Genomic DNA, 72,089 nt, shown 5'->3' with positions numbered 1-72,089 from the left:
ATATAATAATAATAATAATAATAATAATAATAATAATAATAATCAGAGTCTCTGATTTGGCCAATGTATTTATGTGGGAAAGCTTGCCAGTAATTTCTCGTGGGTCGGTGGTTCCTTCTGAGATTTTCCCGGGTTCTTCCTCCACCATATATACTGGCCGGCATGTATAGTCTATTGTGTGCTGAAAAATAGCGTTAAAACTACTAGAAGCTAGGTTCATTTAAAGGACAGTATGATATTTACCTTTGACAAAGAACTAATCCTGTTCATATAGGGAGGAAAATTACATTACCTCCGCAGCGAAACTCATAAAATAATGATGGTGGGGTGACTAATCGATAGCGCTATGATTACAAAAAGCAAACACCATGAAATTAGAAAACATAAAAAACATGCTGAAAATAGTTAAGGTAGGAAACATAATTAGGTCTTTAAGTTTGTACTTGCAGTCGAAATAAGTGAGTTTTAAGAGCACTCGTGATAGGGTTCACTGTGTCTTTGTGTCTAAGTTCAGTGAGCTATTCATTCCACGTTGCCCTGGTATGCAAAAGAACGTTGTCCATATGACTTCCTTTTTGTAGTGGGAATAATGAGTATAGATTTGTTGGAATAATAGTGTAAGTATCTTGCTGGTGTGTACACATGGGTGAGGTCGGATAGGTATGATGGACTGAAGTCCATCAATAAAACTTAGCACAGAGAACAAATTTTGTGTTTGATTCTGGATTGAATGGATAGCTAGTGTAGGGTAAAGTGCAGCGGGGAGGTGTGCTCTGATCGTGTTATTCTAAGTATGGTCCAGGCAGCTGTGTTGTGAACTCTTTGAAGTTTCTGAAGTATATACTGAGATGAACCAGGCAGAATCGAGTTACAATAGCCCAGTCTTGAAAGTACTAATGAACACACAAGTGTTTTAGAGGCATAAACCTAATGATATTTGCGAATGGAGCTGATGCGTCTAAGCTCAAGATATGCAACCTTGCATATGTTCACGACATGATTTTGCAATATGGCAGTAATGTCCAGAGTGACACCTAGGTTTCGTAATGATTGTGTGAATTTATTGTTGGTGTTGCTGATATTTATTGCTTGAAGTAAAGTATGCGAATGATAAAGTCTTTGTGTTGTGATCAGAATGTTTGCAGTTTTATCATCATTCATCTGCAGCTTGTTACATGTCATCCATGGTTTCACATCAGAAATGCATCTCTCTACACCTTGGATGGTAGCATCAACTTCAGTTGGGTGGCTAGATTTATTTATTTGGGTGTCGTCAGCGTACAATTGGTGAGACACTGGATGATGATATATTACACTTGAGAGCAACTGAGTGTATATACCGAAGAGAACAGGTCCAAAAACAGGCCCCTGTGGAACTCCACAACATAGATCAACTGGGCTGGAGTGTATTACATTTGAAGACACAATTTGTGTCCTGTTGTCCAAGTAGGACTAGAACCACAGTAAGGCTGTATCATGAATGCCAAATACATGCTGGAGACGCCGAAGTAATATATCATGGTGTATTGTGTCACATGCTGCACACAAATAAAGGAGGGTGTTGACTGTATTCTTTTCGCTATCCAATGCAGAGAGAATGTCATTAACAACTTTTACAAGAGTATTTTCAGTACTGTGGTAAGGGCGATATGCAGATTGTACATTGCTAAAAAGACTGTTTGAATTCAGATGAGATACAAGCAGGGATAGAACAACCTTGTCTACGATTGTTTTATAGAAATGGGAGATTAGAAATTGGATAGTAGATCTTTAAATCGTAATGGTCGAGTGTTGGTTTGTTCAGCAGAAGCTTTACAATGGCAGTTTTGAAAAATGATGGGAATTCCCCGGATGAGAGAAAGGTATTAATAACATCAGTTAGTGAAGGCTATATTGGATCTAAGCTCTCAAGTAGCAGTAATGTTGGAATTGGATCAAGTTCAAGTGACTTTGGTACACTCTTCATTCCGATTGTACGTACTAGTGACTTTGGTACACTCTTCATTCCGACTGTACGTACTAAATCTTTAGAGACAGGTTTAAATGCTGCTAATGGTTGCCATTGATATTCTGTATCCCAACTGTATGGTGACGACGAGTCAATTGAAATTGTGTAGTCAAGCTTATCTCTAATGGTATGTACTTTGTCACGGAAGAAATTTGCAAACAGGTCCAGAAGTTCGACTAGAGAGCAGGTAGTTGGAAGTGGTGTACACTTGTTCCTTGACATTAGCTTGTTAGTAATCTCGAAGAGCTTTTTGCAGCTGGAACTTGCCCTCATCTTAGTTGTTTAGTGGGCTGATTTCGCTGCATGGACTACGCTTGTGACGTTCTTCATAGCGGCTTCATATATTTGTTTATGAAAAGTGAGTCTGGTGGATAGCCAAAGCATCTCACGGTTTTATCGTAGGGTGTGGCGATTATACCCTATATGTAGACGGGAAATGCCATGAATTCTATAATTGCAGAGACGGAGCAAGTTTCTTACGGTTTGATTGACCGTTTTCATACATTCAATCTTAGGGGCTTATCACGATAATCACAGTTCACTTCAAGGCACTACAGATCCAAGTCTAATCCTACTTTGACAAATCACTTCCTGTCTTCCTTTGATTGTAATTTATCGATTTCGATGTGGGTCATATATAACAGTAACTCTTTTGACATTTGTATCATACAGTAATGCCTACTGTATAAGATTATTTGCCTCTTGTTCCATTAAAAAACATCGCCGAGTAAAGATATAAACAGTACCTTGATTTCGCCAGTTTTATTCGGGTACCAGTTTTAATGGGGTACCAGTTTTAATGAGTACAATGGTAGTGGGGGTTTTCAATTCTAATAGGGTAAAAAAATTCGCGGATTTAGGGGTTATTACTAACCGTTAAGTTAAAAATTCGTCTTTAACGTATGTTTGTGTGACAAAAATCTGAACCCCTCCGATGTCGACGATATGAAACACCTACAAAACAAAATTAATTTTAGTAAATATATGAGTGCTGCAACTAAGAAAACAATGCTATAAACGGTACATCAAGATAAACTTGAAAATATAAAATGAAAGTTGTCACTAAAAACTCAAATTTCCGTGTTCATTTTAATATAAAAAAATGAAAATGCATTCAGCTCAAGTTATCGAGATGACGAAAAAATATTTATGAAAAGGGATTTTCAAATTTTATTAGGTAAGTCCCTCCATCTCGGTCACATACGTATATCCTTATGAATGGTACAGAAAAGACAAAGCCATCGCTGCACACAAGAATGAAATTCGATAAAAAACAAGACATGAGGAGGGGTTAAGTGTCCACTTTTCTATACTGTGCAATATTTACATTGTTTGCAACATTACCTTTTTGCCACTGATGTAATACCTAAAAATAATCAGTCCTCTGTATAAACATCCCCTAAAAAACATAAAATTGATCTTACCTAGATCATGACCAAACAACGCGCGGACGTGAAGGAAAACATCCCCCTACTTTCTCATTTCATATAATAAAACCAAAACTATACTCTCCACATACGCTAAGAAACAATAAACAAACCCATAATCTACTATTTACACAAACTTACGTGAGCAGTTACAAACACAAACACAAACACAAACACACAAAATAAACAATAAAGAAACCCATAATCTACTATTCACACAACCATACCTTAGCTCTTAAAAACACCATCACACAAACACATACCCTCACATTTTTTTCAAAAAGAGTTAGTGTTTATATTCACACTACTCTACCTACACACATTGGCAAATCGATCGTTATTTCTTTTCTAGAGTATTGGGTAGCCCTGAAAAGGGCTGTTTTTCTTGGAACTTCATGGACACCTGGTTAATGGTGACACCTTCCAGGCCTGGCGCCACATACACATCTTGTCCCCCAGTTACTTTTTACCTTTTTGGGGGAGAGAGCAGAGGCAGGATATGTCGCTTCAGAATCCCAATTTTCGCTCTCTGGGATTCTGAAATTTCTTCTTCTTCTCTCCTTTTCCTCCTCCTCCTCTTCTTTGTATCTTCTCTCCTCCTCTTTCTATCTTCTTTCCTCTTCTTCTTTATATCTTCTCTCCTCCTCTTCTTTATTTCTTCTTTCCTCCTCCTCTCTCATCCTTCCGTCTTCCACAATGGCTTCCGCGGCCAGTTCATTCAACAGGCGCCTGGCATATTCCAGATGCACATGAAGTTCCAACAGTTTAGACAGTCTCGTGTTCATTTTTGGTGTTGATCAATCAACAAGGGTATCTAGACTGCCCAGCGAGTTTCAATTTATAGTGAAAGCGCGGACGTGAAGGAAAGCATCCCCCTAAAAAACATAAAATTGATCTTACCTAGATCATGACCAAAAGAAACAACGCGCGGACCTAAAAGAAACACTCACTCACTTTTTTATGCTACCCATCACTATTTTAAAAATTTTTATAAATCACTTCAATAGACTATCCACATACGCAAAGCAATCCAATCTAACTCCAAATATACACCTCAAACACCAAACAAAAGACATCATTTTAATCTACTATCCATACCAACTTACTTAAGCACTTACAAACACAAACACACAAACACATACCCTCACATTTTTAAAAAAAGAGTTAGTGTTTATTTTCACACTACTCTACCTACACACATTGGCAAATCGATAGTTATTTCTTTTCTAGAGTATTGGGGTAGCCCTGAAAAGGGCTGTTTTTTTTTTTTTTTGCTATGGCATTCTTTTTTAGTTTCTAAGAATGCGATGTCCTCTGAGGATAGACTTTCTGGCGATAGGTCTGCTTCTTCGAAAAGAGAAGAAGAACTCTTTGGTGTCGATACGACAATCGACAAAGCCTCTGTCAGCTTCAGGTTGCTGCTGCTGTTGTTGTTGTTGCTGCTGTTGCTGCTGTCTTTGAAGTCTGTACTTCTCTGTCCATTCTTCTTTTTCCCTGTTCATTTCTTCTCTGAAGAGCTCTTCTATCAGGTCTTCAGTGATTTTTAACATTCTCACATTCTCTATTTCTTCTGGCTTCGGTATCAGACTGTGTCTGACCCTATGCAAATTCACGTAGGCTTCGTTGAGCTTAGCTAGTTTGGAGCACATCTTCGTAGGAGGATGAGTCGACAATGGATGGTTAGACTGGAAACAACCCCGATTCTTAAAGTCAAAGCGCGGACGTGAAGGAAAACATCCCCCACACGGTTTTTGAGTCGCAACGTTTAGTGAGTGTCATGAGAGGAATAGTAACAAATGAAAGAGCATCAATCCAACATTCTTATAGCTAAACAAAAGACAAAGGCATTTTTTTCAAAACAGAACATTTTTTATTCAAAAATCACTTAACACTAAACAACAACTCTAACATTTTTAACAATAATCCAACAATATAACATCAAACAATTTTTTCAAAACACAACATTTTTTATTCAAAAATCACTTAGCACTAAACAACAACAACTCTAACATTTTTTAATAATAATCCAACACTAAAAGTTTCTCCACTAGGTAAAGAGGGATAACAGTCTTCCATGGTTTCTAGTAATCTAGGATGACTTCTCTCAAACTGTTGATTTCTATGGTATTATCGAATTCTGCATACATGATGACGTTCACCGTTTCATCAGGGTCTCGGTCTTTAAACTGAATTTCCACACGAATCTGGCCGGATTTTATAGGGTGGAAATGTCCCTCGTCGCTGCCTTGGTCTGGAGTGAAATCGAAAGCCCACAAAGCGTAGCCTCCTGCATAATCCTCGTACGTAATACCGTGACTGGTATTGGTTCCTAACTGTCCGGTGGCTTCGTACAGGGACAAGTACGATCTCAAGTAATTCTTCTTGGTAAAGTCAGGTTCGAAAGGTCGGGTACACAAGGTCTTGCCATCGCGACTGACTTCGATTTTGGACACGCCAAAGTGTTGAAAGTAGAAAGGATTTTTTTCGGCAGCTCCGTTGAAGGCTGTATTCTCGACGATACCAACGATCAAACGTTTGGGTAACTGTCTTTGGAACAGATGATCTTCGATCATGGATCGCTGTCCCTTCGGAATGGTGAAGGTTTTCACTTCCACGCGGCGTATGGGATACTTGGCGGTCGTTCTGCTCAACGTCTCACTGATGTCGTTTCCCACTTTAGGTAACACTTCCACACGGCGTACGTAGAGTCTGGCTTCTTGGATTTTGGTTTTGTAACCGTCACTATCAGCCAATAAATGGAAAGCGGTACTGCTACGATTCAGTCTCAGGCGGACATCCACCCCGTTCAGCAAATACTTTTCTTGCAACCACATGTCCAAATGCAAACGATCCATCAGTTCTAAACTTGTGTCGGCTCCCGTGATTCTCTTTCTTCGTTCTAGAAATCCATCATTGTTGTCTTTCTTTTCATCAGTTTCCAATATTTCAAACTTGGTAGGTTCGTCAGCTTCCCATACCACACAGGCATTGAGATGAGTGTTCTTGGCATCTATTCCGTACGTCAAGAGATTTTCCAGGTAGGCACGATAAGGGTAAGTATCCATGCTGCTACTGACCAGTTTGTTATTCAAGTACAAGTCCACTCCACTGAACAAGGAATGCATGAAATTGTTGACGGGAGCTACTGCTTCATCGTCTATAGCACCTCCAGTCTTATCTAGAATTTTGACTTTCAGGTACAAGTAACTGCTATTCAGATCGATGTAATCTTCGGGCTGTCCTTTGATTTCAAACTCGATGGGAGCGGAATCGGTCAGTGAGGAGACGGGGTGAAATTCCACCCACTGGGATTCTTGCATCGTCATCATCGTGGGGGGCATGGCAAACAGGTCCAGTTCCGTCTTGGAACAAGCGCAAGATTCTCGGTGCATCATTTTTTTAGTCTCTTTTCTCAATAATCGAAAACGTCTAAGTCTCGAACGGTTCTTCTTTTCTTGGCCTTTCTCGCTTGAAGTCTGGTGAAAGGGTGTTTTCTTCGTCGTCTCTTTCTGCCTTGTCCTTGCTGAATGCCTGACTCGGTAGCGTGCAGGGCATTTATAGGTGTTTCTCGTTGGCCTAAAATGTCTTTGCCCGTTTTCAGCAAGACATTTTTGCCTGCCCTCATGAAGGCTTCTTTAGGGTTTTGTTTGTCGATGATGACATTTTGGAGAAATTCTTTGCCTTGCGTCAGTGCCGCATCTTTCAAGGCGTGCAATCCGCGTGTCACCATCGGTTTCAACACTGGGGCCACCGAACGAAAGGCCGATTTTAACATGTCTCCTAAACCGTGTCCTCGCTGTCGAGCAACCCCTCGGTACACTGGATACATGACTTACCAACGAGTCGTGAGAGAACCGTTTTCGAAAATGGAGTTTCACCGTGACTTTTCCTTTGGTGAATGAAATATTTTGTCCCAGATCTCCTTTTATAGCAATGTTGACCGTGTCCAAATACGACTTACTGACAGGCAAATAGTGAGGATGGACAAATTCGCGGTGGACGTGGTAAGTGTTTCCACCTTCCTCGTCAGTGCTCGTGGCATAATCCACTTTGAAAGGAAAGACACGCAGTAACGGTACGGAGGTGTGTCCCACCACGTTGTACTCCACCACATCGGAATACACGAACATCAAATTCAGTCCTTGGTTCAGTTCTACCGGGGCACGAAATAACTTGCTAAAAGACTCGTTGTCGTAAACGATGGGTAATTCGTTTTTCTTGAGCATGGCCTTTCTCATGTCCATGTCTCCGCCCAACATGTCAAACAATTCAGGACAAAATAAAATGGGCATGATTTTACTTCGTTCAAATTTCATCAAGAAGCGACGAGCTACTTTGTGGTACTCCATGGTGACACTTTTGTTGACATGCTCCAAAGCTTTCAGAAACACGACATTAAACCTGGAGGCTATGGTGCTGACCAAATGTTGACCACTAAAATAATAGCCTGGGGGAATGAACAAGTGATAGGTGGTGTACTTTTGTGTACGGGTTTTCTTGTCATATTTGACATTGCTATCCATCCACTGTTGCATTTGCTCGTCATGAACTTCCACATCAAAAAAATTTTGATTGCGAAGGACATTGAGGACTTGGGTCGGGTGAATGATTTCTACTAAAGCCACTTCCCAATGGGCTTCGTGATCTAACTGGATGGCCTGAGGTAATTTGGCCGTGTAACAGCACAACGTGTTCTTGGGAAACACCTCCATGGAACTGTCACTGGGTAAAGTTAAGTAAAATTGGCTTTGGTGACTCATAATTCCAGAGTTCTGTGGCTGTCCAAGGGGTTAGTGGACGTCAGAGGCGTGTCTCCGTCTAAAATGGGGTTCTGGTTGCGGTTGAAGTGGTGACTGGCACTGGCACTGGACACAAGGTTCCCGGGGTTCCCGTTCGAGGTGAATTTCAGGGAGGGATTAGGAAGCAGGTAACCGATGCAACTGCTCAATAAAATGGTCCACAATTGTTTGTCTCCTTGTTGCAAACTCAAATTGGCAATGGCTGCCCCGATGACACAATACACCACGAAGATTTGGCAGAAAAAGACGATTTGCGTTTTAGGCACACGTTCTCCACACCACACCCACAAGGGTTGTTTTTGTAAATCTTGCACAGAAGAACTAGGTGAAGGAGGAGTGGTCGACGTAGCTGTGTCTGTGTGAAAAGGCATGATGGTCACTTCTTTTTATAGTCGATGACTTGCGAAGCGTCGATCCAAGAATCAAAACTGGGTGGATATCCTTTCCAACGTACTTTGACTTCTTTGACACGTCGTTTGCCCACTTTACGGGTTCTGCGTTCGAGAATGCTTTCGATGTCGTACACGTCGTCTTCTTTTTTGGTCACACGTTGTAACTCGGGCAAATAAAACGTTCCTTTGAGCACTTCTCCGTTCATGTCTTCCAATTTATAGACGGCAGGATGACGGCCATGCACTCGTCCAGTGACGCGAAACAATTCGGTCGTCCAGTTAGGTAAGTAACCTTTGTCGAAAGTGCGTTTGGTTTTGCCAATGCGCACCCAATCTCCTACGGCCAACATTCCACTTTTCTTGGGGACAGCCCTCGTCGGGGACGTACCAAACAGGCACTCAAACACCAACACTTCGTTGTCGGGAGTCACGTCTTGCGGGGCACGTCCGATGCTTCGATGGTAAGATTGGTTGTACGCTTGCACCAGGTGCGGTAAGATGTCGATGTACTTCAGAGTGTGGTGATGCGTAAAATATTTCCACATGCGTTCTTTCAAAGTGCGTTGAAAACGTTCCACGATGCTGGCTTTGGTTTCGGGATTCTCGGTGGTAAAAAAATGAATGTCACGTTTCTTTAATTCTTTTTGGAAAGCTTGGTTCAGAAATTCGGTGCCTTTGTCCGTTTGCCATCGAAGAGGGTGACGACCGCTTTGTTTCAACACTCGTTGCAGGGCTCGCACTAACTCGCTGCTCGATTTGGAAGTCAAGGGCACGACCCAGGCAAATTTGGAAAAGACGTCGATGACACAAAACAAATATTTGTAGCCACGATTGTAGCTGGCCAAATGAGAGACATCGGCTAAATCGGCTTGCCATTGATGATCGATGCCTTCCACTCGGGTGCGACTTCTGGCAAACTTGCGTCGAATGGGTTTGTGTAAAGTGTAGGTAGCTTGTTCTTGTAACCATCGTTGCACTTGAGGTAAACGGAGACTTTTCAGTCGCGTTTTGGCAGCACGATACAATTTTTGAACTCCTGCGTAACCTGCAGGATGGGAGGGATCGTAGTAAATGCTGGCTAAGACTTTTTCCATTTTTTTGTGTTGGTTGGTGTGTTAATAAGGCACCCACTCTTGGAGGATGCTACTCTTTTTCTCTTGGGGTATTTTCTTGGATTGCAATGCTTTGCGTGTGCGACCGGCAATAGGTGTTGAAGAGGAGGAGGATGTCTGAGCGGGGGATATCGGTTCTTGTTTCACTTCTGTCTTCACTTCTGTCTTCACTTTCTTTTTCTCTTGTGATGAAGAAGGGGTGGCCATCATCTTTTTAATCCATCCAATTCTGGTGGTAGGTGGTGTTGTTAACTTGCGTACTTTTTCTGGTGGAGTTTGAAACCCTTCTTCTTCTTCTTCTTTTCCTTTTTCTGTCTTGGTCACTGGTACTGGTACTGGTGCTGGTGATGGTGCTGGACTTTTCATCAAGGTCTTAAAATCTTTCAGAGTGGGTAGAGCTGTTTCGTCTAAAGCTTTCTGGTGAAAGAGTTGCAGTCGTTGCAAGAGTTCACCGTACTTTTGCGATTTTTCTGTTTCGGACAAATCTTGGCGATCCATCAAGGACTGCAATTCGTGTTGTAAATGGGACATCTCGCTCAAATTGGGATTGGGAGGTAAATGCGGGGTGTGTTGTTCTTGCCACCGATGGTATTCCATCCATCGTTTGTAAGGCACTAAAGCTAGTTTTCGTCCTTCCATGGGGTTGTCAGGGGTCGATGCTGAGATCTTGGAACTTCCGAGGCCTTTTTATCTTGCTCCCACCAGTCCTCCCAACATGGTTCCCAAGACTCCTTTCAGTATGGGGCCTAACAAGAGAGGTAAAATACCTCCAGGTTGCACTAACATCTTCTTTTTTTGACGAATGGGAATTTTCTTTTGAACCATTTGGCGAAGAACGTGACGATGTTTGCCTAAGAATTGTTTCTGGTGTTTGGACAAAGGGATCGTGCCTTTCAAAACGTTCAAACAACATTCGCACACGGTATCGATGACCTCTTTGGAGGCCGTTTGAATGAGTTTTTTTCGTAGGGGTGGAGAAGCTTTGGACAGGACAGATAACATGTCCCAATGTTTGGCTAAACGTGGTGGCAGTCCTTTCCTTTTCTTTCCTTGGGGTTTTCTGGAGGGTGACATCTTTGAGTCTTCAGGAGCACCAAAAAACACTGATACCCCGACTTGGTCACAGGCCTTTTTTATACTGGAACGCGTCGCCACTGATTGTCTTTACGTCGTATTAGTTTGAGGACAGGCATGACACGTCGTGCAGGGGTACGTAACGGACTAAATCGAGCCGTTCTTGCTTGGACAAATCCAGTAAACTTTGTAACATGCCCGATCTTTCTTGAACTTTGATTTTGGGAGAAGGTACTTTGTGAGCAGCAGCCACTTCCACTAAAGTGGAAGGTCCTGCCACTGGGGAAGTTCTTTTGGGGGTTATCAACGGAGAAGTTCTTGGTGTGATCAACGTCTCCAAGTACTCTTCAGTTCTGGGTGTCATCAACGGAGAAGTGGACAAACGTGAGGCTGCCGGAGACGCAGTCACCGCCGTGGCAGATCGTGGTTTGCGAGTGTAAGGTTGCGTCCTGACCGAAGTACCTCTCTTGCGACTAGTTTTCTGTGGACTTTTCTTTTTCTGGGGACTTTTTCTCTGTTTCTTTTTCTGGGGGCTTCTTTTCTTTTTCCGGGGTGGTGGTATCTGGTCAGAGGAGGGTCCTGCCACTGGAGAAGTTCTCCTTGGGGACCTGGTCTTTTTCTTCTTGGGGCTTCGTTGGACTTTTGTCTTGGGTATAACTTTGGGGGCATTAGGATCCCATCTTAAGAGTGAGCGAATGATGACCCCTCCTAGAGTACCGCTCCCTCCAGGTTTCAAAATGATTTGTTTTTTGGTTTGAGTGTCGATGCAGGGATCGGCCAGTTGGACCAAAGCGACTTTGTTTCGATCAAAAAAGCGTTTGGTTTGATGAGGAATCTGAATGATTCCTTTGAGTAATTGACGTGCCGTCACCGTGAACCATCGTAAGACTTCTTTGAGACTAGCTTCTAAGACACGAGCTCGTGTTTGTGGATCTTTTTCTCGACTGATGCCATACAAGGCACGAATCAATTTGACCGGAAGATGCGACTGAAGGGACGTCATGTTCGCACTGAGAGTGAGACAGACAAAAAAGGGTCTGAGGTTTTTATAGATTTTTTTTATGTGGAGTGAAATGAAGTCGAGGACGGAGACGTGTACAGGACAGGCCCTCCGTCTTGGCACCAGTGGTGAAACAAGTGGTTACGAAATCGCAAATCCTCGGGAGTCGTAGGTTTCAAATCGACGAGTAAATAGGCGTGTGGAGTTTGAGTGGCATCGTCGTACGCCTGAGTCAGCCAAGGCGTTCCTAACTGTTTGGCTAAGACTTGCACTTGCGATTTATCTCGAGGGCTTTTAAACAAGACCACGTAATGCGCATTGAGACTGATGGTGCGATGGGCTTTACTTTGTTGAAACAAATTTTGGGTGATGTAAACGACACTGGCATTACGGTGATGCCCTTTGCGCGTGAACCACAGTTTAATATCTTCTTCGTCTTCTCCTAACATGTCGTCAAAAATGACCAAATGGGTTTGACGGGAGTCAGAGACGATGCCGTCGTCTTCTTTAGGAATGCCTTCCACAAACACGATGGAATCGCCTTGACTTTCTCGCAAGAGGCTGTACGCCGATTGCCACTCTTTGTAACACCACACGATTCGTTGAGGGGGTCGATCGATCAAATGATGTTTATGTTCGATCAAACGCTTGACGAATTCGGTTTTGCCTGAACCGCTAGGTCCAGCAATGAGCATGTTAAAGGGATGCCGAAGATACAAAGCCTCCCAACTGGCACGATCTAAGTGTTCGTCGATGACTTTGACAGTAGAGGAAGAGGGAGCAGAGACAGCAGAGGTAGCCATAGTGTGAGAAATGTCACTTGTGACACGAAAACAAACAAGACAAGAGTTTATATACTTTTTTTCAGAACACGTTTATTGAATGTTTTTTTTCAAACATGAATACGAAAGACAAAAATACATAAAAGCCAAAGGCTTAAGTACAAGAATAAAAGGCACATGATAACCATGAACATGGAATAAACACAAGTGTCTGTACAACATGTTTTAGGTAAAGTTCTAACCAGTTCTATAGTAGGGGGTAAGGTCACACAAGTGTCCTCCCGAAAGGGTCTTTCAGGCCTGTCCACGACAGTCCCGTCCTGGCTGACGGGTTCTTCTGGCACCGTCACTAATACGGGTTGAAAAGTAACTTTTTTCCTTGAATAACTCTCGTGCATACTGGGCCACCTCTTGGGTCCAAGCCAAACCAATCTGGTTTCTTCTTCGTCAACGACATGGTAAGTTACTTCAATGAACTATCGATCTTGCCTAGGGTTCCTTTTTATATACAGACCAATACCGACGTGACCGTACGGCAACGTAAAGTGATTGGGAAGTCGCACTCGCTTGTGGTATACAATTTGATAGACTTTTTCCAAGGGTCGACTGACGATGTGGTGAGTGGGTAAACGTACAATCTTGTTCGGTTGATAGGTGGTCACTTTAAAGTTTCCATCCTCTCCCGATTGCAAGGCTTCTTTCAATACCCCAAAGTTGACCACTCGACTGGTACGATGCTTCAGAGTCAGTCCTTTCACTTTGCACGTCGTGTGCACTTCTCCTTGTTTGTCCCGGTATTCGTAGCCGTAATTTTTGGGGCCGCCACTGACGAAACTTAGAATCTTGTCGTCGGGATGCTCGTCTGTCCAGGCTCCTAAACGGTCTCCTTCGATGTCAGGGTGATGTTGAATCGGGTGATGGATGTAAATGCAACTGTCCGTGTCAAAGTACAGGACGCGTTCTTCTAACAGTTCTAAAGCTTCGTACAATTTTAAGCGAGCATGAGCTGTCACGTAAGCCGCAATGATGACATTTCCAAAAGGGTCGTCTTGTACAAAGTCCAGATCTTCTTCGTAATTGACCAAGATCAAATCCTCTCGAACGACGTCCACGTGTTTCATGTATTTGGTTTTGTCGTGAATCATCTGGAAGTAGCGGGAAGGTTCTGTCAAATATTCCGTCTTGGGTAAACACGGTCGTTGTGCCATTTTACCCAACAAGCAATTTAACATCACTTTGGCAAACGATCGCCTGCCTTCGTTTTCTCGATGTGGTCTAAAGAGAGGCCTTCTTGTTCGTAGTATTTCTCTTTGAATTGTATTTGGTCTTCGGGAGTGTGACACCAGGAAGGATAGCCGCTGGCTTCTTGTTTCAGTTTCAAAAAGGCATCCACGTAGTCGGCGAAAATGCCTTTCTGAATAGGGTCACCCTTGTGGTACTGTTGTGTCTTGGGAAAGTGGCAAATTTCGTACACTTCTAACAGTTGGTATCCCATGTCCAGAGCTTTGAACAATTCCACGCTGACCCAGGTTCCCGTCAAGGCACGTTCTTCCTGGCTGTGATGGCAAGGTTGGTCCTGGTTGCACGTTTCGGCACAAGTACGGCACAAGGGAAACATCAGTTTGCCTTGACAATGGTGAGGTAAGACGGGATGGTATAGGTTCGTGGGAGGCAAAACTTTACACTTGATCAAGCCTTCGTATTGTCGAATGTTTTTCAGGTCGATGTGTTCCGTCAGCAATTGCGGGTGCCCTACGGGAAAGCGACAATATTTGCACACGTAGGGATACAGCGAACACACGTCCAAGTATTTGATTTCTTCTCCTTTCTCTTCGTCGGCTTGGTACAGCAAACAGGTGGCATTGGTCCTTCCTCCGTACAAACTATCCCTCGGGTTCAACGGGTCCATGAACTGGTAACTTTCCACGAGGCGTTTAAACTCGGGATCGGTTTTCAAACGGTGATCGTACTCGTGTTCCCACATTTCCACCACTTGGTATCCTTCCTGTTCTAACTTTAGGCGTCGCTGACAAGAGTCCTGGTACAAGTCTTCCATGGTTCGTTGCAAAAACTGATTTTTAGTGTCACGGTCAGGGTAACAGACGGGACATCCATGAAATAAGCAACCGTTAAACTCGTACACGATCTTGGGGTTTTCTAAGTCCCAGCCATCGACCGAATACGTTCCGATGGTCTTTTCGCCTCCTCCGTTGCGGGCATGCCGAATCCATTTGTCTTCCTTGTCGCACAAGTAATGTAACCAGCGTAGGGCTTTGACCGAGTATTGACATTTGACAAAGTGGGTCGTTTGAGGACTGATGACAGCCACGGTGTTTTCAGGCATGAATCGTTGGCGGTACACTAAGGAACACGCTTTGGCAATGGTGCAAGCTTCTTTCAAAGGATCGACCCCTCCGTGTTCCATGAACAGTTCTCGAAATTTTCCACAGCAACGTCGTAAAATGTCCACGTCGGAACGACAATACTTTAGCATTTCTTCCTGAAAGTCGAAGGGGTCAGAGGCATGAGCCTGGTACCAAGCGTAGAAAGCTTCTCGTTGTTCGGTACGCATGTTGTCGGGGTCGTAATAGTGAGCCTCAGGCAAATGGGGTAGAACGGCATGTTGATTGGCTTCCGTATTGAAAAAGTGTGGAAAGTACCCTTTAGCCATTTCTGTCATTCCAAACGTTTTAGGCATTCGGCTCAAAGGCATGGCCAAGTAACTGATCGAATCTTTAAACTGCACTTGTCCCACTTGCATGAAAATGATTTTGGCTCCGTTCAAAGTGACTTTAGGACGTTCGGTGCCTTTTTCCGTATAGTATCTCAAAAGAAACTGTCCATCGTACCCGGAGAAATTGTGAGCCATCACTGTGGCATGACGATGACAATCTCCGTAACGTTCGATGTCCTCTTGGCTCCACGTCTTGTCGATGGGGTCTAAGACCCATTGGGCAAAATCGGCTAACGTGTTCGGTCCTCGAAAGATTTTTTCACGTCCTCCAGGAATCTTGCTGCAGTGAGGGCAATGACTGAAGATAGGTTCTTGAATGCACTTCTCGCACGCTCGATGAGCCACGCAGAAATTAGGAATGTGAATGCCGGTCTCTTGCATGCATTCGAAATCGAAAAAGATGAAATTGCCTTTCTTCTTGTGACCGTCCTCTTTCTCTGGTGGGGGTTGGTATTTTTGCACGTAGCATTGGTGTTCCAAGTCCACGATGTGGTGACAAATGTGACATTTTTTCTTTCCTCGACATACGTGTGCCTTGGCATTATTGGTAAGTATGCCTTGTCCACAGGTAGGGCACAACCTCAGGAGTTGACAAGCACATTTCTTCTGTGAACCTTGTGTTTTCAAATGTTGTTGGTAACAGGTAGGACTGACAAACGTGCGCAAACAAGTCGAACAAGGCACTGGTCCTTCGCTCAGACAGGGTGGAGAGGCCAAACATCCTGGGCATTTCATTCCACAATGCTTGTGTTGCTCTCGATTGTTATAACCATGGTCACATTTCTCACAATAATAACCGTATCCCAGGAATCCAGTGATACTGGTAATGGTATCGAAATGTTCATCGTGATGATAAAGGTAAATGTATTTTCCGTCCTTAAAATCTTGGCCTCGAAACAACAGAGTTCCACGCATTTCTTGAGGGTGCAATTTCAAGGTGTAGCGTGGAGCTAGGGCATCTTGCAATTTTTGCATCTCAGGAATGCCACAGGGTGTGTCTTTGGACAGTCCGGCTTGTTGTAACAGGAGTTCTGCTTCGTTTCGTTGTTTGACTCGATCGCATCGTTGAATAGTTTTGCAGGTTCTTTTCCATTCTACCGTGTCGTTCTTGTTGGCATAGGTTCGTCCCACCACGATGGCACGGGCTAAACACCTCTGGTCTTGAGGGTTGTTAATTCGGACGAGACTTGTTTTGGTGTTGCGAAGGTCGTCCACCAATAACATCTTTTTGCATCCAGTTCCTTGAGGAGGAGAGACGTGGGCCATTTTCAGTGTGGCTTTACCATCGGTGATGTCAAACTGGTCATTAGATTGTTGCACCTGTTGTATCTTGTTCATGACTTTGGAAGGGGTCAGTTCTGCGGGTCTGCTAAACTCGATCCAAACAGGGGATTTCAAAGCGTCGTGATCTATGGATAGTGTCAAGCGATCGTCTTCTTTGGCTTGACATTGTCGCTTGAGTGCGGTGAGCAAAGAATCCCACATCTCGGTGATAAACCCTTCTGCTTTCTCCAAGGGTACGTCGGACTTGAAATCTTTAAACTTCACCGTGTAGGTGTAAGCCGTGGTTCTAAATTTTCTAGAGGAGCGCTTTTCCGTCTCTCGAATGGAATAGTACTTTTCAGGGTTGACTAAGGGTGGTGAACTTGGTTTAGAGGTTTCAAATTCTGGTTCACTCATGTCCTCTTCAAAATCACTGGCATGAATTTGTGCCAAGATTTCAGCCCTGGTACGATGCGATAGATCACGTTTCTGTCTCTTACTTTCTTCTTCTTCTTTCTTCTCGAATGAATGGGATCGTTTCATCTTGAGTGCAAAACGTCAAATGACTCAAGTTTAAACACCATAGACTAATTTATAGTCATGGCAAACCAGCCTATATAAAAAGGGTGTGTGTCTTGTCCTTTCACTATTCATTTCACTCTCAAGCCGAGCACAACGATGGAAGAGACTACCCAGATGGAACGTTTCGTCAGAGCTTTGCGAGGGGTCATTAGAAAATTCTCTTCAGACCAGCCGACGGACTAGTCTCCTTCCTTTCGAGATAAAAGTCAAGATACTTGCTATATCTGTCAGAAGAAAGGGCATTGGTCTTCAGAGTGTCCAGACCGTCAAAAAAAAAAAAAACAGGGGCTAAAAAAGACAAAAGTCAAGATACCTGTTATTATTGTAAAGAAAAAGGACATTGGTCTCCAGATTGCCCAAAAAAGAAACAAGAGGAGTCAGAAGAAAAGAAGGATTCTTCAGAAGAAGAGAGGGATTCTTCGGAAGAAGAGAGGGATTCTTCGAAAGAAGAGAGGGATTCTTCAGAGGAAGAAGAGGAAGAAAGAAGACAATTCTATTTAAAAGAAGCAAAGAAACAGGAAAAGAAAAGAAGAAGGGAAGAAAATGAGGAAAAAACGGTGAAGAAATTCAAAAAACAGAGAGACTAAACAAGGAGAAAGAAGAAGTCAATGAACTTTTAATTAAAGTGTTCTGTGGTGAATTGTGAATTGGATTGTAAAAAATGGATAAAAGAATACATGAATGATATAAGGTAAGTGTCTTTGAGTTTTGATTTTAAAATAAGAAGCTACACTCACGCACTCATACACAGACACGTACTATAAGGGTAAAATGGGTTGTTTATTTGGGTTTTTTTTGAGTTATTGGCAATTGAAATTGAAATGTGGGTGGCCCTGAAAAGGGCCTTTTTATTTTGGTGTAGGGGTGAGTTTAACCAATCAACTTTAACTGCCTTAAGCCTTTGCCACGGCCAAGGCCTACTTCTGAACTGCGTAACGTTGATGATGATGATTGAGTTGAAATCACTAAGGGTGGTACGGCAGGCTTAGTCACAGGGTTGACGTGTTTAGCTCGGGAAGGTCGTATTCTCTTCGGTCGTGATAAAGAAGTCTGATACATTTGTTTCAGACTTCTTAACTCCGCTAAAATGTCCAACAGTACCGTGACCGTTTGATTTTCACCCTCTTGTTTCTTTGCTGCTACTTCTTCTTGCTGTTGTTGCTGTTGCTTTTTTCTTACCTCTTCTTCTTGCTGCTGCTGCTGCTGCTGCTGCTGCTGTAGGAGAAAAGCTTGTTCCGCTTCCTTTTGTCGTTGCATAAATTTCTCCAATTCTTCTTTCTGTCTCTGTCTAAAATTCTCCACTTGCGGTAATGAAGAAGGTAACGAAGGTTCCGGAACAAATTCTTGCGAGGTAAGAAAATCCACAAAATCCCAATGTACCTCTTCTGAAAGTAAGTCCGGGTTCCCTTGGGCAGTCTCCCCTGCTGGTGCACCCCAATGGGTCGTTTTCTGAGTTTCCGTCATGTTGAATCACTGTCGCATAGATTGACTGCACACAAGCGCTAACGAATCTATATAGACCACGTGACGTCACAGACTGCTCTCTTCGGATTGGATGCGAGCTGACTGAATTTTGTAACGCGTGTTCGGATTGGTGAATGAATTCAATCCGTTTCAATCCTTCCTGTACCTATAAATAAGCGCAGTTCACTGCATTGATTCACCTATTCTCGTCGCTTCAAGATGTGGACCACAGTTGAGTCATCCACCCTTGTGTCTTCCATGATGTTTAGGACGGACATGCTCATGTATGTCAGGTCCAAGTGGACTGTTGTTGATAGGACAGATACTAGTCAATGGATGAGGAGAGTTTACATAGAAAGACAAGGATGTCTCAAGAGGGTACTTGTGTATGGACCGGCAGTTAGAAGGAGTTTAAGAAGAAGAAGAAGAAGATGTGACAGATGCCATCTATGTTAATATTAATAACATAAACCCAAAGGCCCTTTTCAGGGCCAGCCATATTTCTCGAAAAGAGATAGCCTTTCAATCGCCTACCCCTTTTTTAAAAAAAAATTAAAAAAAAAAAAAAAAAAAAATCCCAAAAGCCCAAACTCTATTCCCCATGTTAATTTCCCCTTGTCGCTAGACAGACCCACACTATAGTTCCATGTTAAATTCCCCTTGTCGCTAGAGTGACCCACGATTTATTCCCCATGTTAATTTCCCTTGTCGCTAATCTGACCCACGATTTTTCGCCATGTTAAATTTCCATTGTCGCTAATCTGACCCAGGGGTCTCTGTAATGCTAATTCCCATTGTCGCTAATGTATCCCACCTTACTACTTATGAGAAGTATAGAAACAACTAACTACGGTGTAAACGGGAAAATGGAAATAACAAAATGGTGGATATTTAAAATTGTATTGGCCTTATGAGACCACAACATCAGACTCTAACATTGGTCACCGGGTTTGTGTTAGTACAATACTTATATTTTACACATTGAATGAGTTACGAGTTACTCAAAGCCCTGACACATATAAACCTAACAATTCCTCGTGAGTTCCTGCATTATCAAAACTATAGTCATAAACGGTAAATTGCTAAAACTGGATGGCGCTTACTCAGATAAAGAGATACCAGTATATATATATATATATATATATATATATATATATATATATATATATATATATATATATATATATATATATATTAAAACTAACATGGCATTTAAATTGTTGGTATAAAGCAAATAGATATACCAATACTATATCAAACTGTGATCCGCCCATGGCGCAATAATACGAATATATAAACATTTTTTCAACCGCAGTCCTATAGATCTATGATGAATTTCTAGCATTAATTAATCATAAATGACATATGAAAATAAAGATACAAAGTATTAATAGTCCCTGTTTTCTAAATGAAATTAAAATGGTACAAATTTCATTGGAATTCTTTCTTTTTTCTATTCCCCTTTCGTTCGTAAATGACAAAATAAGCACAAACCTGGAGGGAGAGAGGAATCATATTGTTCTGGACGAAAGCCTTAAAACTGAACTTGTACCAAGTAACCTGTAGAAATCTGGTTCGTCGTAACGGTATGTTCACGATTTTCCTTGGGATCTATCTACAGTGTTCATATTATTAATGCTACATAGTTGCAATAGCCATTGACACTAGGCTTATATGTTAAATCAGTCGGTTACGACTCACACATACTGTATTGCGTTTTAATCCTTTGTTGTTGTTTCTTAAACTATTATAATGTTCTAAAACTCGAGTATCAAGTATTAACTCTAAAACTGTCCAAATGGTTGCCACGCCTCCTTCTCTCTCTCTCTCTCTCTCTCTCTCTCTCTCTCTCTCAGGGGCCCAGTGTGACCGTGTGATCTAATGCGCTTACCGTTACGGATCACTGCCATCATACCTTTGTCTGTGTGGGTTCGAGTCTCGGATTCGGCCAATGTAGTTATGTGGGAAAGCTTGCCAGTAGCTTCTCGTGGGTCGGTGGCTCCTTCAGGGGTTTTCCCGGGTTTTTCCTCCACCATATGGCCGCCATGTATAGCCTCTCTTTGCTGAAAAATGGCGTTAAACCCCCACAACAACACTCTCTCTCTCTCTCTCTCTCTCTCTCTCTCTCTCTCTGGATTATCGTAGCTAGATACGGGCGAAAATCCCTGGACATATGAATGATGGTAATGTTAGACAAAGCTGTCCAAAGGAAGAGGAAGAGAGAGACAGACAGAGAGACAGACAGAGAGATAGACAGAGATAGACAGTCAGAGGGAGAGAGATAATTTTATTATCTGTAGAAATGTTAATTAAAGCAGAATAATTACTAAGATGAAATGTCAATATATGAAAATATTTTAATTTACCTCTTGTTGTTGGATCGTCATTTCACTTAGTTTCTATTCCACGTTAATTTCCATACACCAGTACGCGAATGCCTGACACTACAGCTTCAGTGTACAAGAAGGTAACAGCGTTTGCAGTCCACTACATTCTTGAAAAAAAATAAAAAAAATATGACATATTTCGTGCTTCAATCATGAGTGTGTATTATATTGAGTTAATAAATGTAATCAAAAGTAGAAACTGAAAAAGAACACAATCGACGTATCAATTTGCATGTGTAATTGTGAACGAGAAGTAAAATCGTAGAACTACATTTTGTAGCGGACACACTCGCAGGGATGTGAGTTCATTTACTCTGGCAATGCACACTTGCCAGGAGCATATCATAACTCCATTCGAAGTGCAAATATGCGTATTTGTATGTGATATAAATAAAATATATGTATAGTATGCATACTGTATCAATGCTATACCACTCGTTGTATAAATTTTTCGTTAAAAGGAAACTCGGCCAAGCCTCGTTTCCTATTAATAAAAATGTATACATTTCGTGATATATCATTGATACAGTGCATATTAACTAACTTCCTGGTATTTTTCACGACCGACTGACTTCGTGGTGTGTTACACACGCTTTTTCTGCAGTACTTCTCGAATTCTACCACTTCACGGCAGAGGCCCCGAGTGGCCGAGTGGTCTAAAGCGCTCTCCGTTACGGATCACTGCCATCTCACCTCTGTCTGCGTGGGTTCGAGTCTCGGATTCGGCTAATGTGGGTATGTGAGAAAGCTTGAGAGTTGCTTCTCGTGGGTCGGTGGTTCTTTCCGGGGGTTTTCCGGGTTTTTCCTCCAACATTAATACTGGCCGCCATGTATAGCCTATCGTGTGCTCAAAAACAACAACAACAACAACAACCACTTCACGGCATAGGGATTTCCCTTTATTAAATATGCCAAAATTTACAAATTCCTGTCGTTTTACAGTTACCTAATTTAAACTATCTTCTGTTAACAGAGTTAACTAATCGTGTATATTAAAGGAAGAAATGAATACGTGTGTTTTATATCCTGCGTAAACACCACATCCTGCGTAGACACCATTTCCTGTGTAAACAACATTTTGTTTGCGTATACACCATTACCATTTAAATGTGGTATGGACGTTAATAAGGGTATCACTGATTTTAATATGTTGGCAGAAGATCTTTACCATGGACTCCTTTTGGGTGTTTTTTTTTTTTTTACAGATTAGGCACATCTGTTGAAATATCCCATTCAACATTAAGTTTATTTTCAATCAATGTATGTTTCGTGACATTCAGTCAAAAGAATCACCGACAGTGTACAAAACTAAAGTCCAGTTGCTGAACTATACTGCAATGATTAATAAAATGGATTCTTATCTAGATTTCAAGGTTTCTTTATTATTTCGAATACAACTATAAGCTTTACAATCACATTCATTCTCAAATACAATTGAATCGTCATTAATTTCTACAGAATATGTTTCCTTAAAACCATTCGTTTACAATATTGCTTGATGTTGTGGGTAAATTTTGGAACTGCTGAATATCCGAGACAAATATGACTTGTGCACAGCGATCAAGTGGTGTTCTATATCACACACACACACACACACACACACACACACATATATATATATATATAGAGAGAGAGAGAGAGAGACATTACTCTCGTAGCTTACCGATGTTTTCTAAATATGTCATCTTAACAAATGAATACGAACGCCCTCAAAGTAATAAATTAAACATCGAATTTCTCAATGGTTTTATTTAGGCATGATTCACTCGTTGTCTGTCCCGATTTTCAAATGCAGATATGATTGTCGGGGTGACGTGTGTCGTCACAGTGCTATATAATCAGTGTAATCATGCTATCTCTCTTCACATGGTCTTTAGACGGCTCTACCCTACCACAAATACACAAGCTTGATATCCACACCTACCAGTGTAAATAGACATTTTAGACAAATTGTCAAATAGAAAGGGAGCCTCCGAATAGTATCAGCAATGTCAGATAGCACGTCCGTTGTAGGATGTATTGTGTGCATTATGTTGTTGTATGGACCAGTTGCATCGCTGGATTCAAAATCTACCAATCAGAGTAGCAACCAAAATGGCTCAATATCAAAACTGCCTCCGATTCACGATGGGATCAGCTCTGATTTGAATAATGTTTCGTCCGTTCCAGATTTTCGACAATTATTTTCACCATTAGGTAATGGATCTTTGCCGCTTGATATTATGTCAACAATGTTTCACCAGCTGATGGACTCTATGGGAAATGGAACGTCGTCTACCTCACTTTTAACCACTCCCGTTGTAGAGCAGATCCTCAAATCCCCACAAATTGCCATGCTTCTTGCCTCTCCAATCGGTCAGCAGCTCCAAGGGATTCTAACGGATGGCGGGCCAGAAAAATACATTACCTCTGCAATGAGCAGATTGAGTACTAAATGCCAAAATGATGTCCAGTCTTTACTGGGGGCTATTTCCAAGGGGGAAGGATGGGCTTTAAAATGTAAGTAAAAAGAATCATCCATCTCTTTTTTATGGTAATATGAAGTAGAAGATGCTGTACCAATATGTGAATGTTATAATCGGGATTAGAATAAGAAATAATGAAAGATGTTTTGGAGAAGCTAGTTTAAAATTTTGAGTGCGGTATTAACTTTCCCGTCCACATTGATTCTCGCCTCTGTTGGTACTTGCATGGAAGGGGTTGCCGCGCATTTAAAACTTTTACATTTTTTCAGTTATATAAAAAATTGTATGTAAATATGGTAATTGTTTCCTTTCATTGACTTCAATTTCTTAGTACAAATTAATGAGAGGGAAAATGCGATTCACAACACGATTGACTAATGGTGTATGACAAGTTAGAGGGCGTGAACAATTACAGAATATAAGATATGCATGCCGTTAACAAACGCAGCTTCATTTTCAATAACGAATTCTGCAAACGTGGAATATGTACGCCAATGGTTTAGTGGACATAGGGGTTAATTTCCAATCTGTGTTTATAGACTCCTAACGGTGTCAAATTGTTTTAATATTTTACTCTGTTGCAAGCTGATGCTCATGTAGTATATGATAACGTCGAGGAGGATAGAAAGGAAAATATTATTGTCACAAATGTCTTCGCAATTTTGACAATAACTATGTGAACGCGCAAATTGGTTGTAACACCCTATCCCATACCACAGTCTCCCATACCATCCGTCCCATACCACCGCCTACCATACCAACCCCTCCTATACATCCCCCTCCCATACTACCCTATCCCATACCACCCTCTCCCATTCCAACCTTAGATATAACACTCTAATCATACCACCGCCTCCCACACAAACTTCTCCCTATCCACCTTCTCCCATACTACCCTCTCCCATACCACCCTCTCCCGTTCATCCTTAGACATAACCCACTATACCGTTCCACCCTTAGACATAACACCCTATCCCATGCCACCTTCTCTCAACCACCTACTCCCATACTACCCTCTCCCACACCCCTCTCTCTCTCTCTCTCTCTCTCCCTTAGACATAAGACCCTATCTCATACCATCTTATCCCAACCACATTTTCCCATACTACCCTCTCCCATACTACTCTCTCTCTCTCTCTCATTACACCCTTAGACGTAACAGCCTCTCCCATACCACCCTCTACATCAGACGTATAATGCATTAGAATATGGTTGGGACTTTTGTCAACAACTAAATATAGAATTTAGTCTTGCAAGGCCATTTTCAACTGGTTGATGGTGGAAACGTAACTGTAAGGATCAAGTATGAAAGACCTGATTGAACGTTTTGGAAATCTTCCGTATTCAAAGCTCTTGCAAAATTTCATTGCAATTATTGCGTTTAAAATGTGACCCATACAAACTCTGACCCAAGTATTTACTGCCCCTGATGTGTATCAAAACGTGACTTATCACTAGTGAAAACATTTCGGTAAAGTCAAGATTTAACTGGAAGGAATTTGCGATAGGTTATAAAATGCGCCGAGAATTTAAGAATTGATATAATGTATCCTATACATAAGTCAACGTGACCATCTATATATATATATATATATATATATATATATATATATATATATATATATATATATATATATATATATATATATATATGAGACGCAAATTATGAAACGTGTGGATTGTGAAATATTGTGCAGCCCGATGTAGTGAAGCGATATGTTTTTCAACTGGTATATTATTATTACTCTATGATTTTGTAACTAAGAAACAGAAAAAGGAAATCAATCAAGTTGAGTAAAACTCAACCAATGACTGAATTCTCTAAATCATGAAATGAAAACTGAACAACATAAAGTATGGTGTAGCCCTCTATAGTTTCGTACTTTGCATAGGGTAGATTTGTAAAGGTAAATAATTTCCCAGGTGTTCCTTACTGGTTATACTAGCTCGTTAAAAAATGACGTTGTATATATTAGCTATCATAGAAAGACATTGTAATTGCCTTTGCTTTTTTGTATGACTGAAGGGTGTAATTTTGTATTATAGAATATACGGCTTAGCTTTACTACAGATGTGCACCTATAAAAAAAATCTGCTACTTCGCTTTGTCATTTTCACTTATTAACTTCGGAGGCAAATTGTACATTAAAGAGCTGAAAACATTTTTGCATTTCATATATTCGGTAATTCATTCGTTGCACTTTCATAAGCTGTTATTTTCTTGCCTGACAATATTCAATCTCCCAATTTTAATACTGCTTAGGACAGTATAGGTTAGAATTTGTCAGGCTGATATTTCGAGCACATAGGAGCATTAATTGTGGATATCTGTGTCCTTAGAGCAGATGCAGTTTCCACAAGTACAGTACAAAAAGACCTTTCAGCTACAATATTTATAATATCATAGTGTGTGTGTGTGTGTGTGTGTGTGTGTGTGTGTGCGAGTGTGTGAGTGTGTGTGATTTGGATTTTTAACGTAGCTTTAATAATGTTTCTGTCATATCGCTACCATGTCTGCAGTGTGGCAGTTTATAGTGATGTCTAGCACTGAGACATCATGCCGCAGACATGTAGTATGATGTCCCACCCAGTCACATTATCCTGACACCAGACCAACCAGTCCTAACACTGACCTCTTAATGCTGAATGCCAAGCGAGACAGCTGCTAGTTCCATTTGTATAATTCTTTGGTATGACTAGGCCGGGGATCGAACCCACGAGCTCCCGCATCTATAATCTCTCTAATAGCATAGAGATGTGCCCAGATTCGCTCACTGTATATATTTCAAATGCAAACAAATTGACCTTATACCTGTTACTCTATGAGAAGTTCATTATAATTGTAGAGCGTCCCCACTCTGAATTAAATCACAAATAGTCCTAAAAGTTGTATCACATGCCCGAAGTGTAGAGCGTTCCAAATGAATTCAAGTTATGTTCCGAGTGAGTTGCAGGTCTTCATTTTGCTGATGTACCAAAAGCCTTTAACTTGCTGATGTGCTAGCAGCCTTGATGTAACACGTTGTTATTATTATTCAGAATGTTTTTGGATGAATTCGCTTTACTCTTAAAGTAATATTTTAGGTTAAAATTCAACGAAATTCCAATAATAATAATAATAATAATAATAATAATAATGAGGAATTTGTATAGCGCCTAATTTTTAGAAGCTCTAAGTTCTTTACAACATTAGACAACACCTCTAAGACAAAAAACATATAATGATATGATTACAAAAGCAAACACCATGAAATTAGGAAACATTAAAAACATGCTGAGAATATTGATGGTCGGAAACATTATTAGATCTTTAAGTTTGTTCTTGCGGTCGAAATAAGTGAGTTATTAAAATAAATAATAAAATCGGCTCAAGTTATAACTGAACACAACTAAAAGATTGATATTAAAATAAAACGAAGAATAGTAAAAGGAATACCTGTGTAGCTCTTCTTTATTATATACGTCATATCAATTATATATTGCAATACATCTATATATGACATATGTCACATTACACCCCCACCTGAAATATGTCATAATACGTCAACTATCTAATCGGAAGATTACTCAAAACTCTATATAGCTACATGTAGTGTCACACATAACTCACATCCAAGTAAACAACCTATTTATATATCATTATCTTCAAATAGATTCCACCCTCACAGACAAAAGTTCGCTATATGTTGTTTATAAATGATTATTACAATCGACAATTATTAACAAATATTAAACACATGATACACATTTGCAAAACAACATTTTTAACCCGTATAGTATGCAAATAACGAAGAATTATTTTTCATTCAAGACCTACAACTGCATGCAGGATTCAAATCTTTCGTTGTCATCTCCTCCTATAATATATAACCATATATAATCACTCTTGCTCAGTCTGTGTACATGCAGTTCAGGGTATATGGTTGAGCCCGTTTTACCAAAGACCTTTACCTCATCCATGTCCTCCAGAATTGTCTGAAATCGTTAGTCTCATCCTCCATCCTCCATCCGCAGGAAATACGGTCAATCTCCCTCAGTCGTTGTTGACGGAGTCTATGTTACGAGAAGTGAGTAACGGGTGAGACAAAGAATGACCATGCAGAGGTATGGACTGCCTGACGAATGAACTGATATAACGTATCACAATGTATCTGCAAGCGTGTAGATATAAAAGCAGTGGATCGGATAATGCATGATCTGCTCACCTATACAAACTTTTATTTTTCTACACACTAAACAACTGAGTGGTCCAGGTGCCGGACTCACGTCCGAAAGTGTTTGGCTTCGAATTCGATCGTTGGATCTGCTCGTCTCGGCTACCGTAATGTGATTTTGGACACGGAACTATACTCCAATTGCCACAAAACAAATCAACATATACATTTTTTGTAAGCGCAATGTTTCAACGCATGACGCACAAAGTATTGGAAACAGAGCAAAGGAATAGCGAATAATACACGGAATACTGGCTTGTGCCAATAAAACAATAAAGAATAATGCTTAGTAAATAAACTATTATGAATAGTACACTTAGGATCATGGAATAATGGGAATATTGCACATATTGGCATATATAATTGGGAATAGTACACGTTGTATTATGGAGTATTGAGAATAGTACACGTAGTATCATGGAATATTGTGAATAGTACACGTAATATCATGGAATATTGGGAATTTTCCACATATTGGCATATATAATTGGGAATAGTGCACGTAGTATCATGGAATATTGTGAATAGTACACGTAGTATCATAGAGTATTGGGAATAATACAAGTAGTAACATGGAATATTGCGTTCTAAACAGAGGCATACGGCATATTTATTTTGAAAGTGCAAATTGTTCATAGTTATACATTTCATTTGTAAAAAAGTCCGAACGTTATAACATGCAAACATGAGCTTCCCACCTGATTTACTATGGCATATTGAACCTTATTACTGTCTGGGAAAAGGTCTATAATATAGATGGTGTTGCTGCATGATGATTAACTCGATGATTAACATTAACTTCATACAATCCATTAGGCTCGTACACTGTACATTACGTTCCATTTTGAAGACCAAAACTGGGTATTCAAAGGCTACAGTACTAAATATGTGACTAAGAGCCGATTGCAACTTTGTTTCTTTCTTGCTAGTTCTGGATGCCATGGGAAAACCTCCTAGTGGGATCTCAGACAATCAGCTCCTTTGGTTAGGCTCCTATGATGAGTGCGTTGATGCCAAGACGTTACATAATGCAACAGAGTTTCGTGGACAGTACTGCTTAGCTGACATTCCGATGACGGGAATTGTAGGTGATCTCTCTCTCTCTCTCTCTCTCTCTCTATATATATATATATATATATATATATACTTACACACACACACACACACACACACACACACACACACACATATATATATATATATATATATATATATATATATATATATATATATATATATATATATATATATATATATGTTTGTATGTAACCATGTGTTTCTCCTTGTCTATACAAATCTACTAATATATTGATACATCTGCCTTTCTGTCTCAGATTATACATTTTTTAAACTTAATTATATGCAGTATAAAATGTTTTTACAACTATATATATATATATATATATATATATATATATATATATATTGATTGATATGTATATATGTATGTATATATATATATATATATATATATATATATATATATATATATATATATATATATATATTTATATATATGACACAATGCAATCTTATTCATGTAGAAAAAAAAACAATTTTTAATCTCTACACTTTTGCATGTGTAAATCACTGAGCAATGTTACAGTTTAACACAGTTATTCCTGTCACATATGTGTATCATTAAAGTTAAATCATTTGGAAATAATGGAAACATTAACCCAAACTTCCTATACCTCAGCCGGCCAGTTAAATTCTCCTGCCAACCCATTTAGCGTTTTCACACGAATTATGAGATTTCATGACGCACTTCAGTTGTTTAACAATTCAGATTTTTGTGGTGTATTATGTGTTTCGTTTAAACGAATTTCGGTTCACACCATACTCTATGTTAAATAAAACGTACTGGTTCAATCTTGTGTCGGGTAATTTTTCCATTTAACTAAATGTTTTGGACATTTTAAAAGTCTACAGGAGCATTTTGAATGTTTGTTGAAAATGCTTTTTCAAGTCTTGTCTTTCTTGCTTACGTTTCTGCCTAGTGTTGTTTTTGTAATATTTTTATTTGTGGGTCAAATATAACAGTAACTCTTTTGACATTTGAGCAACGGGGAGGTGTGCTCTGATCGTGGTACTCTAAGTATGAACCGAGCAGCTGTGTTTTGAACTTTTTGAAGTTTCTAGAGCAGATATTGAGATGAACCAGACATAACTGAATTACAATAGTCCAGTCTTGAAAGTACTAATGAACACGCAAGTGTTTAAGTGGCATAAGCTGAAAGATATCTGCGAATTGAGCTGATGCGTCTCAGCATAAGATATGCAGCATTGCATATGTTCATGACATGTTGGTGCAATGTGAGAGTACTGTCAAGAGTAGCACCTAGGTTTCGTAATGATTGTGTGAATTTAATGTTGGCGTTGCTGATATTTATTGTTTTAGGTAAAGGATGTGAATGAGAAAGTCTTTGTGTTGTGATCGGAATGGCATCAGTTTTATCATCATTCATCTGCAGCTTGTTACATGTCATCCATGATTTCACATCAGAGATGCACCTCACTAAACCTTGGATGGTGGCATCAACGTCAGTTGAGTGGCTAGATTTGTATATTTGCGTGTCATCAGCGTACAATTGATGAGACACTAGATGATGATCTATGACACTTGAGAGCGACTGAGTGTACAGAATGAAGAGAACAGGTCCAACAACAGACCCCTGTGGAACACAACAATATAGATCAACTGGATTGGAGTGTATTCCATTTGCAGATACAATTTGTGTCCTGTTGACCAAGTAGGACTTGAACCACAGTAAGGCTGTATCATGAATGCCAAATACATGCTGGAGACGGCGAAGTAATATATCATGGTCTATTGTGTCAAATGCTGCAGACAAATCAAGGAGGGTGAGGACTGTAATCTTTCCGCTATCCGAGGTAGAGAGAATGTCATTAACTACTTTTAGAAGAGTAGTTTCAGTACTGTGGCAAGGGCGATATGCAGATTGTACATTGCTAAAAAGAAATGTTTGAATTTAGATGAGATACAAGCTGGGATAGAACAATCTTTTCTAAGATTTTTGAAATGAATGGGAGATTAGAAACTGGGCGGTAGTTCTTTAAATCGTTATGGTCTAGTGCTGGTTTCTTCAGCAGAGGCTTTACAATTGGCAGTTTTGAAAAAATGATGGGAATTCCCCAGATGAGAGAGAGGTATTAATAACATCAGTTAGTGAAGGCAATACTGGATCTAAGCACTCAAGCAGCGATGATGTTGGAATCGGATCAAGTTCACATGACTTAGGTGCACTCTTCATCACGATTGTACGTACGAAATCCATAGAGACAGGTTCAAATGCTGCTAATGGTTGCCGCTCAAATTCTGTATTCCAAATGTATGGTGACGACGAGTCAATTGAAATTGTGGTGTCAAGCTATTCTCTAATGGTTTGTACTTTGTCAGGGAACAAATTTGCAAATATGTCCGGAAGGTCGACTGGAGAGAAGGTAGTTGGAAGTGGTGTTGATTTGTTCCTTGACATTAGTTTGTTAGTAATCTCGAAGAGCTCTTTGCAGCTGGAACTTTCCATGATCCTAGTAGTGTAGTGGGCTGATTTCGCTGCATGAACTATATTTGTGACATTCTTCTTAGCGGCTTCATATATTTGCTTATGAATAGTAAGTCTGGTGGAAAGTCAGAGCCTCTCAGCTTTACGGCGGTCTCTTTTAGCAGTGCGAAGCTGGTCCCTAACACTGCTACACCATGGAGAACACTTTTTAATTGATACTCTGCTCTTGGTAGCTGGGGAATATTTGTCAAGTAATGAACGCAGACATTTATCGAGTTGTTCTGTGGTAGGAGGTAAGCAAGTTGTTAGATTAGCTTGGATATCGTGCACTAATTTGATTCTTTTTATCATACGGAGGTTTCTCTTAGTAGCAGATAAAGGTGGAGAGTTAGGGACTGATACGTCAAGATAGCATTTAATGCAGAGGTAACCTGATGCAAGGTCATGGGATACCATGGAGGACCTTAGAATGTTATTATCAGGTCTATGAAGAATCCAGTCTAAAATGTGACCATGTTTATGGGTGGGTTGGTTAACTGGCTGTTTGAGGTTGAAAACATTAATGGAATCTACGAATTTTGTTGTATTTGAGTTTCCGGGACAGTCAAAGTGAAAGTTGAAATCTCTCAGAATAATCAGGTTGCCACCTATCGAATTTCCATAGTCCAGGAGATTCGGAAACTGCTCCAAAAAGAGAGAGTCATCCAGCTTGTTCTTTCTACTAGGAGGAGGGCGGTATAGGCAGAAAACATGGACTGACCTTTGCTCTAGCGTGAGTGTGGTTTGGACTAGTTCAAACGATGTGTGGTCGAAATTGAAGCTGTGGTGTACCTCAGACGTTTTATCATGGCGTTCTTTGTGATGACTGCAATTCCACCTCTGCGAGAATTACGGGGGAACGACTTGATGGAGTAACCAGCTGGTGTTAGATCCGCACACTTGGGCTCATCACCTGATGTTTTTAGCCATGTTTCTGTCAAGAATAATATGTCAACATTTTGGTCGTTGATGAAATTGACTATTTCTGTGCGCGATTTTCCGGTGGTTCTACTGACTGGGCATTAAATAATGCAATGCGCAGAGGTATTTCTTGGATAGTTGACAGAAAGGTTGACGAATTAATTGGGATTTGAATTAGGTTATCTAAATGAACGGTCGAATTTGTTTTAAATGGTTGTGCCAACATAAGGGAGATAACTGGAATTCTTCTTCCTGTTCTAGACCGGCCAGCTTTGAAACAACGTTTCTTTTTTCGCTTCTGTTTACATTTAGGTAATGATGAATGTAGTCCCAGTTCGTTTAGTCTAGAGCACAATGTAGTGTGGAGAACCAAGGAGTGAACATTTAAAGCAATTAATGCGGGTCCATCGTAGTATAAACGGGTTGACAGGCGAGTATCACGAGTATATTCCTGTCAGATATATGTATCGTTAAAGTTAAATGATTTAGATATAATGGAAACATTAACCCAAACTTCCTATACCTCAGCCGGCCAGTTAAATACTCTTGTCAACCCATTTAGCGTTTTCACACGAGTTATGAGATTTCATGACGCACTTCTGTTGTTTAACAATTTAGATTTCTGTGGTGAGTATTATGTGCTTCGTTTAAACGAATTTCGGTTCACACCATAATCTATGTTAAATGTAATGTACTGGTTCAATCTTGTGTCGGTTAAGTTTTCCATTTAACTAAATTTTTGGGACATTTTAAAAGTCTACTGGAGCATTTTGAATATTTGTTGAAAATGCTTTTTCAAGTCTTGTCTTTCTTACTTACGTTTCTGCTATATGTTATTTTTGTAATATTTTTATGGTGCTTACACAGACACTATATATCTGTCATATTATTATTTATAAGATTTCTCAGTGCTCAATTCAGTGATATTAATTGGTTGTTTGTTCAGCAACACCGAATCACTTCATTCATTGAAACCATTTTGATTTGTGTTCGTCATTACTGCAGATTCACAAGTACTACCCATGAAAGAATTTGGACTGGAATTGATTAAATTCTATTAATTCTAAGGGTAAAATAAATGCAAGAAAATGATATAAAAGAATGTAGTCTGTGGTTATATCAGAGTTATTTGTATACATGCAAAGTTTTCAATACCTTTAAAGTCCCCATAGCTACCATTTGAAATCGTCATTCCAGACAGCCGCCAAAAGTTTGCTAACTCTTGCACTAATGATTAATCTGATTTCTATCCTTTTTAGTCATTCCCCTGTATCCACATCCTCGACATAGTCTATAATCCCAATATTATTGTTATTACTTTCATGTATAGTAAAATCCATTTCTGTGGAGTAATCGGAATTGCATTCTCTTCCAAATATAAATGTGGGATTTGGAAACATAACTCCGTAATGAGCCTTTTCATTTTCTATTATGGTAACACGTCTTCTTCTACGTGTATTGACGAGTGGTAAGATGACCTATATACTACTCCAAAACTTAGGTCTTCCCAAAGGTTTGTATATAACGGAATAATTCCAAGCTGACAATATTTTCTTTATACGCTCTCAAGTTCTTTGATATTGAAATTTGTTATTTTATGGCGAGAGCTCTCCAGAATAGCGTTTTGTATTAAGTACTAACAAACTGAATAGATAGTAGAGGGAATGACGTAAGTTCATTGGTAATTCAATATGTTTCTACTACACGTGCTGTTCTAGTTGGGTCCCCCCCCCCCATCCCCCGTGTCCTCTCTATGTTTATGGGAGACCAGGCTTACCTGCCAAAATTTTGCGTAGATAGATTTTTCTTCATACATTTGATCTTAGAAAGTTTAGAAAACTTCATGTCCTAAATACCCTACCGTGAAATGTATTTTTTCTCTTCTTTTTTCTGGACATGCATATGAAAGTCTGTGCTCATTTGATTGGGGGTTTTATTTTTAGTTATGTACATCAGAGATGGCTTGCTTGTAAAGAAAATGTAATAGCTATTCAAATGGAGGTTTCGAAGGCTTGGGGGGATCTACGAACTTATGTTCTAAAACTAAGTCACAGGAAAGAGATAACACCAACTAGTTCTGTAAAATTCAACAAATAATTTATTTCATTGGAATACAAGGTGAAAATTTAAGAAGTTACAGGATTGTGAAATAAATCCAAAATAGTCCTTGCACTTTTTCCATAATTCCAAACGTATAATGTTCAAACTGAATTCAGTTGCTATTCTAGTTAAGTTCCAATATTTATTGGGTTGATTTGATTGTTGCCGTGGCTTGACTAATATGCCTGTGTGGTATAATGTGGCTATGTGCTAATAGTCTTTTGATGTATCACACTATGATAGTCCACATGTGTTCCTGTTTGTAATCACCATAACTGCAAATTAATGTTCCAGGTCAAGAAAATAAGAAATGAGCTCTTTGCATTAACAGTGAATAATGATTGGAATAAATTATTCCAGCAAATTAGATACTAAACACAAAACAGGACTGGTTCTGCCTCAGATGTTAAATGTTATTGTGGTAATTTATCAGGTAAACATGATTATATAACAATCTATGGCACAAACAAGGTGCGGGTAAAATTTTCATTTCTAGAATATTCTACGTAGTCAGCAAGACATGATCTATTACTAAATATATAATAATGAACATGGTAAATATCAGGTTGAGAGTTTTTGAGTTTTTTTCTCCCAATCTTGGAATACCAATGTCACATACTCAGAATAAGATACACATGTTTACATGGATCTTAATATCTGTTGTTGTTGTTGTTATTGTTGATGTGTTGTTGTGTTGTTGTTATTGTTGTTGTAGGGTTTAACGCCATTTTTCAGCACACGATAGGCTATACACAGCGGCCAGTATTGATGGTGGAGGAAGAACCCGGGAAAACCCCGGAGAGAACCACCGACCCACGAGAAGCTACTGGCAAGCTTTCTCACGTACCCACATTGGCCGAATCCGAGACTCGAATCCACGCAGAAAGAGGTGAGATGGAAGTGATCCGTAACGGAGAGCGCTATAGACCACTCGGCCACTGGGGGCCTCAGTCTTAATACTTAACCCACACTCGTACAGAAATATTACCTATTTATTATTAGTTTACAAAATAAAGGTTACTACTCAGATACACAATAAGTTTGATTTTGGACAAGGTAAAGTAAAAACTACAATTATACATAATATATAGTCATGGAGAAAGAGGTAGAAAATTTCAGTTTTTAAGATTGTAAGTAGGGTTGTTTTGTCATTAGAAAATAGGTTTATAACTTAACACATCAAGTATAGGGCTGCCTTTATCAATGGGAAAAACTTTGATTTGATTCAAGATGTCATAGAATACTTCAGTTTCGAAACAAGTCTCTGAGTTTTTCTTTTTCGGGCTGAAAAGAATCTTAAAAAGTGCAAAAATAGAAAATCTATGTATAACAAATTTAGTATCAAAAGGTATCCTTTCTGATAGAAACGCAGACAAGGTTACAAACCATGTTGGATTTACGTTTCTTTTCAAGCGATTTTTTGCTGATTCTAAAACTTAATTCGTTCGACTTGCAATTTATAGTTTGTTATGTACAATATAACCATGTACAGCACTTTTATGAGGAATATCGTACAAATTCGATCAGCTAATTATATTTGACATGATAACAGATGCATTAGGAGTCCAATATGCAAATTATTAAAGAACAAAAATATTTTCTTGTACATCTCCTAATAAGAGCTGTTCTGTTTCGCTAATTTCAATAAATCTGACAGTGTTTGTTCTTAAAGTGTAAGATTGTATGTCATTGGCATATCATTGTCTTTGTATCAATGTGATCCGTGTCAGATAAAATTTGGAATTTAGTAACGTATCTTTATTATAAAGGAAACAACCGCCATACCAAACTGTCAACTCTTTGTTCAGATCGAGTGACAAGAATGTTGCGTTCTCAAATGCTGAATATAATTACGAAAATGGAACCAGTAGTTTTCCAAATGAGTGAAATATGTATTCATCATCCTATTGGAACTATTGTAGTTTGGTTTTATGAATTGACATAGCAGCAAATGGTTAAATAATGGCCAACGATAGCTTAACATCTATAGATTGTGGGAGAGCAGGAAAACATTGTTATCTTATATATTTTTTTATTGCCGAATAAACAAATTGAAACGATAGTCAGCTAAGGTAGGATAAACAGTTCCATGTATAATACTAACACAAGGAAACACGATACAAAATCAACGCTACTCTGACAAAGACCTAAACAAAATACAGTTTCTTTGTTGTGGTTTTCCATCCATACTGATGATGTATTTTTTGCTTACATTGTATGCAAATTGATTTACAGGAACTCAATGTCATATACATGATCCACGTCATGTGTGCATTTAGTCCTCAGAGAAGTTTAATTGGAGGCATTTTGTTTTGGGGGTGGGGTGGCATTTAATTTGTTATAGATCATTTCACTAATTTTCTTCAGTAAAGCAGATGATGGAAAAATATGATTTATGTAGCTAATAATAGTAATATCGCTAGAAGATCATTAGGCTTTTAATGCATCTCAATCAAGCCGAAATATTTAAAAAATTTAAATTGTAAGTTATTCTTTAAAACAAAATCAATGACGTCGTTTAAAGGCAAACGTACAACGATACCAATTGCTAAAGAAATGTAACTGAGTTTCCTACTTGATATTAGTTACCTCTGTAAATAATACAGCCCTATTATTATTATTATTATTAAGCTTCCAAGTATGCCAGGAGTACAAGCCAAGATCACCGTCGCTCTCTGCGTACCGGACACTTGCCAGCTAAACGGTCTTGGACTTCCAGTGTTATGCGACAAAAAAGAAAGCTTTGTAAAAGATCAAAGCGCTGTTGCTATTACGTGCGTATCAATTATATATATATATATATATATATATATATATATATATATATATATATATATATATATATATATATATATATATATATATATATATATATCTGTGTGTGTGTGTGCTATTTCATGACAATTGAATCGATTAAATAAACAAAATGAAATTGAACTTGGTATTTAAATGATAACCTTTCGTAGAAACAATTACAAAAAAGGTACAATTAGGCATTGTCTTTTATACCTTAAGAAAATTTTCATCATGAAATCGAGTAAACCATCATACTAAAATTCCCACCATGCCTACATAACCTGGTTGCTTGCTCGTTGTTGGTGATAGGTTAGATTCAGAGTATACCTTCTCATTGCCTCTCTCTCTCTCTCGTTACCCACTGCAAGAGTGTATATATAGATAAATACATTATGCCGTCTTTTGTTACGTCATATATCGTCATATAAAAATTTAGTAGAAACTAAGGCTAAGAGCGGTAATTCGTAGGCTTTATCTGACAACAAACTCTAGTGCATAAGACTAATGCATGCTGTTAACGGCTATTCAGTATCCCTAACTGAACTATGATATAACAGTAACATCCTTACGAACGCTTAAGCTCTGCTGTACTATAAATCGTTAACCGGTATAAACGTCAACCTGCAGGTGCTCTTAATGCTAATACCAAATGAATCAATGAAATTCACTTCTAGTCTTAACTACGATAATTGTTAACTAAAAATCCATTTATATATATATCTTATTTTCTAGAGCGGTCGTCTCAGTTCTGGGTACTTTTATAATTTTGGCAACGATGTATGATGTCATCAGACAGCAAGTGACCAAGAAAACTAAAACGTCTCAGGTTACTGAAATGGATTTCGTTGATCCGCCACTAGAACAGCACATGAATGGCTTCACTAATCCACCGTCTAACTCCGAAACAATTCTGGACAAACCTTCCTCGAATAAGTACGACGTGAAGCCGGAACATTGTGAGAAAGGAAAACCTGGTTTGTTATGTGTTGACGATATTATTAATTTTGTTGATCCTGTTTTATTTTATTATGTATTTGTTTATTCATTTGTCATACCATATAGTGGTTATATAGGTAATACCTATAATTAACATGTCGTAGAAAGTTTAAAATTAGTATAATTACTTCGTACGATAGTATAGTTGGATTGAGTACTTTTATTATTACAACTCTAATTGTTGTTTTACAGTATTTCAAACAGAAACAATATTAGGAGTATTTGTAGCTGTAATAGTACTAAGATAGTAAAGGCAGTAGTAGTTGTACTAACACAGTGATAGTAGTAGTAGTGGTTATAGCAGTAACACAATACTACTAGTAGTTATTTTAATATATATAACGCTGTATATATATTTGTTATTGTTATATTTATAACGCAGTAATAGCAGTATTTTTGTCATAGTTGTTACACAGATATAGTAGTAGATATTATAATTTATGTAATACAGTAATAGTAGTAGTTGTAAAAGGAGTACCACAGTAATATTAGTAGTAGGTGTGCTAGTTGCAGCACATCAGTAGTAGTAGTTGTAATAGTAGTATCACAGTAATAGTAGTTAAAGCTGATGACATGATAATAGTGCTTGATTATTGTTGTAATTAAAGAAACATACTTTAATTTATATTCATAAATTCAAATCTTCCATCATATTTTATCAATACACAAACAAATTTGTAACTTTCATTTAGACACATTTGATCTAATTTTATGACTGATTACATCTGGTTATCTTCACACAAAAAAACACATGAAAGGTGTCTTATTTTGCCCCAATCCAAATCGGGATTACAAGATAAAAAGTATAAAAATGGAGGGAAAAAATAATCTGTTTTTCTTGACATATGAAAGATTTAGAAACTAAATTGTTATCATTGTGCGACCGTTATAAGAGGAGTAAAGTCAATGAAAAAGAGCTGTTGTTTTCACAAAGAGCAAAATGTCTAAATTTGGGAAGAAAAGAATAGCTACTTTCAGTTAACAGTTTGTAACTATGCTGTTAATAAAGTTCAGATAAATTAAACATTATCATCTTTTTCAGAACTAGATAAGGCCGTCTTCTCTGTTAATGTTTAATAGTGTAGCTATCTGGTTTACAACATATGCGCATTAAGAGGGTACATAGTGCCCCTTCCAGGCCCTGAATGCCGGAAGAAGTTTTCTATCTTGCGTCTTTAAAGGGAACGTAAAATACTAAACCGGGCAGACAATGAGTTTCCTAGTATTCAAAAAGTTATCTATAGGTATTATTTTATTTATGTTTCTGTTTTCTCTACATGCAGGAATAATCGGAAAGCTGTTACTTTCATTTTCCATATATACAAACGGCACAAAGCTTCTGAGCACTCAGCAGACATCAGAAAGTCTTACTGCAGTGAATGGGATCCGTTTCCTGAGCATGACCTGGGTCATACTTGGGCATACTTTGACGTTTGCCTATTTCTTTCAAGGTATGCACTATTTTGTTATTGCTTCTTTCAAAAACTAAATGGTAACATCGTTGTAATAACTGAGTGACAGGTAAACATTAAAATGGATCTTTACCACAAAAGTTCCATCATATATGTTCCCAGATCTTCAAATACAAAATAATAGCACCACACTGCACATTTTGCAAATTGGTTTTGAAAATAAATTTGTAACATCATGGAATAATGGAATTTTTGTGTATCAAAGAGAGAATCAGAATGCAACGATCACATCAAATGTTCTGACAGTATATCCAAATATTTAGTTTATATTGGACAAATCAGAAAGCGAGTTACTTTCATACAGAGTGCTATATTTTTCTTTTCTGTTTTCTATTATATGTTAGCTAATGTAATGTTTACTTTTCATAATGCAATCATCCCTTAACCTGTGCATCATGTTGCTTGATTTATTTATTTGGTTTATATATTTCTTAGTCTAGATAAATATTTAACTAACTAGTGAAATGATTGCGATCAAATTGTACGGATGTTGAGTGATGTGTAGATTGGTAAGTCCTTTGGGATGTTGAGTGATGTGTAGATTGGTAAGTTCTTTGGGATGTTGAGTGATGTATAGATTGGTAAGTCCTTTGGGATGTTGAGTGATGTGTAGATTGGTAAGTCCTTTGGGATGTTGAGTGATGTGTAGATTGGCAAGTTCTTTGGGATGTTGAGTGATGTATAGATTGGTAAGTCCTTTGGGATGTTGAGTGATGTGTAGATTGGTAAGTCCTTTGGGATGTTGAGTGATGTGTAGATTGGCAAGTTCTTTGGGATGTTGATTGATATGTAGATTGGTAAGTTCTTTGGGTTGTTGAGTGATGTGTAGATTGGTAAGTTCTTTGGGATGTTGAGTGATGTGTAGATTGGTAAGTTCTTTGGGATGTTGAGTGATGTGTAGATTGGTAAGTTCTTTGGGATGTTGAGTGATGTGTAGATTGGCAAGTTCTTTGGGGTGTTGAGTGATGTGTAGAATGGTAAGCTCTTTGGTTTATTTATTCATGATCAATATAGAGGATAGATTGAACAATTCCTGACGAGTCACTGTTTCAAGAGAATTGTGAAACAAGTAAATATTTCTGCTTTTGAGGAATGTACCCTCTCTACTACTAATATTCTTTTACTTCTTGCATGGCATTAGTTTTCGATAATCATTAATTTTGCAGCAAACGCGGGATCATTTGTTCTAAAGGCATACAATGAGTGGTCATTTATGGCCATATCAAACGCGACAGTGTCAGTGGATACATTCTTCTCGCTCAGGTAAGTGACAAGTGATGGGGAAAGGGGCAAGAGATATATAAAATTATCCATTCATAAAATCCATTGGAATCAATAAATACATTAGCATCCAGAAAATCTATTGGTATCTAAAAATTCATTTGTATCCATAAACTCAAATAGTATCCATAATCCATTGATATCCATACAATCCATTGATATCTAATAAATCCACGAGTATCCATGAACAATAATCCAATAGTATCCATAAAATCCATGTTTGTGACACGTGTATTGTGTAAACTGCTCTTCACCATCAAATGTAAGTACTCTCTCTCTCTCTCTCTCTCTCTCTCTCTCTATATATATATATATATATATAGATAGATAGATAGATAGATAGATAGACAGACAGATAGATAGATAGATAGACATATCTTGTATATAATATATAAGATATTGAGTCCAAAGGAAATTAGATACGGAATATCAGAATTAAATCACTTATGATACCGTCAACTATGTTTTATAGATTGAAGTTTATGAAATGCATAATGGAAGAAACTTAAATCTATGTATGTACCAGTCAATTGATGCATCTCATAATATTTAGTGTTCTAATTTTGATATCCCCCTCAAATACACTGGTTCTTTGACTGTAAATTAATTAGTTATCCGGCATCTCTACATGGGATCAATTTTGTACACTTCTGTACATTGACGACTTTAGACACCAATTACTCAAGACTTTGAACACCAAGTATTGACTACCTTTAGTCACCAAATTTTGATTACCTTTGGATACCAAATAATGACTACCTTTGGACACCAAGTACTGACTACCTTTGACACCAAGTACTGACTACCTTTGACACCAAATAATGACTACCTTTGGACACCAAGTACTGACTACCTTTGACACCAAGTACTGAATACCTTATACACCAAGTACTGAAGACATTGGACACCAAGTACGGTAGACCTTGGACACAAAGTAATGAAGAACTTGGACACCAAATACTGAATACCGTAGACACCAAGTACTGAAGACCTTTGGACACCAACTATTGACTACCTTTGGACACCAAATATTGACTACCCTTGGACACCATGTATTGACTACCTCTGGACACCAAGTATTGAGTGCCTTTGGACACCAAGCATTGACGACCTTTAATTCCATTTATTGACTACGTTTGATACCAAGTATTAACTACGTTTGACACCAAGTATTTACTTCTTTGGACACCATGTATTGAATACCTTTGGATACCAAGTAAGCTAATTTAGGCAGATTTCCAAGCATTTAAATGACAAGAACCAACACTTCAATGTGATGCCGATAGACAATAAGAATGAATATTACATTTTAAGAAATGTTTGCCATGTATATACCTTACAGATATAGAAAACGGAGTGAACGCATACATTAAATGGTTGGTCACGTGTTTTCCTATCTATATGTTTACCATACACATACACATACACATGCATGAAATTGGTGTTGGAATTGTGCAATAAGAGGTGTCATTATTACCCAAATTATTATTGTCATCAATGTCTGGTGCAAAGATGATTTTTTTAAAAGCTTGAAATGTCAATCATTATAGCTTTTCTTTAATGACATATTAAGGGGTGTTTGAGGCAGCGAAAAGGTTCATTATGATTTGCATCGCTTGTCACGCGGGGAACTGAAGAATGTAGGGCTCTGAAACCTAAGGCCAAAAGTGCCTCTGTCCAGACTGTCAACTGACACTAACGCCGCTTCTTACAAAGTGCCTCTATCCAGACTGTCAACCGACACTATCGCCGCTTCTTGCAAAGTGTCTCTGTCCAGACTGTCAACTGACACTAGCGCCGTTTGTTGCAAATAAATATCGCGAACAATATAAAAATGCAGATTGAAATTCAAGCCATACAAAACTGATACTGCAGGCACACATTGAAAGTGAAATCACTAGATACATTAATATTACAAATTTTAGAGGAGGATTAAGTTGCTATTTTAACTAGTGACACACTTATTTCAATTTCTCTCATAATAAGGATTAACATATCCGGCAAATGCAGGGACGGGTGTGTGTGTGTGTGTATGAGTGTATATGTGTGTGTATGTGTGTATATGTGTGTGTATATGTGTAGATGTGTTTGTATATGTGTGTATATGTGTGTGTATGTGCGTATATGTGTGTGTATATGTGTTTATGTGTGTCCTGGATTTTGAACGTAGCTTTAACATTTTTTCAGTCACATGGCTATGATGTCTGCAGTGTGGCAGTTTATAGTGATGTCTAGCACTGGGTCATCAATCTGCAGACATGTAGCATGATGTCCCACCCACTCACATTATCCTGAAAACAGGTCGACCAGTCCTAACACTAACCTCTTAATGCTGAGCGCATAGTGAGTCAGCTGTTAGTAGGATGTTTATACATATTTGGTCTGACTCGGCCTGGTTTCGAACGCGCTACCTCCACCAGAAGCGGATGCTCTATCAACTAGACCACCGGAGCGGTCGGGAAGGATGTCACAAAACCACAATACAAAAGACTTTGTAAGGGAAAGTACAAAATTCATGCGACAAAAGCAATGGGTGTGTCACGTTATAAGTACAGAACAAGAACCAGATTGCAACATGTATATGCTAGACCCTGAGGCTAATTATTCGCTTCATAAATGTTGCGAGGTAAGCCGACATCAAAAAGACGTAAGGGAAACAAGTTGTGTATAACATGGCCATAGGAACTTGTTACTGGCGCCTTATTCGGCGGCGGGCGATTCATAGGTAAGTGGCATAAATTGCCGGTGTTAGCTCAAAGGACTGCCGGGGAGGGGGCAATGTCTGCTAATTCTGTAGACCACAGGTGAATCGACATCCACTCGGAATTGAGCAAGGTGTGGCCACCATTGGAATCGCAAGTTCATTATAGTGTCTTGAAACTAAACATCAGTAGTCGCTAATCCATCTTGCGGGAATTACATAAGGAAGTTCTAGGCTACTCCGACGTCATTCGAAATTGGCGGGAAACATTGTGATGCTGGGAACTACAATGGAGCTTCGGAAAGGAAGCTTTTACGGACCGGAAGAACTGTAGGAGACAGAGAAGGGAGATACCCTGGTACAGTTGGTCTCGAGTCTCTGGGAGACAAGAAACCTATCCACACCTACCTGGCACATATAAAAATACCGGCATTTTAAGAGCGTTATTGAACATAAAGTATGATTAACGCTACTGCTTATGTGAAGATGAGATGATACATACATACACTTCACGGCAGTCTCAGTGTTAGGAGCACATACAGGAAATTTAGCAATCAAACAAGAAGAGTGAATCTGGTGCAAGATGCTAGAAAAATGTTATCCAAATTCAATGTAATGATGCTTACAGTGATTTGGTAAGAACCGCCACTGCAACTAAGCGATGTTTAATTCAGGTATAAAATGTAATTAAAAATAAAGAGGCGATTAATGCGGTGACCAAATCCAAACTCCCCCCATTGTCAAATTCATCCCTGTCAGCTAGTTTTGAGCTGCGATTATTAATCAAAATTGGTCATGACAAATCGTGCTTAGTACGGGGTCTATAAGAATTAAATAGTCATTTATCGAATAGATGTTAAAAAGGTGACAATTGATCCAGAATGAAAAATTATAATATTATATTCAGAATGAAAATTATAATATTGTTTCGATTCGATGGAATAACTTTCCAGTGCAGTGGGAAATCCAATATGCAAATAATACATAGATATCATTGCTGTATATGAACACTCAGGGACGTAATTTTAGGGGAGGGGCAGTGGGGGGGGGGTGTGGTGGGGGCTGGCATTTGCCACCAATCTCTGAATTTGCATGTGCTGTAAAATGTAAAATTGCTGTTGCCGATATCCTAAAATTAACAAGCTCGTCAAATTTTGCACCCTTCCAATCAAGTCCCTCCCCCACACTAAAAAAAGTTGAAATGACGTCCCTCTGAACACTATCAACCTGTTCCGTTTCTATTATGGTATTTATCGGCACTTGAATGATTATTATGTTACGAATGCAAACGTTTCGTGAATGTTTGGTACTTTAATTATTGTAAGTTTAATTTGTATGCAGTGGTCTCCTTGTGGCGTATCTCAGCTTGCGTGAAATAGAGAAGGTCGGTGGCATCAAGAAATTTAACTGGATCATGTACTACTTCCATAGAATTTGGAGGTAAGTAAATCCCAAACAAAGGTATAACTAGTTCTGTTCGATTGATACATTTATCTCGATAGTTGTTCACTTTCAGTGAAAGGAGAATTTAATCGATTGAGATTTATTGGATCGATTCTGGTCTGAATTCATTATGTCCCTTTGCCGTTGTTTTGACATCATTTTACCATTATAACAAAATAAAAAGACAAATATGTTTGTCAAGACATCTTCAGATCAAAATAATCAGTCGTGGTACAAATTAAATATAACATGGGCACAATGACTATAATAGAAGTTCATATGTTGAATTTTGTTGTTGTTGTAGGGTTTAACGCCATTTTTCAGCACACGATAGGCTATACATGGTGGCCAGTATTAATGGTGGAGGAAGAACCCGGGGAATCCCCGGAAAGAACCACCGACCCTCAAGAAGCAACTGGCAAGCTTTCTCACATACCCACATTGGCCGAATCCGAGACTCGAACCTACGCAGACGAAGGTGAGATGGCAGTGATCCGTAACGGAGAGCGCTTTAAACCACTCGGCCACTCGGGGCCCTGTTGAATTTTGTAAATTCATCATCATTGTCATCATCATCATCATCATCGTCGTCGTCATCATCATTGCCATCATCATCTACTTCATCATCAGCAGCAGCATCATTCATCATCATCATCTACTTCAGCAGCAGCATGATATTATTATTATTATTATTATTATTATTATTATTATTATAGAAATGATTAGTATTAGTTGCAGTAGTGTTTTCTTAGGTATATTTGCTGTCAGTGTTTTATGTTAATACGAAAATTACATGCCCTGTATTGATGTTGAACGAACTTGCAGCCAGTCATTTCTTAGAAAACAGAATCCATGACTTATTAACAATCGAGAACGGACCTCATTGGCTGTAAAATAAGTCCTGTTCCCATCTGTTTCGTTTCAGACTGACACCGCCCTACATGTTATTCCTCTTTTTCTATTCAATTCTCTATCCGTACTTTGGCAACGGACCCTTCTGGTTTTCTTCAAGCTATAGGGACTGGGAGATGTGTAAGGAGTCCTGGTGGACCAACTTACTCTATGTTAACAACCTGGTCAAAACAGATAAAATGGTAAGAATTATAGGTGATAGTTGTAATAGTAGGACTATATGATCTTAAGTAAGTAGTAGAAACGAGAAAAAGCCAACACGTTTTGTAAACTTCAACAATATTTTAAACTAGAATCCAAAGTATTTAAAAAAAAAGAATTTACAGTATTGTGAATTAAATTCCAAATCGCAGTAAAGGTACAAAAGTAAATAGTATTCCGATTGGTGTTCCGAATACATTCCAACTTTGAATAATGTTTATGTACCAATAGCCTGGAATAGTGTTAATGCAATACTTGAATTCACAGTGTTAATTTTGACCTAAAATCAAAATTACTTTGTAATTCTAATTAAATATATAAATAATCTCAAATATTATATGAAACATAATTAAAACTTACTCCTCTAAAGACTGCTTTTAAGACAGGAGTAAAGAATTTCTGTTTGCTTCACCCTAATGTAAAACCTAAGACACAACGTGAGGGTCAGGATGAGGGTCATCTTAATTACAATTTACAGCAAATTACAAACAAAATGCCTTTCAAGGAAATACGTATGTCAGAATCAAGTCTGTGTCTAGTACGCAGACCTAATAAACATGCTTATCCTACTACATGACATCAAGCATGTAGGCTCAAACTCCAACCTTCATGTATGGACAAAGGTCAATTACACTGTTACGGGGTACAAAAGTTGCAAACAATAACATCCAACACAAAGTATATTCCCAGCCAACTTTTTAATGTTCACCCAAGCTAGGGCGTAAGACGACTGCTCTTTACAGAGGACAATTCTTTAGTTTTACACCAGGGCAATAGTTTATCAAAACAACAGTGATGACAACTGCAGACTCCAACTCCAATGGGTCAGAATCTTTATCAGTATCAGATGTGAACTAGGTAGAATTTGTTTCTTACATTACCATATCTGACCGCTTAAAATCCATTAAACTAAAACTATCATGTACACCACTGTCTCTTGTTTTAATGATAATCAATATTTATACAATAAATTGGAGGGAAATGTTAAACATTAATATGGCGGCAACATACACAATATAAATAAAATATACATAGACTAGTAATAGTAGTTGTTGTTGTTTATGTGTTGTTGTAGTTGTAGAAGCAGCATTATTAGATATTAATAGTGTTGTTAATGGTTTTTATTACATTTGATGATGATTGCGGTGATAATAGGTGTTGTTGCTGTGAGTCGTATGCAGTTTTGTAGCATTTGATAGGCTATGCATGGCGGCCAATATAAATGGTGAATAAAGAACCTGGAAAAACCCGGGAAGAAGCACCCACCTACGGGAAGCAACCGACAAGCTTTCAAAATCCACATAGACCGAGCATGAGACACAAACCAACGAGGACAAAGTTGAGATGGCAGTGAACATTAAAGGCGTTTAAGACCACTTGGCCACCCCAGTATTAGCAACCGCAGTAGTAGTAGTAGTGGTAGTAGTAGTAGTAGTAGTAGCATTAGTAGTAGTATAGCCGAACTATTTGTTGCCTGTTGTGGAAGTAACAGTGTTTGTCGTTGCTATTTGTTTTTAGTATTAGTAGTAGTTGTTGTTTTTATTAGTTTGACGTCATTGTTAACAGGCCATACAAAGCATCCACCTGAACAAAGTGACACATTTGAGTGATCTATAAACAAAGCACCTTACAACACTCAGCAGCCCAGAACTAGTAGCAGTAGTAGTAGTAGTAGTAGTAGAAATAGTGCAGCTGCAATTGTTGCTTTATAGTCTAGTAATAGTGGTAGTAGTAGTAGAAATAGTGCAGCTCCAGCTGTTTTTTTATAGTGTAGTAGTAGTGGTAATATTAGTAAAAATAGTGCAGCTGCAGTTGTTACTTTATATTGTAGTAGTAGTAATAGTAGTAGTAGTAATATTAGAAATAGAGCAGTTGCAGTTGCTGCTTTACATTGTAGTAGCAGTAGTAGTAGCAGTAATAGTAGCGGTTGTAGTAGTAGTAGAAATAGTGCAGCTGCAGTTGTTGCTTTATATTGTACTAGCAGTAGTAGTAGTGGTGGTAGTAGTTGAAATAGTGCAGCTGCAGTTGTTGATTTATATTGTAGTAGCAGTAGTAGTAGTAATAATGCAGCTGCCGTTTTTGCTTATATGGTAGTAGAAGAAATTATAGTAGTAGTAGAACTAGTGCAGCTCTTGTTTTTGCTTTATATTGTAGTATCAGTACTAGTAGTAGTAGTAGTAGTAGTAGTAGTAGAGAAAATACAGCTGCAGTTGTTGCTTTATGTTATTGTAGTAGTAGTAGTAGTAGAAATAGTGCAGCTGCCCTTGTTGCTTTATATTGTAGTAGTGGTAGTTATAGTGGTAGTATAAATAGTGGAGCTGCAGTTGTTTCTTTATATTGTAGTAGCATTATTAGTAGTAGTAGTAGTAGTAGTTGCTTTATATTGTTGTAGCAGCAGCACTTGTAGTAGTAGTAGTAGTAGTAGTAGTATATCAGCTGATGTTGCTGCTTGTTGTTTCGTTTATACTGATCGCCGTCATTACAGGTCTGGTTTTGTGTAGTCAAACTAAGCAGGATGGAAATAACACAAGGGTTCCCTTAAACATCTCATGCAATTTCGGGCTCAAACACCGTTGTTTTTTTTTTTTTTTTCATCATGCCCAGTTAGTGTATATATACTTACACCTATATAAGTTTGTGTCTGAATAATTTTAGGTTAGCAAGCCTCCGGGGAGTAGGAAGAGACCCAAGGGTAAATACTAGCTACTAAAGTGACTTGATATTTGCATGCAGTAAAAGTGCATTTAGAATTTAAGTACTGGAATATATGTTATCCACGTTAAAATCCAAAGCGGGTCCCAAATAAGTAAAATCACGTTCATGCAATGATGCTGATTGCATAAGCTAAACTACCCAAGGTCATGTCAAGTAATTCTACGTTTTCCATTAGGGTTTGTTTATAATCTGTTTCTGTGCTAAAACACAGTGGCTATCTTCGAGTGTCAGCATGTGCATGGCTTGATATCGTTGGGGACGTCAATAAAGTAAAGTACGCAATAGATTGACCAGTTTTTACCCACTCCCCCTCAAATTGCACAGCGTATAATTCTGTAAATTCCTCGCCACGTACGTACCCTAGCGTGTTACCCCCTTCCATCAATAGCGGGGAAAACTTTGAAAGACGAAGTTTAATACATTCATTAAAAATAAACAATTTTAACTTTTACTCTATGTAACGGGTCCATAATGATTTTTCATGCTTGAAAATGAGGTTGAGACCCAAAACGGGGCCAAGATAAGTAAGGTCAAGTTCAGAAAGTAATGCTAATTGAATAAGTTAACTTTCCTATGGGGTCATATCAACTAAGTGCATGTCTAAAGTTAGGGTTGTGGTAAAAACTGTTTCTGAGTTAAGACCCAGAGGCCTATCTCTTAGTAACAGTACGTGGAGGGCTAGAAAACGTTTGTACATTTTGCCCCAGGGAAAATGCCCTAGGGACAGAGATAAAACCATGTTGTCAGTGTTGTTTTAATGTATGACTTTGACTTTTCATGGGGAGAATGTACATTGTTTATACAAGGGAGAGATCTGCAACGTTGCGAGATTATTACCGAGGGTAAGGACAGACACACATACATGAATGGGAGCAATGCTAGTTTTAGAACAGATTTATTTGTCTTCTTATGCAATAATTGTAAGATCTCAACATAATTTATAGCAAAGGTGCATGGCATTCTGAAGAGATTAGATAATGAAATTTGACCTCATCGGGGGAATTTCACTTTAGATTAGTTTCATTAAATTTATAGAAGTACTTGTGGAGTGTTAAGTTTGTACAAAAACGTAAATGTTGAGCTAATGTATTTTTTTCCATTGCCACTGCAAACATCGGTATCACTCTATTTGGCAATGTCTTCTTTGAGACGTTCTGATAATGGTAGTGGTTGTGGCATTAGTGGAGTTCATATTTAAGCATATAAAGAAAGATGGAACAGTATAAAGGCCTGCCATAATCTTTGTTTCTCATTCATTTTATCAAAGGAGAGACTCTTCATCTCAGAGGAAGAATTTATAAGTAATATATATCTAAAGCAAAAGTAAAATACTTTAAAATAGCTGGAAGTCAGGCACACACACACACACACACACACACACACACACGGGATCGAGTTGTTAAACTTGCAAACGATATGCAACTTTTGTTTCATTTTCCAGTAATCGTTCTTTTCTGTGTGTATGGGATGAAGGTGATACCTTGCAGCTGACATGCAGTTGATGTTTTTTTTCTTCAGTGTATAGGACGGATTTGATATGTAGAAAATGAAATGCATGTGATCTTTTCTCGGTGTTTGTAATGGAGATAATACCATGCAAATGACATGCATTTTTTTTTTCTTTTGCAGTGTATGGGATGGATTTGATATGTATAAAATGAAATGCATATAATCTTTATGGGATCTTTTCTCGGTGTTTGTAATGGAGGTAATGCCATGCAAATGACATGCATTTTTTTCTTTTGCAGTGTATGGGATGGACATGGTACCTTGCAAATGACATGCAGTTCTATATCCTAAGTCCTCTGATACTGATACCATTCTTTATGTACGTGAAACTTTCTTTCTTTTTTCTTTCTTTCTTTCTTTATTCTATTTTTATTTCTAGTCTTATTTGAATTTATTGTCTACCTCTTTCTGCAAATAATTTCTCTCTCTATACATACATATCAAACAGAACGGAAAGTACTATCCCTGTATTCTCAAAAACAAAGAATGTTTGATAATAGTAGGTTAATAGATTATAACCCAGGTAATTGGCACCAATCACCTTGCCTGCACACACGAGCCCATATTCCATCACGACAAAGCACACATCAACAAAATATAGTAGGCATAATTAATATTTAATGCAAATAATACTATCATACAGGTTAGCGAATGTTTGCCTACTATTATCAATCATTCTTCTCCAGAATCCAGTGATAACATTTTCCGTTCTGTTTCGTGTATATTTATAATTCTCTATAATTAATCCTACATACCTTGATTTCTTTCATAGGATTCCGGATTGACTGTCTAGATAAATGAGCATTAATTACTAGGTTGGCATGCGAGTGTGTCTGCTACACACGAGTGCATATAAAACCGATTAAGTTGCATCATTTGTTGGTGATGTGTGCTTGGTCATGATGGAATATGATCTCGTGTGTGCAGGCAAGACGATGGGTGCTGTTTATATATATTTTGGCTCAAATCGAAGAGAAGTTCCATTATTTTATTGCAGGTCCTTGCCTTTATAGATCACTCACATCTCAACTCTGCGTTAGTGCTTTTCTCGGTGTATGGCATTGCGCTGTTACCTTGCAATTGATATGGAGTTGCACCATAATGCAAGTGCTGAAAATGGCTCTAAATACTACAAAACCAAACCAAGCATCGCATACTTTGATCTTGGACAAGATAACGTTCAATAAAATGATATTACCGTATTAATCTTAAATTATATTATGGCGATAATCCGACATTACCGTGACAAACGAAGAACTTGAACAAAACGATCATGCAAATTGCGCCCAGGGATGGTCTCGAGATGTACATTGATCATTTCCTGATCTATATGGATTGTCTCGTAATGTGTGTTGGTGGTTTCGTGAAGAATGTTGATTGCTCGTGATTGCTTATTGATGTCAGGTTTAAGGCGACTGTGAGAATGTGAGACATTATTTTGTTGCATTATTATCTATTACATAACTTTGCAAATTTGTATATTATTACATAAAACTCAAATTATAATTGTATAATTTTAAATAAGACGTTAGGTCTCTCGATTATATATATATATATATATATATATATATATATATATATATATATATATATATATATATATATATATATATATATATTGATTGATTGATTGTTTCAGGTCGCCTGTATTCGGTGGGATTATGTCCCTGATATTTCTGATCGTCACGACAGTAGTACCTGGTGTACTTGCTGGTCAGAAACATTACAGCGCCACTTACCCTGATATTAGCGGGTAAGATTGATGTAACCAATGTTTTACCTGGTGCATTATAATCATCGAGCGAAGCATAGAGCCACATATATTGCTCAAATGTGTGATTTTAAAACAGTGTAGGTTGTGTGTGTGATTTGGATTTTTAACGTTGCTTTAACATTTTTATCTCAAATCGCTACAAAATCTACAGTGTGGCAGTTTGTAGTGATGTCTGGGGCATCACGGAGTAGACATATAGCATTATGTCCCACCGAGTCACATTATCCTTACACCATAACGACCACATATAACATCATGTCCCACCGAGTCACATTATCCTTACACCATAACGACCACATATAGCATCGTGTCCCACCGAGTCACATTATCCTTAAACCATAACGACCACATATAGCATCATGTCCCACCGAGTCACATTATCCTTACACCATAACGACCACATATAGCATCATGCCCCACCGAGTCACATTATCCTTACACCATAACGACCAGTCTTAACACTGACCTCCTAATCCTGAGCGCAAAGCTAGATAACTGATAGTACCAGTTTTGTATAAGTCTTTGCTATGCCTAGGCCACGGTTCAAACACGCAATCTGCTGTTTTAAAATAATATCATAAAATCGCCTGTATTGGCATTAGGCCAGACAAACTTGAAATCATAGTAAATAAGTCATTCTTATGCCCTGGTTGTATACAACCAAAGTAAATTAGTCGTTCTTGGATGGGGTTTTTATACTATCAAAGTAACTTAGTCACTCTTAGATGGGGGTTGTATACAATCAAAGTAACTTAGTCACTTTCAATGGGGGTTGTATACAATCAAAGTAACTTAGTCACTTTCAATGGGGGTTGTATACTATCAAAGTAACTTAGTCACTTTCAATGGGGGTTTTATACAATCAAAGTAACTTAGTCACTTTCAATGGGGGTTGTATACTATCAAAGTAACTTAGTCACTTTCAATGGTGGTTATATACTATCAAAGTAACTTAGTCACTTTCAATGGGGGTTGTATACAATCAAAGTAACTTAGTCACTTTCAATGGGGGTTGTATACAATCAAAGTAACTTAGTCATTATTAGATGGTGGTTATATACTATCAAAGTAACTTAGTCATTCTTAGATGGGGGTTGTATACAATGTAAGTAAATTAGTCATTTTTAGATGGTGGTGGTATAAAAACAGAGCATATAGGTTTATTAATAAATTTTGGTGCACTACATGAAACATTGCAAAGTAAATACAGTCGAAATGCACCTTGAACAGGATGTATACTTAAGTATTTCAAAATACAATATTCATATATAGAAAATATTACCTACATACAAAAAAGTTAATATTAAATGCACAGGAATTCCTCTTCAACAGAATGAAATCTTTGCAAACTGATGTATTGATTATATCCATAATTTAGGTTTTTGAAAGGCAGATAAAAGTCATAAAGTCATATCATAGATAAAGTAAGTAAATTCAGTGTATGGTCTTTGAGCGTTATGAAATTCCTGCGAAAAACAGAATGATAAATTACCGAGACCGAATTGTAAATTACCGAGACCGAATGAAAAATTACCGAGATAAACAATGCGAAATTTGCCTACTTACGATTTTGTTCAAGTCAAATATGTTTTTGTATTTACGGTTATTCTTGCTGTTATTGTTTACTTTCACAATTATATCAAATCAGTCAGATAGTCCCTCCATCCATGATTATGAAGTCTATCCATTTAATCGTGTGACAAGATCTCTACCGAGATTGAATGGGAGAGGTTAATAATAATAATAATAATAATAATTATAATAATAATATGTTTATTTTCGTTTAAATATTGAGCTACAGACTCTCCTCACAGTGTCTAACTGTACAATATTCACAAAACTGACTATTAATATATATTGAAGAACAAGATGGTCGCTATCGTTTAACCGACTTGAAGCAGCTGTTCCGCTTTTTTAGTGCCGTTTTCACGATAGTTGTGCTTGTTGCCTGTTTTCATCTACGTTATTGTGTTCATTATGTATTGCCTGTTAAATTCGTATGTGTTTCTTCATCTTCTCGTTTTGGAATTGAGAAAAATTAGATTCTTTCTCAGGTGTCTTGCTCCACTGTTTTTAAACAAACCGCCATCACGTGATACTCGCCAGTCAACCCGTTTATACTACGATGGACACTCATTAATTGCTTTAAATGATCACTCCTTGGCTCTCTACACTACATTGTGCTCTAGACTAAACGAATTCGGACTACATTCATCATTACCTAAATGTAAACAGAAGCGGAAAAAGAAACGTTGTTTCAAAGCTAGCCGGCCTAGAACAGGAAGAATTCCAGTTATCTCCCTTATGTCGGCTCAACAATTTAAAAAAAGTTCGACTGTTACTTTAGATAACCTAATTCAAATCCCAATTAATTCGTCAACCTTTGTGTCAGCTATCCAAGACATACCTCTGCGTATTGCATTATTCAATGCCCATTCAGTAGGACCACTGGAAAAGCGCACATAAATAGTTAATTTTATCAACGACCAGAATATTGACATCTTTTTCCTGACAGAAACATAGCTAAAAACATCAGGAGATGAGCCTAAGTGTATCGATCTAACACCCACTGGTTAATCCGACAAGTCGATCCCCCGTAAATCTCGCTGAGGTGGAATTGCTGTCATCACAAAGAACTCCATGATAAAACGTCTTAACCACACAACAACATTCAATTTCGACCACACATCGTTTGAACTAGTCCAAACCACACTCACACTGGAGCAAAGGTCAGTGCATTTTTTCTGCCTATACCTCCCTCCTCCTAGTAGAAAAACAAGCTGGCTGACTCTTTATTTTTGGAGCAGTTTCCGAATCTCCTGGACTATATAAATTCGATAGGCGGCAACCTGATTATTCTTGGAGATTTCAACTTTCACTTTGACTATCCCGGAAACCCAAATACATCAAAACTCATAGATTTCATTAATGTTTTCAACCTCAAACAATCAGTTAACCGACCCACCCATAAACATGGTCACATGTTAGACTGGATTCTTCATAGACCTGATGATAACATTATACGATCCTCCCCGGTATCCTATGACCTTGCATCAGATCACCGCTGCATTATATGCCATCTTGACGTATCAGTCCCTAATCTTTATCTGCTACTAAGAAAAATCTCCGTATGATAAATAGAACCAAACTAATGCACGACATCCTTGCTAACCTAACAACTTGCTTACCTCCTAACGCAGAACAATCTGATAACTGCCTGCGTTCATTGCTTGACAAACATGAACCAGATACCAAGTGCAGAGTATCAATTCAAAGGTGTTCTCCATGGTATAACAGTGTTAGAGACCAGCTTAGCACTGCTAAAAGAGACCGCCGTAAAGCTGAGAGGCTTTGGCTCTCCACCAGACCCACTATTCATAAGCAAATCTATGAAGCCGCCAAGAAGAATGTCACAAATATAGTCCATGCAGCGAAATCAGCCTACTATACTACTAAAAGCATGGAAAGTTCCAGCTGCAAAGAGCTCTTCGAGATTACTAACAAGCTAATGTCAAGGAACAAATTTACAACACTTCCAACTATCTTCTCTCCAGTCGACCTTCCGGACATGTTTGCAAATTTCTTCCGTAACAAAGTACAAACCATTGGAGATAAGCTTGACACCACAATTTCAATTGACTCGTCGTCACCATACAGTTGGGATACAGAATTTGAGCGGCAACCATTAGCAGCATTTGAACCGGTCTTTATGGATTTCGTACGTACAATCCTGATGAAGAGTGCACCAAAGTCATGTCAACTTGATCTAATTCCAACATCACTGCTGCTTGAGTGCTCAGATCCATTATTGCCTTCACTAACTGATGTTATTAATACCTCTCTCTCATCTGGGGAATCCCCATCATTTTTCAAAACTGCCATTGTAAAGCCTCTGCTGAAGAAACCAACACTAGACCATAACGATTTAAAGAACTACCGCCCAGTTTCTAATCTCCCATTCATAAATAATTCTTAGATAAGGTTGTTCTATCCCAGCTTGTATCGCAACTAAATTCAAAGAGTCTTTTTAGCAATGTACAATCTGCATATCGCCCTTGCCACAGTAATGAAACTACGCTTTTAAAAGTAGTCAATGACATTCTCTCTGTGTTCGATAGCGGAAATATTAAATCCTCTCCCTCCTTGATTTGTCTGCAGCATTTGACACAATAGACCATGATATATTACTTCACCGTCTCCAGCATGTATTTGGCATTCGTGATACATCCTTACTGTGGTTCAAGTCCTACTTGGTCAACAGGACACAAATTGTATCTGCAAATGGAATACACTCCAGGCCAGTTGATCTATGTTGTGGTGTTCCACAGGGGTCTGTTCTTGGACCTGTTCTCTTCATTCTGTACACTCAGTCGCTCTCAAGTGTCATAGATCATCACCCAACTGAAGTTGATGCTAGCATCCATGGTGTAGAGAGGTGCATTTAGGATGTGAAATCATGGATGACATGTAACAAACTGCAGATGAATGATGATAAAACTGAGGCCATTCTGATCACAACACAAAGACTTTCTCATTCACATCATTTACCTCAAACAATAAATATCAGCAACATCAGCGTTAAATTCACACAATCAGTACGTAACATAGGTGTTGCTCTGGACAGTACTCTCACATTGCACCAACATGTCATGAACATATGCAAGGCTGCATATTTTGAGCTGAGACGTATCATATCAAATGGCAAATATCTTTCAGTTGATACCACTAAAACACTTGTGTGTTCATTAGTATTTTCAAGACTGGACTATTGAAACTGAATTATGTCTGGTTCATCTCAATATCTGCTGCGGAAACTTCAAAAAGTTCAAAACACAGCTGCTCGGATCATACTTAGAGTACCACGATCAGAGCACACCTCCCCGCTGCTCTGTACCCTACACTGGCTATCCATTCCATCCAAAATCAAACACAAAATGTGTTCTCTGTGCTAAGTTTCATTCCCGGACTCTTGTCCAACATACCTATTAGACCTTACCCATGTGTAGACACCAGCAAGATACTTACGCTCCACTTCTGACAATCGTATACTCATTATTCCAAGTATGAAAACAAAGTCATATGGACAGCGTTCTTTTGCATACCAGGACCCAGCAACGTGGAATGAATTGCCCACTGAACTTAGACACAAAGACACAGTGATCACATTCAAGAGTGCTCTCAAAACTCACTTATTTCGACTGCAAGAACAAACTTAAAGACCTAAAAATGTTTCCTACCTTAAATATTCTCAGCATGTTTTTTTAATGTTTTTTAATTTCATGGTGTTTGTTTTTTGTAATCATGTCATTATATGTTTTTTATCGTATAGGTGTTGTCTAATGTTGCAAATCGCCTAGACTTTTTAAAGATTAGGAGCTATACAAAGTCCTCATTATTATTATTATTATTATTATTATTATTATTATATATATATATATATATATATATATATATATATATATATATATATATATATATTCTATGGCAGAAACCCAGCTATGGTGGATTATTTTGACAAAGTCTATATTAAGCCGTACTGCAGAATGGGTCCTTATCTTATTGGATTAATTACCGGTTACCTTCTTTACCGAACCAAACGTCAAGTCAACATACCCAAGGTGAGTATAGAACAGAAAGGACAAATATGTCAATAAGATAATTAATCAAAGTATGCGCACGTCTGGTTATTGGATGCAGAAAGTCATGATAACTTCTTTTCTTGCTCCATCAGCTTTGAATCCGATAAAGATATGTGACTGACATACGGCGGAAATAGTTCCCGGATCCACTAAGGAAGCGTGGTTTGTATATTGACCCTGTATGAGTACATACAAATAAAACTTGTAATATAAAATCTTGAGTAACTTTGTTTTATGTCAGTAATGATATATTACGCTCTTAATAATAATGAACTTGTTTTATTGGGGGTTGAGTTACAACCGTTTTTTTTTAACTTTTTGTTACTTTTAAAGAGATTTTACACATTTCTCATGATCTTTTCTTTCGACGAGTTGAGTATTTAAGCTAATTTGGAGGGGTTTTCCATTTAAAAAACAAAAACAAACTTATATTCGAATTTTAGAGGTTGATTTTAATCGGCATTGTAAAGCCAAATTTGTGCAAATGTGCTCATAAGCACTATCCGTCTGTTCATCCATCCATCCATCCATCCATCCATACATTGCCGATCGTTTTGTAGAGACACGTATTCTTGCCATGGTATCAGGTTCGAGAATATTTTAGTTGAAATCTTTCAGTTTTGTGTAGTACCGTTTTATCAGTAGGTCTAGCCTAATGGTATTCTTAGCATCACTTTTTACCTGTCAATTTTCTTTCCAAGAATGAGCCATAATATTTGCCATCAAATCCCAAAGATAGGAAAATTGGACTGTCTTATTCTATTTCCGTATTTTCATCTCTCAAGCAATACTGAAACTACATTCCCCTCAAGATTTCTTGGTTGCATCTGAATAACTATAACACAGCCTCAATTAAAATATAAATGGAATTGTGTAGCATTCTCTCTAAGACATCAGCATCATCACGTTCCAACAATCTGTTAAATCCTAAACAATTGTCGAAATCATGCTCTCATTCCCGTGCCAAATTTATAATGGAGCCTCTAACAATGGCTGGCCAGAAACAGTTTAAACGCTATCGGTCTCGGATGTACACTTTCAAACTCATGCAGCTTGTGATACCTTCCATGATGCAAAATTTGACGACTGTACCATAGCTGTAGATCACTTTAATGAGCTTGCAGTCCTCACGTTTCGATGTACTCGTCTTATTAACAGTTATATAAGTATAAATGAGTGTTGTTATAGCTATTTCACTTATATTCATTTGAAAATGAGTTGCAAAAAAAAAATTGTCTATGAGTTAAGGTGAAGATCGTGTCAAAAAGGGTGAAATCTTAAGAAATTTCGTTTTTCAAGTTACATTTAGGGACTTTTATTATTTTATCTGAAAACTGATAGGTATAACACAAACTATCATTATCATAGTAATTCGATCTTAATTGATAGATCACGTCTTGTTTTCTGCATGATAAAATCCGAACCACGATTAGACACTTTAGGTCAACTAATCGGTCGGATTTTCTGTTGTACACAACTCGACGAGATCTATAAATCAAAATCGCACTACTCTGATAATAGTAAATATTTAGTATGCCATCCCTGGAGTGTTTTGGTATGTCAATTGCATTACTTATGCGCCAATTGGTAAAGTAATTAAACCTTCTAAAGGTAATCTGTCCTGATCACTGTACTTTAGCTTTTCTTCTTTATTCTGCTTTGTTCCTTTGGTCATCACGTTCCACATGAGTGTAACCTGATACTGCTTAGTCGAACATGTGTATGTCACGTTTCTATCTCGATCAGACATTACCATGCTTTGCCTCTTAATTATTATTATTATTATTATTATTATTATTATTATTAAAGGCCCTAAACCTGCTGGGGTGGCTAGTAGCGGCCTGTATGAACATTGCAGTTCTGTATGGACTGTATAACCCTGACAACAAACATGTGCTGAACGAACCGGAATCGGTGGCCTACACTGCCCTTGCCCGCACAGCCTGGGCAATTGGCGTATGCTGGGTCGTCTTCGCATGTGCAACAGGAAATGGAGGTAGCGGTGTTATCTGCTTCATATTGTGTGTGTGTGTGTGTGTGACTGAGAGAGAGAGAGAGAGAGAGAGAGAGAGAGAGAGAGTGATTTGGATTTTTAACGTAGCTCTAACAATTTTTCAGTCATATAGCTAAGATGTCTGCAGTGTGACAGTTTATAGTGATTTCTGGCACTGGGGCATCATGCCACAGACATGCAGCATGATGTCCAACCCAGTCACATTATCCTGACACCTGGCCGATCAATCCTAACACTAACCTTATACTGCAATTGTTAGTACCATTTTTATAAGTCTTTAGTATGAATCGACCTAGGATCGAACCCACGACCTCCCGCATATGAGGCGGACGCTCTAACCACTAGGCCACCGTAGCGGTCTGCTTCATATTGCAACACTTAGACCAATCCCTACAACATCCCTGGACATTTTTAGATCGATTTGTTTATTCATTCATTCGTTCGTTCATTCAAAACTAATTTGTACAAGTGTTATTTAGTGTCGGGGCAATGGGAAATTAAGTGCTTGCCCGGAAGAACACCGCAAAGTTTGGCATAGCCTAGTCTTGGTACTCTATTGATTCTAATTGCGCATAAGGCTTGAATGTAGTACGTGTGATCCAGGAATATCAATAGGCGTCTGACCACTGACATCCGAAGTGTTATGTCAAAGCATAACGTCAAGTTGCTGTCTCAAAAGGTATATATCTGTGGGCCTTGATTTTCCCATGAGCTGTTGTTGTTTTCTTTTTCTTAATGGGAAGACAGTATCTAATAAACTTACACCTTTCCTCTGTTTCGGAAGACTATGCATGATTTTGTATTGATTATATGCATGCAAGCATAATTCATACTTGATACAGATGCGATTGTCCTTACTCAGGTGAAAAAAAAGATTACAATGAAATTTGCTAAGAATCAAAGATACGAAGGTAGGGAGAGTTTTTCGAGCATTGAAGTAGAACAAATATGACCAGAATTGATGATGTTTAAAAACTCATTAGTCTCCCACATCAAATCATTTCATTTTATTTATTTTGATCTTTCAGGCCCTATCAACTCTCTTTTGTCATGGGCCCCGTTCGTCCCTTTGAGCCGACTGACCTACTGTGCTTATCTGGTGCATCCCGTGATAATGCTATATATATTTAGCATGCGGCGTACAGCAATATATTTCGCATATCCTGAGATGGTAAGATGGCTGTCTGTCTGTTTGTTTGTTTGTCTTTATCTTTATGTTGTTATGCATACCTATATTACGAATGTTAATGTTCGTGATTATCGATTGAAAGAGTAATGCACTAATTACCAAATTAAATACCAATATTCTTTATGACTGTGAACCTTTACTTTAAGATCAGGTTAGTCTCAAGCACAGTACAGAGTTCCAGGGTAGTGAGCTGTGTTTTTGATAGAATTAAACGTGTTGATGAGGTCCTGGCAACTAATTGGATACCCCAATGAAAATCAAGATGACTTAATTCCATATTGGCTGACTGCATAAGTACTTGACTATGTTGAAAAGAGTGGTATCGAAATAATTATTTCGAGCCTCATTCTGCTTTGTGTATTGTGTGTCACTTTTGGATATAATGGATGATTTACTGGAAATTAGTTATTCCTTGCATTAACACCAGTATGAAAAGAGTCCAACAGCTGTGATCATTGGAGTGGATTTTTTAAATTTATTTCAATTATTCATTGGAATTACAAAGAGATGAGACGTTTCGGATTTAGCAGCTGTATTGAATTTCTTGAATGCATTTAAATACATTTTGGAACATGTTATTGTGATACGGCAAGACTTTAGGCACATCAGCATAATAAAGTGAACTTCATTTGGACTACCACTGAAACTCGTTTGGCTTGCTCGATAGTTTTAGACCTGTGATATAACATTTGTGACTATTAAGAACTTTACTACCCATGCTCTAAGTTATTTTAATTTTACACTTTCGTTTTTACGGAACTGAATCATATTTCGAGTTGTACAAAACTTGCTGATTTCACTCCTAGTTACTTAGTATTAAGACGATGGAGTCGTACCATTATCTGCTGGTACAACTTCATACGTTGCATTTAACATAGACGAAATTGCATACACTAGTTTTGTTTTGCATTTATCATCTCTCTCTCTCTCTCTCTCTCTCTCTCTCTCTCTCTCTCATCTTAGTATATTGGATTTTTTTAACACGGCAACACGGTACATACCATCTGCGTACTAATGATATAATTTACGAACACATGCTGGATTATGGAATAAATATTAAATACTTTTCGTTTGTGATTTTCATATAACATCGTTTATATTATCCAATGTGTCATTATTTTTCAAACACAAAACAAAACTAAACAATGGGAAAAATGGTAAATGAACTAAAATACTTGTTATAATGATAAGAGAGGAAGGTAATATAAATACTACGACACTTTGTTTATGCCAATATGCTTGCACTTTCTGTTGCTTTCAGAATGATTGCACATTATTCATGTTTAGAATGACATATACGCATGCAGACTTATGTACTGTCAACGTATGTACCCATCAATTTATGGAATGATACCTAATAATATTGATAACGTTTGCGGCAATTAACATACCTACACTATTGATGATGTATGTGCAATGTAAGTACCTGCAATAGTCTACCTATCAACACACATATAATATTGATTATGTTTGTATTTGCCAACAATATTGATTGCATATGTACCTACCAGCTGACGGACAATATCCATAAACTTCGTACCTATGAACCTATCGACATAAGTTATAACCTTCGTACCTACTAACGTATAAATATTGGTTACGGTGGAACATAGCATCGTAGCAATAATATTTGTAACATACGTACCTACCAAATTACCGACAGTATCCATAAAGTTCGTACCCTTCTACTTACCGACAATAATGATACCAAGTGTACCTACAAACGTTCAATTATTATTTGATAACGGTCATATCTAACAACATACCAGGTATATAGATAACGCAAATACTTACCAACTTGCCGACAATAATGATAATATTCGTACCTACCAACATGATAACAATAAGAATACTCTTCGTCCCGAGCAAAGTACGGTGCTATTGATCAACGTACCCATCAATGTGCCTAAGTAGCTACGACATTGAATTTGTTCGTACCTAGCAATGTATTGATAACATTAACAACTGTACGTGCCCACCAATTAACGGAAAATATTGATAACCTTGGTGCATATCAAAGTACCGGCAATATTGAAAACGTGAGTAGCCACGTACCGACAATAAGGTACGTACCAACTAGCGTATCAAAACGTTGGTAATGTTTTGTACCAACCAGCTAAAGTAATAATAGTATTGCTAACGTTCCCACTAGATATTACCTTTGAATCCACCAACGTACGTGCATACCTCCCTCAATTTCAACAACGTACATGCATACCTTCCTAAATTTCAACAACGTACGTGCATAAATCCTTAAATTTCATCAACGTTGCCTGTATCTGCATAATTAGCAAAGTGCTAAGTATATTTACCTTGGTTCACTTAAATCGCTTGTCTTTATATATTCCAACTGCTTCTCTACTTATCGACCTACCTACCTACCTACCTACCTATATACATACATAAGTACGTAGGTACGTACCTTTCCACCCACATACCTACCGAACCATCTATCTACGTGGCTACCTACCCAACTACATACATGTACTTATTTACCTTCTAACATACCCTCCTACCGTCCATTCTTCAATAATCGCTTAGTACGTGACTAAATGAATGTTTATCTTTTTACAGGTATGTACTTTTCTAGGCTTTTTAGTTATCGCCTATCTCGTGGCATTTGTGATATCCTTGGGGTTTGAGTCCCCAATGATGGGTGTGGAGAAAGTTCTCTTCAGACAGCGTCGGAAGTAACAATCGTCGTTGTGCTTAGGACCTTTCAACGCATATCAATTATGCAAAAGAAGAAACTTTTAGAGTATTTATTAAGTGGAATCTATAGCAAAACTAGAACAAGAAGATTCTTGAAGGAATATATCATTCTAACCTGTCATCTTTGATATAAAGTTGAGGAGTTCGGACGGGGTAACAAATTTGTAGGGTTTAATTCTACAATATCTGTCATTATTATTTTTAACATGGTACCATTGTAAGACTAAATGTTAACAAGCAAGTGCATACACTTAACTGTTTGACATTCTCAAGAAGGAGTTGGCCATAATAAAGATAAATATATGTATTGTCAATCTACAACCAGCTTTTAAGTTTCCCGTTTATGTCAAACATGCATATTAATAAAACGTACATTAATCTAAGAGGCATTGCTATACTTGGATGTATTCTAACGTTTACATTGTAGAACACATGGATAGAAACTTGTATCTCCTTTTCTGAGCACATATAATTGTCTCTATCTCTCTATTGGTTTCTTATATCTCGATGTAATTATTTCTTATCTATCTAGCTATCAGTCTGTCTGTCTGTCTGTCTATCTATCTATCGATCGATCCATCAAAACGTCTTTTGGTATGGTTTGTATGATTGTATTATCGCTAATGTAAGGGCAACACTATATTATTCTGCAAATATTATAATAAACACTCTATGTAGAACGCTGTCAAACTGATGCGAGAGTTACACACACACACACACACACACACACACACTGTTTAGTGCAGTCTTAAGCATTTGTATATAAAAGTATTCCAGAATGACTTTGATATTGAATTTTAATCTTCGCAAATGATTTTTTCTTACATTGGAAATTTTTTTTTGTATAAAAGATGTGCCAGAATATATATATATATATATATATATATATATATATATATATATATATATATATATATATATATATATATATATATATATATTTATATATATATATATATATATATATATATATATATATATATATATATATATATATATATATATATATATACGTTCTGTTTTTATTCGCAGCTAGTATAGTTGCCATTATTCTCAAATTGATTACTGCTACATTTTTGCCATTCCTGTCATTTATAGTCATGTCACTACGTAGAGTACTGACATGATCAAATCATTAGGTCTTTAATTAGGCCTATGTTTGATTAAATCCAAAGAAGGATGTTCTTAACAAATTATGTTACAGCATTTAATTCTCACCCAAGTTGATGCACCCATGGCCTATTATGATCCATGTGCGAAACTGACAATCCTAGAAAAGGAAAAACTCGCCAACACGAGAGAACTGTTATAGTTTCGTGAAAGTTTGAAACCTAAGGATTGATTTTATAGAAACTGAAGAAATTTAAATTACTAGCGCTATCATACAAAGGCGAACCATGCGTTACTGTACCACACAATATCAGCTGAACATGGTTATTATTCAAACAATGACAAGTTAAATTCTACAAAAATATCCATTTTGTCAAATGTTTTATGTCTTTCTGGATATCCTACCGTAAACGGATAAAGTAACGACGTACAAAACTTGTAAACATAAATGTAACGTAATACACGTCTTTCAGTTACTGTTTGATTTGTTCAAATTAATTAGTTATATCTGCCACTAGTGTATATCTTCCTAGTTATTAAGGACAAAAGAAATACAAGTGTAGAAGGCGCTTTTAATTTTACTTCTTGATTATTTTGGACTGGTGTAACTTGTTTTTCTTACCACTATATTTTTCTTCGTACTTTTATTTCCTTTTTCAACTTTCTAGCTCCACGATACCGTCTTAAAATAAGTCTGATTTCAGTTGTTGTGTCAGTCTATGCCTGAATATCTTCTCAATATGTACAAGTATTTATAAGGAGCTAAAGTAGAATAACACTTATCTACATATCTCCTGTTTCTTTAATATTGTTATTATTATTATTATTATTATTATTACTGGCTGTTCCGCTGACCAAAGTTATGAGAGCGTAAACTTCGGATGCGGGAGGTCGCGGGTTCAGAATCGGCGCCACTAAGGGTACGCAGAATATGCTCCGACCATGAAACATTCTTAAAAAGGTCTCAAGAGCTATTTAAACATATAATTTACTGCGGCTACGACAAAAGACCTGATTACGGCGGCATCCCAAAGGGCTAAACAAGCAAGCCGCGACGACCTACTAAAATGTGGAAAGAAGGAAAAGGCTGATATGATACAATTTGTCCTGACATACCATCCAGATTACCCCAAAGTAGGTAAAATCATCAGGAAACACTGGCCCATCGTGGAATCGTCGGATGCAATACAGTTAATCCTCCCTAACAAACCTGTAGTCGCCCACTGGAGACCAGAAAACCTCAATAACATCGTAGTCAGGTTGAAGCTAACGCCAATCACTAATGAAGACCAGCCTAGTCTATCTCGCCCCAGTGGCGATAAAACGCGCAAAACCTGTCAACACATGAGAGATACCAGGACATTTCTAGCACAGTGGCTAGAGAAAAACTAAATATTCATGGTCCAAACAAAACGTTCGAAACTGAATGTCATTTATCTCATACATGTAAAATATGTAATCTTCAGTATGTCGGAGAAAGGATCAACCTTCATAGATCTAATTGGATGACAAATAAGCTGTGCAGAAGCCCGGTCGCAGAACACATGACCTCCCCTGTCCATACTTTCTGTAATTTAACGCTTATTGCAATTGCTCACAATCCCAACTGGAGTTCCCAAACCAGGAAAGAAATGGAATCTTACTGGATACGCCGCCATAGAACATTGAAACCAAGCGGTTTAATCCAAGAGAATTAGAAAAAGACAAGCATGCACAAATAAACTTATATATTGCAGCCCACGCATTTTCTTTAAAATAATTCTATAAATTTGCTTAATAGCCTATCACTACTTTAATAATGGAATATCCGTGATATAATTTGGGCTTACATAAATTTACATAAATTAACAGATGTCGTTATGGCTCATCAATTTCTAGGTCATTATAAACATTTTCCAATATCAGCAATAACCTGGAATAAAGTAGTTGAAACATAATACAGTTTAAAGTTTTAATTCCTTTATAAACAGCCATATAAAGTTTCGCAAACGTGACCGGTTTACTGTTGTATTTGTTTGCCTTGTCTATGGTTTGTAATTGTATTTGAAAAAGACGCATTAAAGAGTCGAAAGCGATCAGGCTAGTTAGATAACTAGTTTTGCATTGTACTTTGTCAGTTGATTGCATATATATATATATATATATATATATATATATATATATATATATATATATATATATATCGCATCATGTACACGTATACCTGTACTTATATACATACTTATATCCATACATACACTTACTCAGTCACGTTTATATGCAACTGCACACATGAATACATATATACGTGTTAAACAATACCAATGCAAACACATAAAACAAACATATGTATACGTACATCGATAATTACATAAACACATAGACACACACATGCACACTTGAGAAAAATAGTAACAGACACAAAAATAGTGAAATTCATTATCTATGGATGCAAATAAAAATCTACAGAGGAGACAAGTGCACACTTTTGTCTTTCTTCGTATGTATTGCCAGCGTCCTGGCCCTACTGGACTTAAAAGCTGCTAATGTTAAGCGAAGCCAACTAAACATTTCTTTCTAACGATATCATGTGCTTTACAAAGTTTAAGGGTCGTTTTTTGAATTGGTTGGAAACGTTTTCTAATATGTTTATTTTAAAAAATGCTGGAATGCATATGAATCAATATGCTCTTTTGCAAAATGTATGTCGACTGCATTTATTATTGAAATCCAAAATCCAGTCATGCTACATTTAATATAAATGTTAGTTTGTTTACCACCACGATCTGAATACGGAAAGGTGAACTCTGTGTTCAAAGCGTTGTACTATATCTTAGTAAATCAAGTAAATATTGTCCATACGCTGGGTGTTTTCCAACTCCAAAACTTCACATCAGGAAAGCTAAATAGTGAACATTGTGTGATTGAATAAGGACACCTCCTTGACTACAAGCTTTTACACACGTTATATATTTATAACAAAGTTAAGCCTATAATATACATGGACACGAATCCTCTTGTATGGTTTCAAAGAGCACGATATTATCTTCAGGCTCCAAAATAGTGCAAGCCAAGAAACGAATACAAGGGGGGTTAATGATATAAAACACTTACCTCCTCTGTAAACCTTTATTTGCATCCATTAATGGCAACACCAGTGAAGTCACACACACACGTACGTACGTATATCTGTATGTCTCTCTGTATGTATGTATATATGTGCATGTTCCATTAAACTGATACGTCATTGGTCTCGTACAAGGCTTATAACAAGAAAGAACTTAAAAAAGGTTTTAAAAGAAAAAACTCAAGAGTTTTGGCTAAATTAAACAGTAAACACACACACACACACACACACACACACACACACACACACATATATATATATATATATATATATATATATATATATATATATATATATATATATATATATATAATTCCTTATATTTGATTTAATTTATATTTCATTTAATTTAATTGTTTGTATGTTTTAAAATCTTTTTATTTTTTAGTTGTATTCCATGTCAAAATAATGTAGCTTTATGTACTAGGAACTCGATATTATTTCAGAAAATAGCTTGACATTGACTCTTCAGTTGTAAACAACTAAGGCAGACATAGTTCCCGCCTTGCTTTAGAGGTCAGTGAGAGAAGTAAACAACTTTTATTCTCGGAGTAAAATGATTGTTTTTTATCAAGGTCATACTAGGGATACCTGATTTTTGTATATGCAAACAGCCTCATTTTCATAATTCTGGGCTTTCCGAAATTGCGCATAAGTTAGTTTTAATAGTGATGCTTACAGAGAGATTTCTCAGTTGGGCATATTGTTTTACACTGGAAAGTGCATTTGTGACCAGTTTGGGAATTACATTATCAGTTTTATTCGAATTATTTGGATTTTACAAGATTAATTTTTTTCCCCTGGAAATATTTGAGTGCTCAAACATAATTCTTCGACAAAGACATTTATTTAAATTTTATTTGGAATTCAAACACCGGAATATTGTTTTCTGTAGTTCATAAAGGACTGTACACATCAGCTCTATACTTACTACAGGGTACATCATGGCCTTTATTAGAACATTTCATTATTAGGACTTCTAAAATTTTATTCGTGTATCTTTTTTTATTTGGATTTAAAACAGAATGTCTTATTTTTTCATTTTTAGAGCGTTTTTCCAGGGAAATACATTATTTGTTAAATTTGTCTTGGGTTGTTGTCTTCACTCTTTTTTGGTTAATGTTTATTCGAGCCTAACCAAGTAACATACGAATTGGGTTGCTTGTCCTCGATGTTTGAATGTTCGATAGAATATTTCAGAAAACTTTGGTGAAGTTTGAAATTGCATAGATTGTCATTAAATTTATCGACAGGTTTAAAGAAACTAAAATGTTATATCAGAATAGTCAGAATATTTTTTAAAAAAAACCCACTAGTAGTATAAGGGGTGAGATTAGCGTCAATGGGAATTAGCATTACAAACACCCCCCTGGGCGAGATTAGCGTCAATGGAAATTTAACATTAACCACCCTGGGCGAGATTAGCATCAATGGAAATTTAACATTGGAGAAGGAAAAAAAAAAGGAAATATTGAGATTAGCGTCAAAGGCATTCGAACAATGGAAAAAAAAATATCGATTCTAGGGACAAAGGCAATTGAACATGGGGAATAGAGTTTGGGTCTGTCTAGGGACAAGGGGAATTGAACATGGGAATAAAGTGTGGGTTTGTCTAGGGACAAAGGGGAATTTAACATGTTAGAAAAAAAAACTACTTTAGGGACAAGTGGAAGTGAACATGGGATTTTTTTTTTTTTTAAATTTTATAAAGGGGTAGGCAATTGAAAAGTCATTCTCTTTTCGAGAAATATGGCTGGCCCTGAAAAGGGCCTTTGGTTTCTTCTTCTTCTGCTTCTAATTTCTTCTTTTTCTCCACCAACTTCTTATTTTCTCACCTACGCTCTTTTTCTTCTTTTTTTTCTCCTCCTCTTCTTTCTTCTCTTCCTCCTCCTCTTCTTTCTTCCTCTTCTCATTTTCTTCTTCTTTTTCAATTTTTTCATTCCATTTTCGTATTCTTATCCTTTCCTCTTCATCCTCCTTCTCCTCCTTTATTTCCTTCATCACACCACTTATCATGTCCTTTGCTTTTCTTAAGTTGTTAATCTCCATTTTTACTCTATGCGGACTATAAGAATAGTGGTCTTCATTGAGTCGTACTAGCATTTGTTCTATCATGCCCAAATTGTCAAGGACGTCTTGCAATGTTTGAAATTTATCGAGGTGGTTCGAAGCCATCTTCTCTGTAGAATGGTTTGAACGACGAATACTGTGGGTTCTTATACGAAAAGCGTGGACGTGAAGGAAAACATCCCCCTAAAACATAAAATTGATATTACCTAGATCATGACCTAACATCGTGCGGACGTGAAAGAAAACATCCCCTACTTTTCTCATTTCATATAATATACTATCCACATAAGTGAAGCAACAATAAACAAACCCCAAATCTACTATTTACACACGCAAATCATTAAAACAAAATCCATAATCTACTATCCACACAATCGTACGTGAGCGGTTACAAAACCCAAACTATACTCTCCACATACGCTAAGAAACAATAAACAAAATCCATAATCTACTATCCACACAATCGTACGTGAGCGGTTACAAAACCCAAACTATACTCTCCACATACGCTAAGAAACAACAAACAAAATCCATAATCTACTATCCACACAAACGTACGTGAGCGGTTACAAAACCCAAACTATACTCTTCACATACGCGAAGAAACAATAAAGAAACCCATAATCTACCATTCACACAAACTTACGTGAGCAGTTACAAACACAAACACACAAACACATACACTCGCACTATGAAAAAAGAGTTAGTGTTTATATTCACACTACTCTACCTACACACACACACACACACACACACACATTGGCAAATTGATGGTTATTTCTTTTCTAGAGTATTGGGTAGCCCTGAAAAGGGCTGTTTTTTTTTGAACTTCATGGACACCTGGTTAATGGTGGCACCTTCCAGGCCTGGCGCCACATACACATCTTGTTCCCCAGTTGCTTTTTACTTTTTTGGGGGAGAGAGCAGAGGCAGGATATGTGGCTTCAGAATCCCAATTTTCGGTTTCTGGGATTCTGAAATTTCTTCTTCTTTTCTCCTTTTCCTCCTCCTCTTCTTTGTATCTTCTCTCCTCTTCTTTGTATCTTCTTTCCTCCTCTTCTTTGTATCTTCTCTCCTCCTCTTCTTTATTTCTTCTTTCCTCCTCCTCTCTCATCTTTCCTTCTTCCACAATGGCCTCCGCGGCCAGTTCGTTCAACAGGCGCCTGGCATATTCCAGATGAACATGAAGTTCCAACAGTTTCGCCAGTCTCGTGTTCATTCTGGTGTTGATCAATCAACACGGGTAGCTGGACTGCCAAACGAGTTTCAATTTATACTAAAACTGCGGACGTGAAGGAAAACATCCACCTAAAAACATAAAATTGATCTTACCTAGATCATGACCAAAAAACAACGCGCGGACCTAAAAGAAACACTCACTCACTTTTTTATACTACCCATTCCTATTCTAAAAAGTTTTTTCATTAATCACTCCAATATACTATTCACATACGCAAAGCAATTCAATCAAACCCCCCAAATCTACTCTCCCCACACCTCAAACAGCCAAAAAAAAAACATGATCTTAATCTACTATCCACACCAACGTACGTGAGATGTTACAAACACAAACACACAAACACATACCCTCACATTTTTTAAAAAAGAGTTAGTGTTTATATTCACACTACTCTACCTACACACATTGGCAAATTGATTGTAATTTCTTTTCTAGAGTATTGGGGTAGCCCTGAAAAGGGCTGTTTTTTTTTTTTTTTTTTTTGTTTGCCATGGCAATCTTTTAGTTTCTAAGAATGCGATGTCCTCTGAGGATAGACTTTCTGGCGATAGGTCTGCTTCTTCGGAAAGAGAAGAAGAACTCTTTGGTGTCGATACGACAATCGACAAAGCCTCTCTCAGGTTCAGGTTCCTGCTGCTGTTGCTGCTGCTGTTGTTGTTGTTGCTGCTGTCTCTGAAGTCTGTACTTCTCTGTCCATTCTTCTTTCTCCCTGTTCACTTCTTCTCTGAAGAGTTTTTCTATCAAGTCTTCAGTGACTTTTAGCATTCTCACATTCTCTATCTCTTCTGGCTTCGGTATCAGACTGTGTCTGACCCTATGCAAATTCACGTAGGCTTCGTTTAGCTTAGCTAGCTTGGAGCACATCTTCGTAGGAGGATGAGTCGACAATGGATGGTTAGACTGGAAACAACCCGGTTCT

The 72,089-nt window shown here is 37.8% G+C and overlaps 1 protein-coding gene across 1 annotated transcript; it reads left to right on the top strand.

Annotated features, from left to right (window-relative positions):
• Positions 1-22,893: 22,893 nt before the first annotated feature.
• Positions 22,894-64,354, top strand: LOC149780385 (nose resistant to fluoxetine protein 6-like). The gene is made up of 14 exons (XM_089937290.1): positions 22,894-23,523; positions 28,633-28,787; positions 36,922-37,064; positions 37,819-38,060; positions 39,366-39,533; positions 40,721-40,817; positions 44,878-44,976; positions 45,905-46,073; positions 50,556-50,635; positions 51,956-52,069; positions 57,579-57,708; positions 59,539-59,725; positions 60,772-60,914; positions 63,507-64,354. Exons 1-14 carry the CDS (start codon positions 23,013-23,015, stop codon positions 63,624-63,626), a joined length of 2,358 nt encoding a protein of 785 aa, XP_089793416.1. The 5' UTR covers positions 22,894-23,012; the 3' UTR covers positions 63,627-64,354.
• Positions 64,355-72,089: the final 7,735 nt, after the last annotated feature.

This window comes from Sinohyriopsis cumingii, chromosome 16 (genome assembly GCF_028554795.1).
Source record: "Sinohyriopsis cumingii isolate HCF-2022 chromosome 16, ASM2855479v2, whole genome shotgun sequence".
Taxonomy (NCBI): Eukaryota; Metazoa; Mollusca; class Bivalvia; order Unionida; family Unionidae; genus Sinohyriopsis; species Sinohyriopsis cumingii.
Note: the sequence above shows the minus strand (reverse complement) of the source record. Positions and strands in the feature narration are given on the sequence as shown.

What these genes read in the sequence shown, in the direction of transcription:
- LOC149780385 (XM_089937290.1), top strand. Translation starts at nt 23,013, where the DNA reads ATGTCAGATAGCACGTCCGTTGTAGGATGTATTGTGTGCATTATGTTG. An exon ending in TTGTGAGAAAGGAAAACCTG is followed by an intron (nt 38,061 to 39,365) that starts GTTTGTTATGTG and finishes CTCTACATGCAG; the next exon opens with GAATAATCGGAAAGCTGTTA. An exon ending in GTTTGCCTATTTCTTTCAAG is followed by an intron (nt 39,534 to 40,720) that starts GTATGCACTATT and finishes TTAATTTTGCAG; the next exon opens with CAAACGCGGGATCATTTGTT.